This window comes from Bubalus bubalis, chromosome 15 (genome assembly GCF_019923935.1).
Source record: "Bubalus bubalis isolate 160015118507 breed Murrah chromosome 15, NDDB_SH_1, whole genome shotgun sequence".
Classification (NCBI taxonomy): domain Eukaryota; kingdom Metazoa; phylum Chordata; class Mammalia; order Artiodactyla; family Bovidae; genus Bubalus; species Bubalus bubalis.
In genome coordinates, this window is record NC_059171.1 from 20,415,166 (window position 1) to 20,487,022 (window position 71,857).

General features: G+C 45.6%; 1 protein-coding gene and 2 long non-coding RNA genes across 3 annotated transcripts; 1 reads left to right on the forward strand and 2 right to left on the reverse strand.

The window, feature by feature from the left end:
- Window positions 1-4,760: 4,760 nt before the first annotated feature.
- On the reverse strand, window positions 4,761-40,037 carry LOC112579135. Its single transcript, XR_003103562.3, has 7 exons — window positions 39,856-40,037; window positions 36,096-36,334; window positions 21,238-21,404; window positions 16,694-16,810; window positions 15,880-16,101; window positions 14,141-14,230; window positions 4,761-6,343 (listed from the first exon to the last, which is right to left on the reverse strand). It is a non-coding gene; the product is annotated as an uncharacterized LOC112579135 (long non-coding RNA).
- On the forward strand, window positions 31,161-40,650 carry ODF1 (outer dense fiber of sperm tails 1). Its single transcript, XM_006046437.3, has 2 exons — window positions 31,161-31,633; window positions 40,063-40,650. The coding sequence occupies exons 1-2, from the start codon at window positions 31,314-31,316 to the stop codon at window positions 40,520-40,522; spliced, it is 780 nt and encodes a 259-aa protein (XP_006046499.1). The 5' UTR covers window positions 31,161-31,313; the 3' UTR covers window positions 40,523-40,650.
- Window positions 40,651-42,957: 2,307 nt separating this feature from the next.
- On the reverse strand, window positions 42,958-52,917 carry LOC123329438. The gene is made up of 3 exons (XR_006544855.1): window positions 52,775-52,917; window positions 46,515-46,602; window positions 42,958-43,165 (listed from the first exon to the last, which is right to left on the reverse strand). It is a non-coding gene; the product is annotated as an uncharacterized LOC123329438 (long non-coding RNA).
- Window positions 52,918-71,857: the final 18,940 nt, after the last annotated feature.

The following is a 71,857-nucleotide window of genomic DNA, read 5'->3' on the forward strand; positions in this document are numbered from 1 at the left end:
TTTTTGGGGGCTCCAAAATCACTGCAGATGGTGACTGCAGCCACGAAATTAAAAGATGCTTACTGCTTGGAAGGAAAGTTATGACCAACCTAGATAGCATATTCAAAAGCAGAGACATTACTTTGCCAACAAAGGTTTGTCTAGTCAAGGCTATGGTTTTTCCTGTGGTCATGTATGGATGTGAGAGTTGGACTGTGAAGAAGGCTGAGCACCAAAGAATTAATGCTTTTGAACTGTGGTGTTGGAGAAGACTCTTGAGAGTCCCTTGGACTGCAAGGAGATCCACCCAGTCCATTCTGAAGGAGATCAGCCCTGGGATTTCTTTGGAAGGAATGATGCTAAAGCTGAAACTCCAGTGGTTTGGTCACCTCATGTGAAGAGTTGACTCATTGGAAAAGACTCTGATGCTGGGAGGGATTGGGGGCAAGAGGAGAAGGGGACGACAGAGGATGAGATGGCTGGATGGCATCACTGACTCGATGGACGTGAGTCTGAGTGAACTCCGGGAGTTGGTGATGGACAGGGAGGACTGGCGTGCTGCGATTCAAGGGATCGCAGAGTCGGACATGACTGAGTGACCTGATCTGATGTGATAGGGGGTACGGCCTTGGTGCAGAGATGCAGCAAGCCCAGGCAGCTGCAGAAGCCAAAGAAACAGTACCCTCACTTTCTTCCCATCCTCCCAACTCCTTCCCATGACTCTAACTAACACCACCTAGCCAGAGGCCAGTCCACACAAGTCAGCCCCCAGGGACACAGAAGGATGGAGAAGAGTCGACAGTGGATCTGGAGAAACAAACCAAGGTTAATATGCCATAAAGAAATATGTTAACAATTTCGTACCCAATAGCAGTGAGCACCTATTTCTCCATAATACCCTTGTAGCTACTGGGCATTACCACTTGTAGGGGGCTGTAAACAATAATTACCATTTATAAGGGGAAGTCCAAGGACTTCCCTGGTGGATAGGAATCCACCTGCCAATGCAGGGGACACAGGTTCAGTCCCTGGTCTGGGAAGATTCTACATGCTGCAAAGCAACTAAACACATGCGCCTCAACTACTGGGCTAGAGCCCTGGAACTACTGGAGACATCTAGACCCACGTGTCTAGAGCCCCGTACTTGGTAACAGGAGAAGCCACTGTAGTGAAAAGCCGGTGCACTGTGGCGTAGCCTCGCTTGAAAGCCCTCATGCAGCAAAAAAGACCCAGTGCAACTAAAATAAATGAATAAACAACTAAATAATTTTAAAACAAACAACAAAACAATATCAGGTCCAAATCCCTGAAACTTCTTAGTGTTACCTTATATCTGTGAGCTCAGTAGCTCAGTTGTGTCCAACTCTTTGCAATCCCATGGACTGTATGTAGCGCACCAGGCTCCTCTGTCCATGGAATTCTCCAGGCAAGAATACTGGAGTGGGTTACCATTTCCTCCTCCAGGGGATCTTCTTAACCCAGGGATCAAACCTGAATTTTTTACATCTCCTGCATTGGCAGGCAGATTCTTTACCATTCAGTTCAGTTCAGTTCAGTCGCTCAGTTGTGTCCAACTCTTTGTGACCCCATGAACTACAGCACGCCATGCCTCCCTGTCCATCACCAACTCCCAGAGTTTACCCAAACTCATGTCCATCAAGTTGATGACACCATCCAACCTCCTCATCCTCCATCGTCCCCTTCTCCTCCTGCCATCAATCTTTCCCAACATCAGGGTCTTTTCAAATGAGGCAGCTCTTCACATCAGGTGGCCAAAGTATTGGAGTTTCAGTTTCAACATCAGTCCTTCCAATGAACACCCAGGACTAATCTCCTTTAGGATGGACTGGTTGGATCTCCTTGCAGTCCAAGGGACTCTCAAGAGTCTTCTCCAACACCACAGTTCAAAAGCATCAATTCTTTGCCACTCAGCTTTCTTTATAGTCCAACTCTCCCATCCATACATGCCTACTGGAAAAATCTTAGCCTTGACTAGATGGACCTTTGTTGACAAAGTAATGTCTCTGCTTTTGAATATGCTATCTAGGTTGGTCATAACTTTCCTTCCAAGGAATAAGTGCCTTTTAATTTCATGGCTGCAATCACCATCTGCAGTGATTTTGGAGTCCAGAGTCTGCCACTGTTTCCCCATCTATTTGCCATGAAGTGATGGGACCAGATGCCATGATCTTAGTTTTCTGAATGTTGAGCTTCAAGCCAATTTATTCACTCTCTTCTTTCACTTTCATTAAGAGTCTCTTTAGTTCTTCTTCACTTTCTGCCATAAGGATGGTGTCATCTGCATAAATGAGGTTATTGATATTTTTCCTGGCAATCTTGATTCCAGCTTGTGCTTCATCCAGCCCAGCGTTTCTCACGATGTACTCCGCATATAAGTTAAATAAGCAGGGTGACAACATACAGTCTTGACGTACTCCTTTTCCTATTTGGAACCAGTCTGTTGTTCCATGTCCAGTTCTAACTGTTGCTTCCTGACCTGCATACAGGTTTCTAAAGAGGCAGGTCAGGTGGTCTGGTATTCCCATCTCTTTCAGAATTTTCCACAGTTCATTGTGATCCACACAGTCAAAGGCTTTGGCATAGTCAATAAAGCAGAAATAGATGTTTTTCTGGAACTCTCTTGCTTTTTTGATGATCCAGCAGATGTTGGCAATTTGATCTCTGGTTCCTCTGCCTTTTCTAAAACCAGCTTGAACATCAGGAAGTTCACGGTTCACATGTTGCTGAAGCCTGGCTTGGAGAATTTTGAGCATTACTTTACTAGCATGTGAGATGAGTGCAATTGTGCGGTAGTTTGAGCATTCTTTGGCATTGCCTTTCTTTGGGATTGGAATGAAAACTGACCTTTTCCAGTCCTGTGGCCACTGCTGAGTTTTCCAAATTTGCTGGCATATTGAGTGCAGCACCTTCACAGCATCATCTTTTAGGATTTGAAATAGCTCAACTGGAATTCCATCACCTCCACTAGCTTTGTTCGTAGTGATGCTTTCTAAGGCCCACTTGACTTCACATTCCAGGATGTCTGGCTCTAGGTGAGTGATCACACCATCATGATTATCTGGGTCATGAAGATCTTTTTTGTAAAGTTCTTCCATGTATTCTTGCCACCTCTTCTTAATATCTTCTGCTTATGTTAGGTCCATACCATTTCTGTCCTCTATTGAGCCCATCTTTGCATGAAATATTCCCTTGGAATCTCTAATTTTCTTGAAGAGATCTCTAGTCTTTCCCATTCTATTGTTTTCCTCTACTTCTTTGCATTGATCACTGAGGAAGGCTTTCTTATCTCTTCTTGCTATTCTTTGGAACTCTGGATTCAAATGGGTATATCTTTCCTTTTCTCCTTTGATTTTTGCTTCTCTTCTTTTCATATCTATTTGTAAGGCCTCCTCAGCCGTTTTGCTTTTTTGCATTTCTTTTTCTTGGGGATGGTTTTGATCCCTGTCTCCTGTTTAATGTCACGAACCTCTGTCCATAGTTCATCAGGCACTCTATCAGATCTAGTCCCTTAAATCTATTTCTCACTTCCACTGTATAATCATAAGGGATTTGACTTAGGTCATACCTGAATGGCCTAGTGGTTTTCCCCACTTTCTTCAATTTCAGTCTGAATTTGGCAATAAGGAGTTCATGATCTGAGCCACAGTCAGCTCCCTGTGTTGTTTTTGCTGACTATATAGAGCTTCTCCATCTTTGGCTGCAAAGAATATAATCAATCTGATTTCGGTGTTGGCCATCTGGTGATGTACATGTGTAGAGTCTTCTCTTGTGTTGTTGGAAGAGGGTGTTTGCTATGACCAGTGTGTTCTCTTGGCAAAACTCTATTAGCCTTTGCCCTGCTTCATTTGTACTCCAAGGCCAAACTTGCCTATTACTCCAGGTGTTTCTTGACTTCCTACTTTTGCATTCCAGTCCCCTATAATGAAAAGGACATCTTTTTTGGATGTTAGTTCTAAAAGTTCTTGTAGGTCTTCACAGAACCATTCAACTTCAGCCTCTTCAGTGTTACTGGGTGGGGCATAGACTTGGATTACCATGATATTGAATGGTTTGCCTTGGAAACCAACAGAGATCATTCTGTTGCTTTTGAGACTGCATCCAAGTAGTGCATTTCGGACTCTTTTGTGGACTATGATGGCTACTCCATTTCTGCTAAGGGATTCTTGCCCACAGTAGTAGATACAATGGTCATCTGAGTTAGATTCACCCATTCCAGTCCATTTTAGTTCGCTGATTCCTAGAATGTTGACATTCACTCTTGCCATCTCTTGTTTGACCACTTCCAGTTTGCTTGATTCATGGACCTGACATTCCAGGTTCCTATGCAATATTGCTCTTTAAAGCATCAGACCTTGCTTCTATCACCAGTCATATCCACAACTGGGTGTTGTTTTTGCTTTGGCTCCATCCCTTCATTCTTTCTGGAGTTATTTCTCCACTGATCTCCAGTAGCATATTGGGTACCTAGTGACCTAGGGAGTTCATCTTTCAGTGTCCTGTCTTTTTGCCTTTTCATACTGTTCATGGGGATCTCAAGGCAAGAATACCGAAGTGGTTTGCCATTCCCTTCTCCAGTGGACCACATTCTGTCAGAATTCTCCACCATGACCCGCCTGTCTTGGGTGGCCCCACATGGCATGGCTTAGTTTCATTGAGTTAGACAAGGCCGTGGTCCATAAAAGCCCATAAACAAATAAATTTGTAAATAAATAAATAGAAAAAACAAATATTCTAAAAACAAACAAAACAATATCAGGTCTGAATCCCTGAAACATCTTAGCCTTTACCTTATATAGAAGAAAGGTATGTGCAGATATGATTACCTTAAGGATTTGCAGATGGAGAGATTATTCTGAATTATCCAAGTGGGCACCATGAGTGTTTGTATAAGACAAAAACAGAGGGATATTTGACAGAGAGCAGAGATGGGAGTCATGTGGCCACAGGAATGCCAATGGCCATCAGAAGCTCAAAGAGGCAAGGAGTGGATTGTCCCTTGAGTCTCCAGAGTGAGTATGGCCCTGCCAGCACTTTGATTTCAGTCCACTGAATAACTGAGTTTGTGACAACTTTTTATAGCAGTCATAGGAAAATAATACACTGCTTTTTTCCATCTGTGTTAGTCATGGGGTTAGGGAGTAGGAGAATATTTTATTGTTGCTTCACTTCCTATATTTCTCCTGTTGCTGGTGAGGTCAAATACCTTTTACATGTTTAGTTTTCTTTTGTAGAATTGCCTTTGCCAAAGGGGAGATTCATCTTTTTCTCTTTGGTTTGTGGAGTGCTTTGCATCATAAGCATACCAACTGTTGGTTTGTTTCCCAAACATTTTAGTAGGTGTGTTACTTTTTATAGGTGACTTTGGTCTTTTGATATAATGGAACTTAAATTTTTTATGTAGTCAGATATTTTCATCTTTGCCTGTATGTTTCAGAATGATGCCAATTTCAATAAGACTACATGAATAGACCTTAAAGTGTATTTTACAGTTTCTTTTTAGCCTCTAATTCTTAACTTCTAACTAACTAGTACTGACTACCAAACAACTGATGGTGGTAAAAAAAAAATATGTGTGGAGCAGAAAAAGAAAGTATCAGTCAGAAAACTACCAAGCTTGTGAAAATGGAGGGTATTAAAAACCTATGGTTCTTTACCACATTATGTATCAAGAGTACTTGGCAGAAAATACTTGAATCTATCGTGTATTATTGAATCTATACTGCTATTTATTGCTGTGGACTTAACCATTGTCGGTTATGTGAATTTTTGTCATGAACTGAAGTTAAATATCCTGTATCTCACAGCCGTTACCACAGTTCTGTGGCTTAGCAGTTGTAAAGTTTTATTGCAACTTTTGAACTTGAACCTAAGATTGAAATGTTTCTGAGTGAGAACTACTTCCCTTGATTATTTTCATTTGTTTGTTTATTTATTTATTAAGCAGTCATGATTATTGAACACTGAATGGCTTTGAAAATTAACTTCTATTGCAGACTTGATAATGCTTAATGAATTCAATCTAAAATTAAGACAAAATAGTGTTTATATACAAAACTTATGTACTGTAATGAGATAATCTTGATGGTAACTAACTAACATTTGGATCACAAGTAATGTCATACTGCTTTACACAGTTTCTGTGCTTTTAAAAATTAAAGTGATAATTGAGATCTCCATTCCCACACAAATTTTCAGTGGATATATTTATATACTCAGCTCATACTGTAGTTTCAGCAGCATTTTTTGAAGTTCCATGCAAGTATAAAGGGAATTTCCATATTTCAGAATCCACTTTTCTGTAGTTGAGGAGCTTCCACCTTATCTTCAATTGGAAGTGATTAATCTGCATTATAAAGACATGAGTGTGCGTGTGTTAGTTGCTCAGTTGTGTGCAACTCTTTGCGACCCCATAGATTGGGGCCCACCAGGCTCCTCTGTCCTTGGGATTTTCCAGGCAAGAATACTGGAGTGGGTTGCCATTCCTTTCTCCAGGGGATCTCCCCAACCCAGGGATCGAAACTGGGTCTCCCGTATTGCAGGCAGATTCTTTACTATCTGAGCCACCAGGGAAGAAAGACAATGACGTGCTCAAAGGCAAATATTGGGTTGACCAAAAAACTCTTTCAGGTTTTTCTATACCATTTCATGGAAAACCTGAAAGAAATTTTTAGCCATCCAAATACAAACAGAAGGAATAGAATTCTAAAAATGCCTTCCAAACAATGAATATGCACAATTAAAATTGCATGGTTGAAAACTGGTATCGGTATTTGGTAGTACTTTGCTGTGTAAAAAGACATTTTCCAAGATAAAATACATGAAATTCCATTACATATCAGTAATAACAATAAATGTTTCAAGAGATTTCAGTGTCCACTAGTGGGAACAATAACTTTGAACCCCAATTCAGCAAAATGTGATCCTCACCCCAAAAAATTCCATTCTTACTGTAAGTAGACCTTTATTACAAAAAATTGAACTCATTTATCATTAGTGTTTGTATTATTATATTTTGAATTTTATCAGTAAGAATTCTATGGCAGTTGGTATTCTCTGTTGTACTAATGTAAGTGCCTACATAATATTCTCAGTTTTACCTCTTGGCCTGTGCTGTGCTCAGTTGTGTCTGACTCTTGGAGATCCTTTGGATTGTAGCCTTACCAGGCTCCTCCGTCCACAGGATTTCTCTATCAAGAATACCAGAGTGATTTACCACTTCCTCCTCCAGGGAATCTTCCCGACCCAGGGATTGAACCCGCGTCTCCTGAGTCCCCTGGATGGCAGGCGAATTCTTTACTGCTGAGCCATCTGGGAAGCCCACTTCTTGGCCCGCAAAGCCTATAATATTTACTGTCTCATCCCTAACAGAGAAAGTTTGCTGACCTTGGATTTAGAGTATGTATACCAAAATGTCAACTGTGGTTTCCCCCAAGTATTTAGATTATGAATATTTTCATTTACTTCTTATTCTTGCTACTTGAATTTTCTCATTTATCAGCAATGAACATGTATTAATCATGTAATAAAGAAAATCAGCTTTTTTTAAACCCAGTTCTATAAAGAAAAATTAATCCTCCAATCAAGTTGATACATGCATCACTAATAAAAGTTCTCTATTCCATAAAGCAGACTCACTTCTATGCAATTCATTGTCTTTCTCACCAGGAGAAGAAAGTTGCAATCAAACTGAAGATTTCTATAAGAAAAGTCCTTGTGTTTTCCTCAGAACCACATCAGAGCAGAGAATTTTCAGGAGGACGCTTTCATCTGCCACAGGCTGAATTAGACTTTTCAGAAGCCCTGCGCAGGTTTACGGGGAGCAGGCAGAATGGGTGGCCGGTGGAGTCTCCTTCCAACACAGCATCTGACGTCCCACCTCTTGAGATGCTCTGTAGCAGGTTGCACATTTGATTGGAAGTAACCATCCCAAAATTGATCCATGCTCACAGGTTAGAGAGGATCAGGGCAGCTCAAGGGGTGGGAAATGAGCTCTGTCCAACTCATCCAGCAACAATCTGTGCTGGTGGTACTAGTCGGGTATGGTGGTGTCCAGATCTTTTATCTGTTTTCAGAAGCAACTTTACACTGAATTCCAATAGGTATAAATCCATTTTTATCCATATAAATTTATTTCATAATTTCAAGTGGCAATATTTACCACTTATGGTAATCACACAAGGGAAATGAGGCTGTTCAGATACAAATTAAAGTTAGATTTAGGGAACTTCCCTGGTGGTCCAGTGGTTAAAAATCCACCCGCCAATGCAGGGGATACACAGGGTCCATCCCTAGTCTGGGCAGATTCTTCATGTCTCAGGGAAACTAAGCCTGTGTGCCACAACTCCTGAGCCCCTGTGCCCTGGAACCCATCCCCTGCAACAGGAGAAGCCACCACAGTGAGAAGACCGCACATCACAACTAAAGAACAGCTCATGGTCGCTGCAACTGGAGAAAGCCCAGGCACAGCAATGAACACCTCAGTTCAGTTCAGTCGCTCAGTCTTGTCCGACTCTTTGTGACCCCATGAATCGAAGCACGCCTGGCCTCCCTGTCCATCACTAACTCCCGGAGTTCACTCAGACTCACGTCCATCGAGTCAGTGATGCCATCCAGCCATCTCATCCTCTGTCGTCCCCTTCTCCTCTTGCCCCCAGTCCCTCCCAGCATCAGTGTCTTTTCCAATGAGTCAACTCTTCACATGAGGTGTCCAAAGTACTCGAGTTTCAGCTTTAGCATCATTCCTTCCAAAGAAATCCCAGGGCTGATCTCCTTCAGAATGGACTGGGTGGATCTCCTTGCAGTCCAAGGGACTCTCAAGAGTCTTCTCCAACACCACAGTTCAAAAACATCAATTCTTCGGTGCTCAGCCTTCTTTACAGTCCAACTCTCACATCCATACATGACCACAGGAAAAACCATAGCCTTGACTAGACGGACCTTTGTTGGCAAAGTAATGTCTCTGCTTTTGAATATGTTATCTAGGTTGGTCATAACTTTCCTTCCAAGGAGTAAGCGCCTTTTAATTTCATGGCTGCAGTCACCATCTGCAGTGATTTTGGAGCCCCCAAAAATAAAGTCTGACACTGTTTCCACTGTTTCCCCACCTATTTCCCATGAAGTGATGGGACCGGATGCCATGATCTTCGTTTTCTGAATGTTGCGCTTTAAGCCAACTTTTTCACTCTCAACTTTCACTTTCATCAAGACGGTAGGTGTTGCAAGAGGGCATCAGAGCACAGACACACTGAAACCATACTCACAGAAAACTAGTCAATCTAATCACACTAGGACCACAACCTTGTCTAACTCAATGAACACCTAGGACAGCCAAAAATAAAAATAAATTAAAAAACCCATTTTTTAAAATTAGCTTTAGACTGGCCTCAGCATCAAGTTTATCCTGAGTTATATTTCTGTTACATGAACTCAATAAAATCCTGAATCCCATATACGTGTGATGGCAAGCATTAACAGCTTTTAGCCGCTTGCTTTGCAACCCCAGGATAACCTTCAAGTAAACTGATCTAAAAGCTTGAAAGAAAAGTAATAGAAAATGTTTGTCTTAAAAATGGAATCACTAACATTTTCTTCCAACTGCCAGTATTTCTTATCGTCAGTATAAAAGCCAATCCAGTAGCATCCAAAACTATAATGAATGTTAAAATGAATAGATTTTAATGTATTTAATATTAATATTAAATAAATATTAAAATGAATATAAATACAATATGTCTTGGGCTTCCCCTGTGGCTCAGTGGTAAGAATCTGCCTGTAATGCAGGAGCCACAAGAGCTGCAGGTTCAATATCCTGGAAGAAGGCATAGCTACCCACTCCAGTATTCTTGCCCAAAGAATCCCATGGACAGAGGATCCTGGCGGGCTACAGTCCATAGGGTCCCAAAGAGTCGGACACAACTGAGCACAACACGGTATATTTACCATCTGAAAGTGCCAATTATCATGCAACTCACTACGGTGTTGAGTGAGTGAGTGAAAGTCGCTCAGTCATTCCAACTCTTTGCGACCCCACGGACTGTAGCCCACCAGGCTTCTCTGTCCACTGGATTCTCCAGGCAAGAGTACTAGAGTGGGTTGCCATTTCCTCCTCCAGAGGATCTTCCCAACACAGGGATCGAACCTGGGTCTCCTGCATTGTAGGCAGACGCTTTACCGTCTGAGCCACCAGGGAAGTCCCGCCAGATGGCTTAAAACAACTGAAATTTATTCTGTCACAGTTCTAGAAGCCAGAAGTCTGAAATCAAGATTTGCCCGGGCTACACTCCCTCTGAAACCTGTGGGGAATCCTTCCTCCTCTCACCCTAGCTTCTGATGGTTTGCCAGCACTCTCTGTCATCCTTGGTTTATAGATGCATCGCTCCGGTCCTCCATCTTCACATGTGTTTTCATATCCTCCCTGCGTCCAAATTTCCATGTGCATAATGACACCACTCCGACTGGATTAGGCCCCACCCTAATGAGCTCATTTTAACTTGATTATCTCTGTAAAGACCCTGTCACCAGTTAAGAATACATTCTGAAATACTGGGGGTAGAACTTCAATCTGTTTTGGGGGAAGATATAACGCATAACTGATGGCAACTAAGAGTGTCCACGGTGCTAGGGTTTGGATGAGTGCTGAACCTAGGTGTCCCCAAGGGACTGGACAGGCCTAAGGGCTATGGAAGGGTCTGAGTCCCTGCGCCTAGCTGGAGAAGGAGTGAGCGTGTGGTGCATGCTGTTTGCTCATGGTGCTGTCTCAAGCACATGGCAAACACCACCTGTTTGCAGACACCACCTGTTAAATTTACATTATCCTTTTGTGAGCCGGATGATATTGTGACCATGTCACAGATGAGGAAACGGAGGCCTGATGAAGGCAGTAGACTACTACTCGATTCCTTTCGGTTTCTGGCTGTGATCTACTGGAGAAAATGGGGTTTGCTGTTCGTGCTGGTGACTACGTCTCTTCCATTCCCATTTTATTCCCAGTGGGCTTAGACTCTAGTCAGCAATCATGGTGACAGTCCCCTCTCCTGGTTTTAGAAATGACTCACTGGGTCGCATCTTTTATCTTGATTTAACCATGAGCATTGTGTGAAAGCAGAAGTGAAATATTTTGCCCTTTTTCCCGAAGGTGTCACAGCTGTCTGAGATTTTTGACTAGGCATTGAGTTGAAACACTGATTTCAAAGTGCCTGGCAATGGCAACCCACTCCCGTACTCTTGCCTGGAAAATCCCATGGGCAAAGGAGCCTGGTAGGCTGCAGTCCATGGGGTCGCTAGAGTCGGACATGACTGAGCGACTTCCCTTTCACTTTTCACTTTCATGCATTGGAGAAGGAAATGGCAACCCCCTCCAGTGTTCTTGCCTAGAGAATCCCAGGGACGGAGGAGCCTGGAGGGCTGCCGTCTATGGGGTCGCACAGAGTCGGACACGACTGAAGCGACTTAGCAGCAGCAGCAGCAGCAGCAGCAACATGTGGTGGCTCAGATGGTACAGCATCTGCCTACCACGTGGGAGACCCGGGTTCAATCCCTGGGTCAGGAAGATCTCCTGGAGAAGGAAATGGCAACCCACTCCAGTATTCTTACCTGGAAAATCCCATGGATGGTGGAACCTGGTAGGTTACAGTCCATGGGGTCTCAAAGAGTCGGACACAACTGAGCAACTTCACTTTAACATGTGTTGAAAGATGTGTGTGTGGGGGGGGTGTTGTTGCTTTTTTAAAAAATCCTCATAATCACCATATACAGTAGCTTATTATTATTTTTTAACCGTGTTCCATAGCATATGAGATCTTTGTTTCCTGACCAAGGATTGAACCCAGGCCCCTGCATTGGAAGCTTGAATCTTAATCACTGGCCTGCCAGGGGATTTCCCTGAAAGATTTAAAAAAATATATATTTATTTGGTTGCGCTGGGTCTCAGTTGCCACATGCAGAATCTTTAATTGTGGCATATGAACTAAATTTTAGTTATAGCATGTGAGATCTAGTTCCTGGACCAGGGATAGAACCCAGGCCCCCCCTGCATTGTGAACGTGGAGTGGAGTCTTAGCCACTGTTAGGGAAATTAAATGAATAGTCTGGTTTAGGCTTCAGATACAATGCACAGCAGGCCCCTGACCTTGCTTCTAACCTGGCTGGACACTGTCCTGACTGGGAGTGACTGCCTGCTGTGAGTGCAAGGCTTGCAGCGCCATAGATAGGATGGGGGGAAATCTTGAGGTTGTTGAGCCCCTGGAGGGGGCCTGGCCAACCAAGCCCCAGGCTTCACTACATTCCAAGTTTTATACAAGACAGACAGCATTAACAGGAAAACAGGCTTGCAATTTGGTCACAGATTGATGATGATATCAGTTTGTGTCCATCCTGGGATTACAAGTGGGAACCCCTGAACTGCAATCTGTGAAGTCTCACCAGCAGAGCGGATGTGCTGCCTGGGACCCTTTCCCAACTGGGACTCCAGATGAGCTGTGACACGGGATTCCCAGCGCTGATTAAGTCTGGATGTTGGTCATAAACCCAATTTGGTGATGTATCCTCTGCTCTTTCTACTTTTCATTTAATCCTAGCATATTGAAAGTAAACTAGGTAATTCTCTAATAAATATCTGTGTTATTTATTTGTATATAACGAGTAGCTTATTTTGTTAACAAATCCTTTGAACCTGAGACGAAAGTGAAAACAGCCACCGCATCACCAGGGGAGTAACTGAGAGCTGTTTTTAAATGAAGAATAACCTGGAAACTCCATGCCACTGAGATGTGTGTCAGAGATGGTGGCAAGAATCATCCAGGGCTTACCCTCTGCCAAATCGAGTCTAAGCGTGTATTTTCTCATTTAATTATCCGAAAACGCCCGATGGGATTGGTATTAATATTTTAGTCCCATTTCCAGATTTTAAAAAAATGAAGACTGATGGTCCAGTTGAATCTTTTGTAAGTGAGAGAGGCAGGATTTGTCTGATTCGAAAGGCTATGCTTTGAATCTTGACTGTTCCCCTGTCATGCACACACACAACCACCACCATCAAAAACTCAGCAGAGTTCAAGTTCAAGGGAATGCAAAGACCTACCCAGGAGAGTGCTCACACCCTCTCTCCAGACCTGAAAAAGGGGCTTTCCCCCTCCCATGTGGTACTACAGGAATGGTTCAGCAGCCCAGGGGCCCTCTTCTCACGGAACCAGGTAGCTATTTTGCAGTTGAACTTCAAAATCCACCAACCGAGGTTTCTCTGGTGCATTTCCTTTGCCCTCCCCCACCTACACCCTCCCTCTCCCCTTGTGCTTATTAACTCGGCAGGCTTACCCAGCACCTTTTATTTTTAGGATCTCGAAATGTTCGAGCAAGACATTTGTATTATGTTGCTGTGCTCTTGACTGGGAGACCAGGATCACAAAGACTCTGTGATCCTGATGACTTAGATGGTTATGCAACAAACAATTCAAGATAAAAAGCCTCGGGTGAGGGTTGGGAGGGGGCTGCCGTAGACCCTGTCCCCAGGCCCCAGGGTTTGCTGATCTGGGCTGAAAACAACTCCTTCCTTCCAAGAGCCACGTCTGCCTCTGCAGCAAGGGCGTTATTGACAGGCACGGTGGGGCAGCCAGCTGGGCTGCCTCAGAGTCAGGCTCACCCGCGTTAGCCATTTTAACCGTCATTTAAAATTCATTTCCAATACTAGGAATAGCAGTTTGTCACTTTCTCTGTTGTTGTTTTTTTCCACAGACATATTAATATGGATGTGGCTAGCAGCTTCCAAGCTCTGAATTGAGCTCATTAAGTCACAGCTGGCTGGGAATACATGTCAATCTATGCCTTTATTTCTCAAGCCGGTTCTATAATGAAATTAAAATGGACTCCTTCACACACTCCCCTCCCCTCTAAGCAAAGCCCCTTGACCCTCTGGGAAGTGGATGTCGTGTCCAGAGGATGCTCTTTTCTCAGAAGAAATGCATATATAATTCCGGTAATTAAAACATTTAATTTGGTGATTATCTTCACAAAAAGAAACCACTCGGATTAACCCTGGTGGGGGGACATTCCATCCAGCTGTTAGAACCAGGGCGGCCTGTCCCCTCCGCCCTCCTCCCTTCGAAGGAGGAGCCCACCCGCTTGGGGGTGCTCCCTTCTCACTCACCAGAGACCAGTTCTCCGAGTGGAAGTGTGGCTGGCCAGATGGCCCCCAGCAGTACTCAACTCGCCTCGGCTGAAATGCATGGTTGGATTTCTGAAACACAGTATTTATTTTTAAAAAGGGCTTTAAAAAAAATAATAAATAAATAAATAAATAAATAAAAAGGGCTTTAAAGAAAAAGCTGATTCATTGTTACTCCAGAGGAATTCCTTAAGGGAAGATAATACCCTTGCTGCTAAGTCATTCAGTTGTATCCGACTCTTAGCAACCCCATGGACAGCAGCCCACCAGGTTCCTCCGTCCATGGGATTTTCCAGGCAAGAGTACCGGAGTGGCGTGCCATTGCCTTCTCCCATAATACTCTTAAGAGCCAACATTTCCTGAAAACCTTTATGGTTTAAATAAAACAAGCTGCATGTCAAATAAATTCACCTGGGGAGCTTGTTAAACAAGGGGATTCCCAGGTCCACTCTGGCTGTCCTAAAACAGGAACCTGGGCAGGGGCCCATGATCCGGCTTTTAACAAGCTCCCGGGTGATTCATTTGCATCCTGAAGTTTGGGAGTCCCTAGGGGTGCGGGGGGTGGGGTGGGGGGTGGAGGAGGAACATGGGGAGGGAGGGGACACCCACTTATCATCAGTGCTGGGTTGGGGTGTAACAGTGAGTCACTTGGAGAGCAATGTGCTCACCTGACACCCTCTGTGCTTCATTTGGATGACAAATTAGAAAATGATGTGCAATTAAGCTTTTCACGAGGCACAGTTCATTGGTTCACCCCCTCTGTACCTCAGAGCCAGCCTTTGTGTCCCTGGGTAATCAGGAAAGTCACTAAGACTCCCTCTGTTGTGTGGATGGGAGGATAGCAGGCCAGACTTGCCTGTCGACCGGGGAAACAGAACAGGCTGAGTGAGTCCTGCTCTGCTCTCAGGAGCTGCTGAGGAGCCCAGCGTACCCGCAGACGTTATTGTGTGTGCTGTGCTCAGTTGCTAAGTCGTGCTGGACTCTGCAATCTCATGGACTGGAGCCCGCCAGGCTCCTCTGTCCATGGGATTCTCCAGGCAAGAATACTGGGGTGGGTTGCCATTTCCTCCTCCAGGGGATCTTCCCAACCCATGGATTTGAACTCGTGTCTCCTGCATTGGCAGGTGGATTCTTTACCACTGAGCCTCCAGGGAAGCCCAGTAGGGGTTCCCAAATGTCAACTCAACCCAGGGTCATCCAGAGAACTTCTTAAAAATACAGATTTCTGGAGCCCGGCCCTGAGCCATTGAGGGAGAGTGTCTTGGAGGCTGGGCCCTGAAATCTCTATTAGTGGCAATCCTTCCTGGGGAATCAGGAACCACTGAGAACAGAGAGCACTGCTTGTTGGATCATGAAATTATTAGAAATAAACCTACAGAGAAGTCAATGCAAAGAAAAGAAGCTGGACATCAGATGGCAGGGGAACCAGGATCTTGCACCCCTAGATTCTACCAGATTCTCCTGACAAGGGGAAGGTGAGTGATGGGGACTGTAAAGAAAGACAACCCATTAAAAGAGGTTGCTTAATTTGAATTTGTTTTGCTCCCTTTTAGTAGCGGGAGCTTGCAAAATGATAGGGAGGGTGGGATGAAGATTTTAATTGCACGGGCTGCTGGCTCCTGTGAGGGGATTTCTTTCTTTCTTTTAAAGGAGTATTTCCAGTGGTGTGTTGTAAGTGGGTGCTTACAGGGAAAAAAGAAAGAAAAAGCCATGATACGTACCGTTGACTGATTTCCCTGGAGTAAATCCTCCTTCCGTGGCCTTTTGCAAGCTACTAACATGATGTCACCGAGCATGAAACTGAGAGGAGATACATGCAGTCGGCTCTTCTCTGCTGGAAGGAACCCATTCCAGCACACCTCGGGATGGTCCCCAAATTCAAAGGAGACCTTCCTGAAACAAATTCAGCAGTATCTGCCGCAAATGTCACCGCGCTGGAATCCCTGTGGGACGGAGACAGGCAGAATAACACTGACTGTGTGTTTGAGGGTGAGCTTCTCCCCACCAGGCATGCGGACATCACGGGGTACCATGCTGGGAGCCGCAAGCAATGCTCAAGCAAGTGCAAGGTCCCTTGTCAAGGAGCCGGCAGCCTGCCTAAGGCAGAGCCCCATTCCCTAAGAAAGTGGGGACAGGCAGTGGAAACAGGAACGAAGAACTTCAGGTGGGGGAAGGGGTTCTTTCTCTTCAAATTCTGTTCATAATCACCCACTACAGACAGAGTTCATGAAAAAGGAAATGGAACTGTAGTTGGGAGCCCTACTGGATAAGCAGATTCTGCAATATTAGGGGGAAGAGCTTAGGATGACAGAGCCTGCACAACACGAACTGGAGTGGAAACGATCCAATTAATCATTCAAATTTGTGTCTAAGGAACCATGATACTCAGTTATGCATTTCAAGTACCTCTTAAAACCTGCTCTGGAGAGAGGTGTGAAACCCATGATGGATGTAAAATTAGCACATATTTTCCCAGGTAGGTGAAAATGTGCTAGGTAAATAATAGGAAAGAAAGCAGAGATTTCTGGGAATTACCTCGTTTGCATGCGTGAAGAAAGAATGAGGTGGGGTGGGAGGAGAGAACAAGGCAGATCCCAGATCCGATGGGAAATATCTTTTGTGTTTGTGGTCCTCAGGGAGAGTTGGTTGGTCCTGAAACAAAAGCAGCCAACAGTGTACAGCTCTGCTCTGTTCCCACGTTCCTCTAATGTGTTGGGCAGATCCAGCATGAAAGACAAGGGGTCAAGGACAGCTGAATGCAGTTCATTCCAGTCACTCAGTCGTATCCGACTCTTTGCAACCCCATGGACTGCAGCGCACCAGGCTTCCCTGTCCATCACCAACTCCCAGAGTCCACCCAAACCCATGTCCATTGAGTCAGTGATGCCATCCAACATCTCATCCTCTGTCGTCCCCTTCTCCTCCTGCCCTCAATCTTTCCCAGTATCAGGGTCTTTTCAAATGAGTGAGCTCTTTGCATCAGGTGACCAAAGTATTGGAGTTTTAGCTTCAGCATCAGTCCTTCCAATGAATATTCAGGACTGATTTCCTTTAGGATGGACTAATTGGATCTCCTTGCAGTCCAAGGGACTCTCAAGAGTCTTCTCCAACACCACAGTTCAAAAGCATCAAATCTTCGGCATTCAGCTTTCTTTATAGTCCAACTCTCACATCCATACATGACTACTGGAAAAACCAAAGCTTTGACTAGATGGACTTTTGTTGGCTGAATGCAAGGATTGCTTTATTTTCAAGCCACTCCTGTTGTAAGAAGGCAAGCATAGAGCATGTCAGTGCCCTTGTGTGTTATGTTTGGGATGAGAGTAAAGGAAAGCTAGTAATATCCTAGTTTACTAAAGAAAAAAAAAAAAAGCAAGATCCTGCCGTACAGTGAGCTGCTATAAATATTTGCTGGAGGGACTGGCTGACAAACAGCGATGCGCTGGAGCCAGCCCCAGGGCGCTGATGGGCTCGAGCCATGCATGCACATCTCTTCCCAACTTGACATCAGTGACGTGACACCGACAGCTTGAAATCGGCAGGGGCAGTATTGACACTGCAGTAATTGGCAGATTCTACAAATCAGGTCATTTGTCCCTGGAGGGCCAGTTGTTAAGACCTACCACCATATCACTGCAGGCAAGTTACTCTAATGGAAGGTTGGATCATAACTGTGTCACTAAGTCTGCCCAGGCCACCATCACAAAATACCACAGGCTGGGTGGCTGAAACAACAGACATTTCTTTTCTTAGAGTCCTGGAGACTAGAAGTCCAAAGGCAAGGTGTCAGCAGGGTTGGTTTCTGCCGAAGCTCCTGTCCCTGGCTTGCAGGTGGCTGCCTTATCACTGTGTCCTCACGTGGCCTTTCCTCTGTGCCTGCCTATCCCTGGCATCCCTTCCTCTTCTTATAAGGACACCAGTCAGGCTGAATTAGAGCTTACTCGTATGACCTCATTTGACCTTAATGACTTCCTTAAAGGTCCTATGTCCAAGTACAATCACATTGGGTGCTCTGGCTTGAGGAGCCTCTGGTCAGCGCTCCCCGAGCATGAGTCACACCACCTTTGGTGTCTGCACCGTTGGCTGCCTCCTGCCTGTTCTCCCATCAGCCCGCTCATCCATCAATGCTACAGGCACTGTGCTAGTGCCATGAGTGTGGCAGTGCACGTGGCAGCCTGGTCCCTGCACACATACGCAAGCCACGACAACTGGCATGCCTCCTTGAGACAAGAGCCGGCCATGAGAGGACAGAGTGGGCTGACCCTAGGGAAGAGCTATTTGAACTGAGATCTGAACCACTGAGTAGGGTTAGCTGAGTGGAGAGGAGTTAAGTGTGGGCAACACAGAGCAAACAGCCGTGCAAAGGCACTGAGGTAGAAAGGGCGGGGCGTGTTCTGCTGTCTTCAGGCAGTGCTCCCTTCTTGGAAACTTCTCCTGCCACCACTCCCCACCCCCCACTCTGATGAGTCCTGCTTGGTGGAGAGGCAGCAAGAGGCAAGAGAAAACTCATAGACCGGGAGAAGGTGGTGTGAGGGCTGGGGAGCTTGTTAAGAGGCTAGAGTCCTTGGTTAGTTTTTTTAACTCTTCAGTGATTATTAAGAGAATGAGAACCTTGCAGGGTGAGAGACCATGACCAGAGAGAGTAGAACTTCCAGCATCAAGAGTCGAGAGTGAAGCACTTCTGGGAGATGATGGAGGCTGAAGGGGCCTATGGCCTACAGGGAGGGTGCTGAGGTGAAGGTTGCTGAAGGCGAGCAATTCAAGAAAGGAAGAGCCTGGAGAGAGGCCAGCCTGGGAGTCAGTCAGAATATACGAGGAGAGGGCAGAAGAGCTGCAGGAAAGACCCCAGTGGAGACCACAGGCCCCCCTGCGGGTACCAGCTGAGCATGTAGGAAAGTTCAAGGGGGGCTTTGCAGCCTCTGACCCCGCCCCTTCCTGTTTTGCTGCTTCCTGTTTCCTTCCTGTTTCCTTCCTGTTTTGCTGCCTCCAGTGGGTAGCTGTGCTGCTGTTGGCAGGGGAACATAGCTAGGACCGCAGTAAAGGCCAGGGTTTGGGGACTGAACTTTGACAAACATCGGGAAAACAACACTCCAGATTGATTTATGTAAGAGATAAATATTTGTTTGCAAAACTAGGAGTACATGGGATTAAAAAAAGAGAAACATAAACTCAGGCATTGCTAGTATTGACTGTACCCTGGTTTCCCGGCCACCCAGAGGCAGAACTTAAACAGTAACAAACCACATGTTCTTGGCTGGTGCCCACCATGGCTGAGCACCCAGCCTTCTGCCTGGTGTTTCTCAACTTTTTTTCTGGGAGCTTTGCACAAGTGTCTCTAGAAGCTCACAACAGCCCTCTCTGGCCCTGCTGGGAGTCCCACCACTCTGCCCACATCCTGCTCCAGCTCATCCTATGGAGGGTCCTGGTCGTGTGGCCCAGAAGTCACTTTCCCCAGGGCTGTTCTATCTTGAGGACTCTGGCATCATTGCCAAGGGTGCCGTGTCCTGGGGCTTCCGCACTGGTGCCGCCTCTTGCAGTTTCCTGGAAGGACACTGCTCCTGGGTCCCTCTGCTTAGTCCTGCGGGGACCTCATCCTGATTGGCTCTGGGCACCTGTGTTAATGTACTGAAACCTGGAAAGGGACAGAGCTTTGCTCTGTGTTCTGGAAACTTTACACACACAAGTCATCCCCTACTTCAGGTCACAGAGGGGAGACTGTGTGATCTTGTCTTCTTCATGATCTGAAAGTCAGGTAGGGTCCCTCTGGCCCTGGCGACTCACAGCCTGGACCCCTCTGTGCAAGCCTGAGGCACTCTCCAAGGTCCCCAGAGGAAGCTGGCCCTCACACTGTCACATCGGGGCCAAAGCTCCTGGCATCACAGTCAGCTCAGCGTGCGGGTCCCTCACCATCTCACACGTGCCATTTTCTGTTTCACACCATCTTGGCCCTGCCATGAACCTCAACTCATTCTTTGATTTTTATTAAAAACAAAAACACCTGTCATTCATATTAGTGATCAGTGAGATGTGCTAGGCATTACTAAACACTTAGGGGGCAGATAGAGGTTTATATCATGGCAGCATGTGTGTGTGCTAAGTCGCTTCAGTCGTGTCTGACTCTTTGTGACCCCATGGACTGTAGCCCACCAGGCTCCACTGTCCATGGGATTCTCAAGGCAAGAATACTGGAGTGGGTTGCCACGCCCTCCTCCAGGGGATCTTCCCAACCCAGGGTTTGAACTCGCATCCCTTATGTCTCCTGCATTTGCAGGTGGATTCTTCACCACTGGCACCGCCTGGGAAGCCCTTATCACAGCAGCATAAACTCATAAAGAGATTGGACTTCCCTGCATCTTAAAAATAACCCACTAGTGACTGTACCCGGGTACACAGGCTTTGCAAAACGGTTCAGCAATGTCTAGCCCAGCTGAAACTTGCATATATACCCTGACCCAGCAATTCCATCCCACAGGCATGCTATGAATATTCACCAAGACGTGTAGGAGAATAACCCTATGGCCATAGTGCCAACAACAGCCTCAAATGAAAAAATGCCCAGATGTCTGTCTACAAATGTCCAAGCACATAGAAAGCATATGTAGGTTGTGGTGTATTTATACAAGAGAACGCCCTACAGCAGAAAGGAGTGAAATACAAATATCAGGCAACAATGAAACTCACAACTCTTATGTTGACTGGGAGAAGTGAGACACCAAAGAGTAGATGGATTTTTGTATATTTCCATTTATACAAAACCAGGCAAAATGAGTTCTGGCTGCTTGAGAGCAAGAAGGGTTGCTAAAGCCAGAAGGAGGCATGAACAGGGGGTACTCAGAAGGTTCTGTTTCTCGATGGAGGTGCTGGTGACACGTGGAGTCACCCAATGACAATTCACCAGTCCTGTTCATCGGTCTCCAAGGCACAGGACATGAGCGGTCTTGCCGCCCTGGCTCCTGCCCCCTTAGGGTTCACTCTTCTGGGTTTCTCCCTCTCCCCTTCACCTACTCTTTTGGCACAAAGAGATATTTGTCTCTAAGGCAAGTTCCTGCACCAGCCTTTAAGAATATAATTTCCCCTACCTGGAAGGGTTAGGCGGGCTTGGGGAGGGGCCCACAGCCTGGCAGTGCTGCATGGTGGCTATGCCTGGAGCTCCGGATCATCACCAGTACACCTTTGGCCTCCAGGGCTTGCCAACTGGGCAGCCATCAATAAGTGACTTGGCTGCTCTTTGCCATAGTCTCCTCTCCTGTGAAAAAGTGACAATGTGTTAGCACCGACGTTAAAGGACTGAGCGACAGGATCTAGTGGACAAACACGTGACCAGCACCCAGACAACCACCTGGATGTGTAGCCGTTGCTGCTGTTCTGAACCCCTCGTTTTATCGAGTAGCCAATGAAAAGAGCTCCATTTTGGGTTCTTCTCTTGATGTCATACATCCTGACCAACTTCAGACTCCAGTACGGGTCCATGCAGCGGAGGGGCTGGATGTAATAGAGGCTGAGAACACAATCAGGCCACAGGCACCAGGCTGCACTTGAAGTCTAGGCCTGCCTCCAATCTGAGCTTTATACCCCCTCCTCCTCTAGTTCTTTCTCCAGAAGCAAATGGAGCCCAGCTGGACTCACCATTCCAGTCCACAAGCTCATCCAGACCCAACTAAATTCCTTGAAGGGGTTCCAAATTAGCTGAAGCCAGGACATTGCTACATAGGTTTTTAAAAAATATCACTTACAACCAATCAATTTCTCTCTTCTTTCTTTATTTTACACACCCACAAGCATGCACACGTACTTTATTCACAACTGGGTTTTTAACTTTTGGCTGTCCTGGGTCTTTGTTGCTGTTTGTACGGACTTTTCTCCAGTTGCAGCAAGCGGGGACTATACTTCCATTTGGTGCCTGGGCTTCTCATTACCATAACTTCTCTTGTTGCGGAGTGCAGGTTCTAGAGCACATGGGCTCAGTAGCTGTGGTGCATGGGCTCGGCTGCCCCGAAGCAGGTGAGATATTCCTTGACCAGGGATTGAATCCCTGTCCCCTGCATTGACAGGCAGATTTGTAAACACTGGACCACCAGGGAAGTCCTACTATTGTTATTTTTAAATGCTTACATATTCTGTAAATGTCTGTTTTAATTTCTAATAAGGCTCAGTCTTCATAGATAAAACCCACATGACCAAAAGCTCTTTGGAATCCCCACTTTCAGAGTGTAAAGTGGTCCTGAGGCCAAGAAGTTTGAGAGCCACTGAACGAAAGCAGGAAGATGGTACTACATTCCCTCTCTCCCTCCCCTCTTCCGTCCCCTCCTCCTGGGCCTCCTGTCCCACAGCTTGAAGGGAGCCTGGGTGTGGCCTGTCTCTAGCTTTTGCTTCGAGAGCCCTGCACTGATCTCTTTCTGCTGGGCTTCTGCAGGGAATTGAGAAAGACTTGGGGAATCTGAATGTATCTCAGTTCCCTGGAAAGCTGAGTCAGACAGAACATGAAGTAAGAAGAGGGCTTCACACTTCACGTTCTGGGGTTAAGAGCAACACCTGCTGGAGGCTTCCCTCGTGGCTCAGCAGTAAAGAATCCACCTGCTGTGCAGGAGACACAGGAGATGCCGGTTCGATCCCTGAGTTGGGAAGATCCCTTGGAGGAGGAAATAGCAACCCACTCCAATATTCTTGCCTGGAGAATCCCATAGACAGAGGGGCCTGGCAGGCTGCAGTCCACAGAGTTGCAAAGAATTGGACACAACTGAAGCGACTTAGCACGCACGCACTGCTGGAGGCAGAGAGTCTACCCCCTGGACCAAGAATCCAGGCAGGAAGACTTGGGAGTCTTCAGTGGGAATGTTTTGTTCTGATTACATCTTCTTTGGTAATAATTGAAAACGAAAGTTCTTACTTCACAAAACAAGCCAACCATGCTATGGGAAGGAAAGAATTCTCTGTAAGAAACATTACTTTAGGAGACAAGAGAACCCCTGTGGTTGAGGGGAGAGTCAGAATATGGTCACTCCGGAGGCCGGTGTGAAGCAGCCCCAGCTCTGCAGGGGGACACGGGGTGGGGTGGGGCCCAGAGCAGAAAAGCATGTTACTCCATTTGAACAGCAACATGTGCAGCGAATCAAGCTGTAGGCATGTGGATAATGACAGAAGCAGGCAACCCAGAAGGCCCAGTGTTCAAATCTAATTCCTCCTTCATCTTTCAGGTGAGCATAAAGAGAAATTTTCTTCTCAAGAGTTGTTATACTTGAAGACAGAGAGAGGAGGCTGGCCACCTGGTTGGAACCCTAGTTCTGTCACTTGCTGTGTGAACTCCCCATTCCTCAGTCTCCCTATCTGTAAAATGGGGATAAACAGCCCCACAACTTGAGCACTCTTTACATGTGAAATATTATTCAAGTAAGTCTCTATTAAGAGGTAGGCTGGTTCTCTATTAAGTTCTCTATTAAGAGGTGGTGGTTCAGTTCAGTCCAGTCGCTCAGTCGTGTCCGACTCTTTGCGACCCCATGAATCGCAGCACACCAGGCCTCCCTGTCCATCACCACCTCCTGGAGTTCACCCAGACTCACGTCCATCGAGTCAGTGATGCCATCCAGCCATCTCATCCTCTGTCGTCCCCTTCTCCTCCTGCTCCCAATCCCTCCCAGCATCAGTCTTTCCCAATGAGTCAACTCTTCGCATTAGGTGGCCAAAGTACTGGAGTTTCAGCTTTAGCATCATTCCTTCCAAGAAATCCCAGGCTGATCTCCTTCAGAATGGACTGGTTGGATCTCTTTGCAGTCCAAGGGACTCTCAAGAGTCTTCTCCAACACCACAGTTCAAAAGCATCAATTCTTTGGCGCTCAGCCTTCTTCACAGTCCAACTCTCACATCCATACATGACCACTGGAAAAACCATAGCCTTGACTAGACGAACCTTTGTTGGCAAAGTAATGTCTCTGCTTTTGAATATGCTATCTAGGTTGGTCATAACTTTTCTTCCAAGGAGTAAGCGTCTTTTAATTTCATGGCTGCAGTCACCATCTGCAGTGATTTTGGAGCCCCCCAAAATAAAGTCTGACACTGTTTCCACTGTTTCCCCATCCATTTCCCATGAAATGATGGGACTGGATAGGGACATGAAAATTCTTACCCCTCACCCCTGAAGTAATCAGGCCACCATCTGTAGCAGAAGCAAGTCCTTCTGTTTCTAGGAGGACATAGACGTACCCTTTCTTGTTTGAATGATTCCCATGTGGAGTTCAAGGAAGCTTTTTGGTCTCTGTCTTCAAGAACAAGCCAAATTGCAGTTAACAATTTTTGTTTGGTGAATCCATGAGGCTCGAGGCGAGCAGGGGGAGAAGGAGCAATTGGAGATCTGAGAGGCTGGGAGAAAGGAGTTATAAAGTATAGTTGTCATGGAGATCCAGAGCTCATAATATGACTCTACCTTCAAAGCTGGGCTTCCCTGGTGGTTCAGTGGTAAAGAATCTGCCTGGCAATGCAGGAGACCCAGGTTCGATCCCTAGGTCATGAAGATCCCCTGGAGAAGGAAATGGCAACCCACTCCAGTATTTTTGCCTGGAAAATCCCATGGACAGAGGAGCCTGGTGGGCTGCAGTCCATGGGGTGGCAAGAGTCAGACATGACTTAGCGACTAAACAATACCACCTTCAAGACCAGGGGTTGACATACAGGTTTGCCCCCCACTGAGTTTAGCTGCATCACTTAAACTAGACAAATTGGATGGACTACCATGGCCACTTGGTACTTCCACCTCATTTTCAACCTGCATCTCCTGCCCCAGTTTTGGCACCACCGAAGTCCCACATCCCAGAGAAACCAGGATGATGATCACAAAGATCTCTATCCGCTCCTTAGATATTAATGAGGAACTTCATTCATGTATGTGCGTGCTAAAGCACTTCAGTCGTGTCTGACTCTTTGCAACCCCATAGATTGTACCCCGCCAGGCTCCTCTGTCCATGGAGTTCTTCAGATAAGAATACTGGAGTAGGTTGCCACGCCCTCCTCCAGGGGATCTTCCCAACCCAGGGATCAAACCCACATCTCTTATGTCTCCTGCATGGCAGGCAGGTTCTTTACCACTAGCATCACCTAGGAAGCCCCCAAATTCTCATGACTCCTTCTCAGTAATGCCTGAATGATGATATTTGCTGGAAAAAAAAAAAAAAGGAAAACACCTCATAAGATGCTCTTTCAAGATCCTGGTAACCAAGAACATCCAGTGTGCTGCAACCGCTTGGACCTGAGTTCACCCTTGTTGGGTGCAGTTTTAAGAGTAACTTACCAACATCCTCCTCCTCTGTATCCCTTCCCTGCTTTAGCAGGAAGATATTTGTCAAAGCTCCTTGTGGAGGTGGGGAGGAAGAAAGAGGGAGATAAATGATGTGGACCAATATGGTTGGCCATAGGAGCCCTGATGAGGGAGCACTAGCCCAGTGAGGGAGCACTCCATCACTTATACAAGCCCCTCAGCTCTTCCATCCTTATCTGCCTGGGGTGCTTCAGCAGAGATTCCCTGCTGGGTAGGAAGTGGTCTAGATGACTTATGTTTTCTAAAGCTAAAGTTCTGAGGCTCCAAATGCCAGGAAAGTCTCTCTTGCTCCAGGGATAGTGTCCACGGATGAGCCTTTGTGGGTGTTTCCAGACACTTCCCCTAGTTTGAGTCATCCCCATTGCCTGGTACCTTCAGGGCCTTCAGGATTGGTGGCTGCCCTGATGCAGCTAGCTCTGAATATGGAGGGAGGAGCTAGACTAGCGCCAGACAGCACGCACTGGAGCAAAGGCAGACCTACACGCCTGGCCTGGAGTGGTCCTCTCAGACAAGTCCAGGGAACAGCCTTGTCATGTCAGTTGTGTTCTTCAGTTACAGGTAACTGAATCTGACTGGATAACTGAAGAGAAGCAGGAATGTGTTGGAAGGACATGGAAGAGTTCAGAGACTCAAAGGAAAGCCAGAGAACCAACTTGAAAACAACAGAACAAGGCCGTAACGAAGCTGTCACGCTATCCGCGTGATTCAGCTCCAAACATCCGCAGTCTCTCTGTGAAAGATCAAACCCCCAGAGGAAAGTCGGATAGGCCAGCTTTTGTTACATGTCTGCCCCTTTACTGGGCAACATTATTGATGGTACCTAATGGCAGACTTATATGCAGAGTACATCATGAGAAACGCTGGGCTGGAAGAAGCACAAGCTGGTATCAAGATTGCTGGGAGAAATATCAATAACCTCAGATATGCAGATGACACCACCCTTATGGCAGAAAGTGAAGAGGAACTAAAGAGCCTCTTTATGAAAGTGACAGAGGAGAGTGAAAAGTTGGCTTAAGGCTCAACATTCAGAAAATGAGGATCATGGCATCTGGTCCCATCACTTCACGGGAAATAGATGGGGAAACAGTGTCAGACTTTATTTTTTGGGGCTCCAAAATCACTGCAGATGGTGACTGCAGCCACGAAATTAAAAGGCGCGTACTCCTTGGAAGGAAAGTTATGACCAACCTAGATAGCATATTCAAAAGCAGAGACATTACTTTGCCAACAAAGGTCCATCTAGTCAAGGCTATGGTTTTTCCAGCGGTCATGTATGGATGTGAGAGGTGGACTGTGAAGAAAGCTGAGCACCAAAGAACTGATGCTTTTGAACTGTGGTGCTGGAGAAGACTCTTGAGAGTCCCTTGGACTGCAAGGAGATCCAACCAGTCCATCCTAAAGGAGATCAGTCCTTGGGTGTTCTTTGGAAGGACTGATGCTGAAGCTGAAACTCCAATACTTTGGCCACCTCATGTGAAGAGTTGACTCATTGGAAAAGACTCTGATGCTGGGAGGGATTGGGGGCAGGAGGAGAAGGGGACGACAGAGGATGAGATGGCTGGATGGCATTACCGACTCAATGGAGATGAGTTTGGGTGAACTCCGAGAGTTGGTGATGGACAGGGAGGCCTGGCGTGCTGCAATTCATAGGGTCGCAAAGAGTCAGACATGACTGAGCAACTGAACTGAACTGAACTGAACTGAACTTAAATGAATGGCAGAGGGCAGGGGAAGAGAAGAGAGTTATTTTATCAGGAGAAGGATGCCATGGATGATGGCTAGGAAAAGTATTCGATGTCCCTTACAGGAAGTTCAGTTCAGTTCAGTCACTCAGTCGTGTCCGACTCTTTGCGACCCCATGAATTGCAGCACGCCAGGCCTCCCTGTCCATCACCAACTCCCGGAGTTCACTCAAACTCATGTCCATCGAGTCGGTGATGCCATCCAGCCAACTCATCCTCTATCGTCCCCTTTTCCTCCTGCCCCTAATCCCTCCCAGCATCAGAGTCTTTTCCAATGAGTCAACTCAGGAAGACCCAGTGGCAAATCTGCTCAGAGAGATGGCCCTGGAGCCCACCTGGATTATAAAAGAAGAGGCTGGAAGTGGGCTTAGCAATTCAGGTCAAAACTGATAGTGTGGCAGACAGCATACTATCAGAAATTGTTTCATTAAAAAATTGGTGATATTCTTATCGAAGAAACTAAGAAATGACAAAAGTCTAGGAACAGAATTTTTAAAACCATCTTTAATTCCACTACTGAGATATGACCACACTTAATCCTTGAGGGTGACTTTGAACTTGATGTTTGAGCACTAGTAACTGCTGCTGCTGCTGCTGCTAAGTCCCTTCAGTCGTGTCCGACTCTGTGCAACCCCACAGACAGCCTCCTACCAGGCTCCCCCGTCCCTGGGATTCTCCAGGCAAGAACACTGGAGTGGGTTGCCATTTCCTTCTCCAATGCATGAAAGTGAAAAGTGAAAGTGAAGTCACTCAGCCATGTCCGACTCCTAGCAACCCCATGGACTGCAGCCTAGCAGGCTCCTCCGTCCATGGGATTTCCCAGGCAAGAGTACTGGAGTGGGGTGCCATTGCCTTCTCCGAGTAACTGCTAGAGGAATAGTTTTGTGCCATTGGCCTAATAAATGACTTAGCTGTAGCACCTAGTGAAAGAGACAGAGGAGACCTCTTTGGACACATAGTTCTACCAATACTAGGGACCAAGCATCCACTTGCCCTCCATCCCATAGAAGGTTCAATCTGGACACCAGCCAAAGTGGCGGAAGCTTCCCCAGACATAGTCCTATATAAGGAAAGCCTCTCATTTCCATTGTACAAACGTCCAAGTCATCTTCTTGTGTTTATGCTGCAGGGAACTGTGACTCTAGATTGTTCCTGTGGGTTTCTGCAGGTTCTAATGAATTCTACATTGTCCTTCTGACATGAATAGATCACATTTCCCTCTGATCTTTAAAGGGGTCACTACCTTTGTTAAGTCACTTGAAATGATGTGAAGAATATGCATCACGATAAAGAGTGCAGTTACTAGGAGGATGGACTCATGGGGGAATCCTAGTTAAAATAAAGCTATAACTATCTTCATAATGTGTCATGTATAATACAGATGTGTGCATGCTTAAATTCCTGAACCTATATATTTATGAATTTAAAACTGAGAGCTTGCTTGTTTTGACCTTTGCTGACATTTGCTAAGGGATGGAATTTGTGGTGATATAAAAGTTCAAAGTCCATCCCTTGGAACTAGAGAAATCTGAACAGCTCCACAATGAACCCTCAGGAAGAGAACAGGCCACATTCCTATTAACAGAGTCTACCTTCAGAATTGGATGGAATCACTCTTGAAAGACTTCACCATTTGTCCACAGAGGAGTACTACCCCTCTCTGTTTTTCTAACTCATCCTGTGTGTCTCAGACTCCAGCCTCCCTCATTCTAATATCGTCAGGGAAATTTGCTTTCTTTGCTAAAATGCTTCATCTCTACAGAAAGGGAGTTCCTAGGTCAAGACTGGGGTCTACTGAACGTGGTCTAGTGATACACAAGGGACTTCGGCAGTGGGAATTCTTTCTTCTTGTATTTCTTCTATGAGACTTTCATGAGCTCCTTTAATTCTCTCATTTCTTATCATTGTTCTTCAGGAGTCTGCTTTAGTCTTCTTCATTTTTTCAATCTATTTCTCCTCTTGAGTGATCTAGCCCAGTCAAGATCCTGAATTTTATATCTCTGACCCAGCTTTCTCTCACGTTCCAGACCCACTTACCCACATGGTATTCCACATTTCTACCTTCAAGTTGTCACCAGCACCTCAAATTTAGCATGTCCTCCAAGCTTACTCTTTTTCCCGTGTTTCATATCTCAGTCAATGGCACCACGACTCAATCAAGCTAGAAACTTACGAGTCATTACACCTCCCTCACTCTATCCTCATTCTGTTCACTAAATGCTATTTAATTTTACTCATTTGGTGAATCCATTTTAACTTCCTATTCTGTGCCAGACATCATGCTGAGGATCTAATGGTGAGCAAAAATAATTGGTCCCTGCCCTCATAGAGCTTACAGTCCAGTTGGAGAAACAGACAAACAATGTTACAAAAGACATATGTGGACTGTTCAGCATGTACTCTGGGGAACAGGGAAGCCCTTGAAGGAAGGACATTTAAGAGAAGAACTAAAGAATGCCTTAGGAGTTAACTAGATCAAGGGCTGGAGTGGGGTGTTGAACTTCTAAGCAGACAGAACACAGTCCAGAAGGAGGTGGAATGAGAGAGACTTCAAGGAAGCCTTTGTGGCTCATGCAGAACAAGTTGCAGGAGTAATGATAACAGAAGAGACTGGAGAGGTGGGCAGAGGCCCTACTGTTCACCACCTCGTGAGGATGCTGAGCCTTCTCCTACGAGGACAGAGAAGAATCTGAAGACTTTGAGGGGAGGGTAGAGTTGAAGGGTAATAGATTTATTTATGAACATCACTCTGGCTACAACGTGGAGAGTGGATTAGGTAGGGCCTGAGCGGATGTGGGAGGGTAGAGGAAGACGGCCCATTGGCTTCCTTCCTGCCACTCCTATGGCCATGGTCCCCAGCTCTGAATCTGTCTGTCTCCTGCCTTCCAGCAGAAGACATTGCTACTGTTCTCCCCTCATGCTACACCTTCAGTGTGGCTTACCTTCCAACTTCTCTCAACAGAAAGGAAACCCAGTGAGTCTACACTGCACTCAAAATAAAGTTCAAATGCCTAACTGGCCAGAAGTCCCTTTAAACCCAGCCCTTGGTCTCCCTCTCCAATGCCACCTCCAACCACCTGTCCTCAAGTACCCTATGCCTTGGTCCGCTAAAAGGGAATTTGAGAGGCAGAGAGCAGTTTGAAGGGAATGGCCCAGAGGAGCAGAAGTAGCCAAGCTGAGGCTGAGGGCTGAGCCCCAGGTCCAGCATGTTGACCCAGCTGAGAACACAGGAAACTGGCCCAAGTCAGGGTCTCAGGCAACTTCAGGCAGTTGGCTCTGAGTATCAAGGACCAACACTTGGGAAGCACTTGGGAATAGGGCATCTGGCAGCTTGGATGTAAGACCAGAGGCATAGTTGCTGGGAAGTGGTGACGGGGACAAGACTCTGAGCTTTGAGAGATGAGAGCTTAAGAGCAAGACCGCAGTCACAGGAGAACTGAGGTCCTAGGATAGCCAGGATGCCAGCTGACAAAGAACAGGCAGGACCCAGAGATGGGAGGCTCAGAAGGTCAAGGACAAAGGCTGACTCAAGGTTAGCTTGGTAAGGAGAACCCCTGGGGAGCTCTTAATATTCTACCTATAAAGGAATAGAAGCCAGAATGAATCCTAGAGTATAAGGGGCAAGGCTAGATGTCGAGGCTGGAGCGAGAAGGACCTGAAGGAAGGAGCCAGGCAGCTCCTTCTACCCTGCACACTAAGATCTTCATTGCTGTGGCTAATCCACAGGCCACACACAAGTCAAGAGCAGGACGACTTAGCCCAATAAACCCCAAGGAACTGTGACGACTTGGAGGGCCCATCCCACTTCAAGGTGAATGAGATCAAGGTGAGTGAAACCCTTATGTTAATTAGGGTGGTTCTGAGAGTAGCTCTGTAACGCTAAGGAGGGCCTCTGGAGACCTTGACTGTGTACAGTTCTCATGGTAACCGAAAGACTATGACATACTTAAGAGGGTGGTGAGGTCATAGAACCCAAGCTTTAAAGTAAGTGAACCATGTGTGTGTCATGTATTTTTAAAAGAAACCTCTGAGAAGAGCTTAGAGCAATTTTTTCCCCCCTGAGTGCCATTTCCCGAAGGTACTCACAGAACAATAAGGTGTAACTGTAATGGCTGCACTGAGTTGTCTTTTGGACAGTGTTAGAAGGGACATCAAGAAGGTGGACAGAGAACTAAGGCAGTTGAGATGCATCGACGAGCTCAGCGCACGATGCCTGTGCGACTTATACATGCACCCATATTGCTGCTGCGACCTGCACCCCTACCCCTACTGCCTGTGCTACTCAAAGCGATCACGGTCCTGCGGCCTGTGCGATCTCTACCCATGTTGCCTGTGTGATGTTAAGCTTTACTGTCTTCGCCCGTCTCTCAGAAGTTTGGAGAGGAAAGCCATTAGAGCCATAGAGGATGAGAAGAGAGAGCTTGCCAAGTAAGACAACATCTTCAGGTTTTTATAGTTGGTGCATTAGCCTCCTAGGTTGGAATAAGGGAGGAGAGGGTGACAATCGATACTTGAACAACGATGAACCGGGTTCAAGATAATGACTCTGGTGACAGAGAAAAGATTTAAGAAGAGACGAGTAAAAGGGTCCATAATGGGAACTGTAAGATTCTCAAAAGACAGTGTAATGATGTCGATTGGCAAGGTTGTTTTCAGCTTATGGCAGGAGCACCAACGTGATAAATAATGTGGCTTCAATGAGGGAAAGAAACAGGGGGTGTCATTAAAAAGCTATTGGGAGCAGCAAACTAAACATTTTTTCTGGTTATGAGTAAAGTAATTTGAGTGTATTTTGGCTTACAGAAATGACTATGGGAGAAGTAATAATAATTGATCAAGTCAAACATTTGCCAGAGGCTTTAAGAGCAGGGGAGCAAATTGAACAATAGAGGCATTTATTTGGTTTTGTAGGAAATCCTTTCTCCTATTCTCCAACTCTTGATGACTTCAAATTCATCTGGTATTGGGTTTATTGTTTGCCTCCCCCTTCAACTATAGTAAAGATTGTGTAAAGAAATTATAGAACTGAAGCCACAGTGTTCAGAATACAGTTGAAAAGGTTTTAATTGAACTGGATAATTTTAAATTCACTTTATAAGTTTTTTTGGTTTTCATCACATTTTACTTTTTGCCTGAGAACACTTTCTTTTTCTGTCTACTTATGCCGTTTAGTCTGTAACTATGATAGAAAAAAATAGTTGAAAGCACTGTCACCTGGTTAAACAAATTATGGTACATTCATACATTGGGATAATATGTAGCTGTAAAAAGAACTGATGAAGCATTTTAAGTATTGTCATACTAAGTGAAAAAAGGTGCAGAAAAACTACTTAATATGCTACTATTTTTTAAAAGATGGCACAAATGATCTTTTTATTTAATTATATTTGACATAACATTGTATAAATTTAAGGTGTACAATGTTGCAAATTTCATACATTTATATATTATAATATGATTGCCATTGTACCAATAATTAGCTATCTCTATTGTGCTACACAGGGGCTTCCCAAGTGGCTCAGTGGTAAAGAATCCTTCTGCCAATGTAGGAAATGAGGATTCGATCCCTGGGTTGGGAAGATTCCCTGGAGAAGGCAATGGCACCCCACTCCAGTACTCTTGCCTGGAAAATCCCATGGGCAGAGGAGCCTGGAAAGCTGCGGTCCATGGGGTCGCTGAGGGTCGGACATGACTGAGTGACTTCACTTTCACTTTTCACTTTCACGCATTGGAGAAGGAAATGGCAACCCACTCCAGTGTTCTTGCCTGGAGAATCCCAGGGACGGGGGAGCCTGGTGGGCTGCCGTCTCTGGGGTCACACAGAGTCAGACACAACTGAAGTCTAAACAATAACAACAACAAACTGTGTTACATAATTATTTCTTTTTAGTGATTGGATTAAGTCCTAGCCTCTTATCCAGTTTGATGATTATAATACAACGTTTCTTTTGTCTACATTTACTGTACTGTGCATTAGATCTCTAGGACTTACTACTCATTGCCAGTTTGTATCCTTAAACAATGTCCTTCTTATCCCAGTGATAAGATTAATAGATTAGATGATAGATTAGACAGAGAGACAGATATATTAATAGATGAATAGATAGGAAGAAAGAAAAAGAAGGGAAGGAAAGAAGGAAGGAAGGGGAGAGAGGAGAGGGAGAGAGAGGAAGAAAGAGAAAAGAAAAAGAAAGATGATGATGGATGGATGGGTGAAGACAGAAAGAGAGAGAATGAAGCGCTTAACAACAGGGACAGTGATGATTCCCTGGAAAGGGCAATAGAACAATTATTGTCTAGGTCATCGGTCACCAAAGGTCAGTAACGAACTTCCTTCAATAGTCTGAGATGGGACCATTGCCAAATAAACTCATCTACACTCAGTCTGAACCAATTTTAATTTTTACCCCATCGAGGATCAAGTTACATAAATTTCATGCAAGTGTTCTTTTTTAAAAATATTTGGTCTAAATGAAGGGCTACTTGTGAGTAGCCTGTGTCTACTTCCTGTGCCTCTGACTATTCAAATACCCTTGCTCCAAGTCTGCTCAGTCTCTGTCTCCAGGCTGTCTTACTCTCCAGGTGAGTTCTTCACCAGCTGGGCACTCTCCACCTACTCTGGGAGTCTCTACTTAATGATCTGCAGGAGACACGATTTCAAGCTTAAATCTCAGCAGTGTGGTTTATTTATACAAGAGGTAACGCTTGCTATGGTTTGTGATACTTTCCCTGACAATGTCTGGATTTTTCGCTAATTTTTTTCCCTGTTGCCTGCAGCAGTACATGAACCTGCTGATGTCTTCTGGGATCTCTGAACTGATAATCCTGCGTTCATTTCAGAAATGACCTCAGGTCTGCCCTCTTCCCAGCTACTTTTCTTCCTATTCAGACCACCTTGGGAAACTCCTATGCTCTAACAGCTTGACATTTCACTGTCCTGAAAAGCTTAGAGTTACCTGCAAGCCTAAATATTCAAATTTCTGAATATGAATGAAAATGTTAAGGCCTAGTCCAGCTCTAGTCCCAGAGGATTCCCATTATCATTTTTTTCAGTGAAATGCCTCTCTTCTTATCTCTCAGCTCCCAACCCATGACTGAATGCATTCAGAAATACCATGTTGATTCGATTTAAAACAATCTTTGGTGTGAAACCTTCCCAAGGCTTTTAGAATTTAGAAAGCATATGCACGTGACCTTTTACCCCTTAAAGCAAAAGCCAGCAGTTTGGTTAGGTATGACATGTCCTCTTAGATGCCAGGACATGTTATCCAGAAGCTTCTTTGCCCAATGGAGAAGATTCCTTGGTCTATAGTTGCCATGGCCCCACTGGAATTGTTTTTCTGTGTGAGAGTCTATGTGCTCTGTCTCTGGGTGTTCCGTTAATAATGGGCAAGAAGTTTTGGCAGACCATGTGATTTCCCCTAAAAGTCATTTGAGCCTTCCTGAGTGTGTATTTGATTGGTGTGTATTTGATTGTGTGTGTGTATTTTTAGTCTGGGTACAGAAGGTCCAAATTCTTTCCATTGTTTACTGAGCAGCTACTTCTAAAGACACCTTGACAGTATCTTCAATAGTGGAGACCCAAGTAAGTACTTCCATTTCATTAGCTTCTTTGAAATTCTTTTCTTCTCCCCAGATTACTTTTGTACTCTAAGCACTAGCCTTTTCCCTGACTCTTCCTTCCTTCCTCTCTTGAATTGAGAGAGACTGAAGTTACTGACTTTGATTTCTCTTGTAGGAAACCCTGCGACCAGCCTGATGTAAGTTTGCACTCGATTCACCCCCGCATTTCGTGGGCTTCCTGTCCTCTGTACGCAAATGGTAGAAACAAAGCCAGCCCCTCCTCAATCCTACCCTTAGAAGTGAAGTTGCTCAGTCGTGTGCAACTCTTTGCAATCCCATGGACTGTAGTTTACCAGGCTCCTCCTTCCATGGAATTTTCCAGGCAAGAGTACTGAAATGGAGTGCCATTTCCTTCTCCAGGGGGGTCTTCCCAACCTGGGAATCGAACCCAGGTCTCCCACATTCCAGGCAGACGCTTTAGCCTCTGGGTAAGAGCCATCCTGCCCTTAGGGTTCATTATCTAACTATAGCTCATATTGGAGTAGCTCCAACACGTGGGTCTAGTGTTCGTGGGCAAATGAACCTTGATTTGCAGCTGCGCTTTAGGAATGCCCTAGGCTCAATGCTGGGCCCTTTGCAGGTACCTGGAAATTCATCCTGAGACTGCTTCCGTCCACTCATCCAAGTATCCTTGGTTGACCTGCAGCTCAAGAAGTTCCCTTTAAAAAACCCCCACCTCAGAGACATCATCTTCTGAGAACTTTGAAACCAGCCTTCTCATTTCCTTTTACCCCTCACACTCTGAGTATGAAGTTCTCCCTGCATCACCCTCATTGGGGGAAGCTGATGACTGTCAGCCCCCAGAGTGCATTCTTTGTGGTTTAGCAGTGCCTCCCTGGGTTTTAAGCCCTCAGGCAAATCATTCCACTCCCCTCAACCCACCTCATTCTTTGACCCAAAGATCAGGGCATAGTCACACTGTGGGAAGCCAACAGAGAGGAACCCAGGAACTCTGCGGCTTTACCTTACGGCTGGTAGCAGATTGACTCTCCCACAGAGAGGAGAGCTCGCTGTTTCCCTCTGTGACCTTGCAGAGCTGGAAGCAAGATGGGCCCCTCGTCCCCTCTCACCGCAATCTCTTTGTACCCATAGGTCTCAGGGCCCAGGCACCCAGCGTAGCAGGAGTAGGAGTTGCTGCCCCTGCAGGCCAAGTGCATGTCCATTATTTAGCCTTAATGTTTAATGACACAGGACTTGGCACTTGGCCACTTAAAGCCTCATATTTCGGGGAAGTCTGTGTAAGGCGGAGCCTGATAAAGAGACTTACCTTTATGGAGTGAAAACCAAGTGCCTAGCACATCATCTTCATTTAATCCTTGCAACATCTTGGCCAATTTAGAGATTATGAAACAGAGTCAGGGCAACGTCCTTGATCCTCAGGATACGGGAGAGCCGGGACTTGAGGCCAGGTTTGCCTGAGTTCTGGAGTCGATGTGCTTAAATTGCCTGGTCAGCAGTGGTCAGAGTGATCTGCTGTCTGAACCCAGCAGCCAGCATCACCTGGAACTTGTTAGAAATGCAAATTATTGGTTCCCTCCTCAGACCAGCTGAATCAGAAACTCCGGGGTTGGGGCCCAGGCACCTGTGTTTGAACAAGTGCCACAGGTGTTCGGATGCACCTGTGTGGTGCCACCCTGCTCCCGCTGAGAGTCATACTTCTCCAGTATCATCCAAAATCAGGAGAGAGACAAGGCAAGGAGACAGGAAGAGGGAAAAGAAGAAAGAGGGAAAGATGTGTTGGAAAGGAACAAGCAAGCTTAACGGGTTACTCGCAGGGGTCTAAGGAGAAAAAGTAACTAGAGGAAGGGCAGCCATCCTCTGGTTCGGTGTAGAGACTGGCGTTCTCGTCATCCTCTTCACCTTATTCATCATTCGGCAGAAAACTGATTCATCTCTTTGTGCAGATGGCTGGCAGTATCACTCCCCTTTGCTCTGGGCAGAATCACATTCAGGAGCGTGGTCATACCTTCAGGTGAAATCCAGTTTCAGTCGGGAGGGGAGGTGACACCCCAGAGTGGCAGGCAAACAGCGCTGCCCACTCGCTCTTCCCCAATTTTCCTAAGAGGCTTCTGCCATCCACCAAAGAAGCTGACTTGCCTCTGTTGACCATGACTAACCTCTGCCCTCATGATCACAGTAAAGCAGGCCATCTCTCAGAACCTCACAGAGCCAGGGAAAATCTTATGTAGGGTGATGGTACATTGTCAGGCAGGAGTCAGGTTGCAAGTTCGGAGCTCAATCTAATGAGTAAAATGAGGCTTCTGCAATTTCTCCTAAACCCACACATCCCCATAGGTCACACCTGACCTAGGAGCAAAAGGAAGAAGAAACCTGATCCAGCCAAGATTTCTGGGGCAATTTCCTGAAGACCCATATTTGTGAGACCCCCGTGCATCTGCTGCAGTGGAGAGGGGGCCAGAGTGACCCCCTCTGGAATAAGAAGCAATAGTGGAAGAGGGGGAAATCTAAGGAAAACCAAAAACAAACATGAATTCATACCCCAAGATTCAGATTGTTGAGAGGAGGAGATGGATCTGGAAGCTGGCCTTGGCTTGTAGATCAGGCTCCCAGATCCATCTCCTGCAGAAGACAAAGAGGGCTTTTGTGGTCTGTTAAAAAAGAAAATCAGCCCTGGGATTTCTTTGGAAGGAATGATGCTAAAGCTAAAACTCCAGTACTTTGGCCACCTCATGCAAAGAGTTGACTCATTAGAAAAGACTCTGATGCTGGGAGGGATAGGGGGCAGGAGGAGAAGGGGACGACAGAGGATGAGATGGCTGGATGGCATCACTGACTCGATGGATGTGAGTCTGAGTGAACTCCGGGAGTTGGTGATGGATAGGGAGGCCTGGCGTGCTGCGATTCATGGGGTCGCAAAGCGTCTGATATGACTGAGCGACTGAACTGAACTGAAAAAAGAAAAAATAGTCCATCTCTTTGTTCATCTGTACTTTGAGTTTTCTGGGCTTACCAGGTGGCACTAGTGATAAAGAACCCGTCTGCCAATTTAGGAGACATGAGATTCAGGTTTGATCCCTGGGTTAGGAAGATCCCCTGGAGAAGGGAACGGCTACCCACTCCAGTGTTATTGCCTGGAGAATCCCATGGACAGAGGAGCCAGGCCGGCTACAGTCCACGGGGTCACAGAGTTGGCCATGACTAAAGCGACTGAGCACAGCACATTTTGAGTTTTCTACAGTGAACTTGTAATAACTTATGTAACAAAAAGCAGTAAGTGTATAAACTATTCAGTGTAAAAAGTCAGAATAAAAAATATATCTGAGATTAATCACCCAATCAGAGTCCAGACTCCTCAAACCAGAAGAGGTTCTAGAAAGCACACATGCCAAGACCTCCCTTTGGAGGCCAAAGATGCAAGATTTGCCAGGAGTGGCTCTTAGAATACAGATTTTTTTTTTAATGGTAAAGGAGTAAAAAGAAGAGCATTTCAGAGCATTAGGCTGTCTTTGGAAGGCTCAGGCAATTAGAAAGAAATTGGTCCCTGAGGAGGCCCAGAGCAGGCAGGGCTGATGCCAGGCCTCCAAGACTGAGTGTCTGGGTCCTCATGCTGAGAGCTCAGTCTAAGTGATGGTTAAAATCATGACCTTGGCATTAAACAGGTCTGGATTTGAATCTAGGCTCTGCACTCACCACCTTCAGCATCTCCCCATCTACAAAACAGTGACAATTTCACCTGCGTGACAGGGTTCTCATGCAGGTCAAATGAAACAATGCCTCCAATGGCTTAGAACTTTCCATGGCACATTGTGGGACACACACACAACAGACAAAAGCCTAACATGCTAACCATGCTCGGAGCGCTAGTATAGATCCTTTGCATTCATTAACTAATTTGTCTCATGAAATCCCTAGAAATGGGTTACTGGTATTGTCCCAGTTTTACGGATGAGGAAACTGAGGCAGAGAGGTTAAGCCTGCCCAGGGTTCCATAACTAATAAGACAAGGAGTTGAGATTTAAATGCAAAAGAAAGTGCTGATCATTTTGTAATGGGAAAAAGTATCAAATCACTATGTTGTGCACCAGGAATGTTGTGGGTCAGTTATACTTTAGAAAAACCCAACCAACAAACCAACCACACAGATAGAAAAAGAGATCAGATTTGTGGTTACTAGAGGAGTGAGGAAGCGGGAGGATTGGATAAAGGTGGTTGAAAGGTACAAACTTCCAGTTATAAGGTAAATAAGTACTGCTGCTGCTGCCGCTAAGTCGCTTCAGTCGTGTCCGACTCTGCGCGACCCCAGAGACGGCAGCCCACCAGGCTCCCCTGTCCCTGGGATTCTCCAAGCAAGAACACTGGAGAATTGCCATTTCCTTCTCCAATGCATGAAAGTGAAACGTGAAAGTGAAGTCGCTCAGTCACGTCCAACTCTTAGCGGCCCCATGGACTGCAGCCTACCAGGCTCCTCCGTCCATGGGATTTTCCAGGCAAGAGTACTGGAGTGGGGTGCCGTTGCCTTCTCCAAAATAAGTGCTGCTGCTGCTGCTGCTGCTGCTGCTAAGTCGCTTCAGTCATGTCCGACTCTGTGCGACCCCATAGATGGCAGCCCACCAGGCTCCCCCGTCCCTGGGATTCTCCAGGCAAGAACACTGGAGTGGGTTGCCGTTTCCTTCTCCAATGTATGAAAGTGAAGTCGCTCAGTCGTGTCTGACTCTTACTAGGTATGTAATATACAATATGATTAACAGTGCTGTAGGTTGTATATGAAAGTTAAGAGACTAAATCCTAGGTGTTCTCATCACAAGGAAAAAGATCTTTCTGTTTAATTTGGTATCCATATGAAGTGATAGATAATCACTAAACTTACTGAGATAATAATTTCATGATGTATGTTAAGTCAAATCATTATGCTGTACACCTTAGATTTACAATGCTGTATGTCAATCATCTCTCAATAAAACTGGAAAGAAAAAGAAAAAAATTTTTTAAATAAACAGTAAAAATAAAAAACTTCCAGAGAGAGATCTGGAAGACCAAACACTCATCAATAGTTAACAGGGGTTTACCTGGGAGTGGGAGGGTGTGGTTCCCATGGGCCGACTCTCAGTTTTCACTTCACATCCTTCTGTAAAGTTTGACTCCCCACAGTGACTAGTGTTTACTTCTGCTGGTTTGGTTTTTTTTTTCAATAGAGGTTAAAATGTTGCTTGTCAAGTTGTGTCTGAGTCCGTCTGAGCTTGTCCCTCCCACCCTTTCCTTTTCCTAAACTCCAGACTGAGAAGAACAACAAATAGAATTCTGGCCTCCTCTTGCTGTAGCAGTAACATTTTAGGATCGGTGAACGTGTGCGGCTTTGAACCGGATCAAGTCAAGGTTAGAGTGAAGGACGGAAAGGTGTGTGTGTCGGCTGAGCGCGAGAACAGATATGACTGCCTGGGGTCGAAAAAATACAGCTACATGAACATCTGCAAAGAGTTCAGCTTGCCCCCGTGCGTGGACGAGAAGGACGTGACGTACTCCTACGGGCTCGGCAGTTGCGTCAAGATCGAGTCTCCCTGCTACCCTTGCACGTCTCCCTGTAACCCCTGTAACCCCTGCAGCCCCTGTAGCCCCTGTAACCCCTGTAACCCCTGCAGCCCCTGTAGCCCCTGCAGCCCCTGTAACCCCTGTGACCCCTGTAACCCCTGCTATCCTTGTGGGAGCCGGTTTTCCTGTAGGAAGATGATCTTGTAAAGTGTAGGAACCTAGGACTTAGTAGAAGTCATGTATCCAGCCAGGCAGCTCTTCCAGTGTTTCTCTCCCCCTTCCCATGGCCCGTGTTATTCAAGGACATAGGAAACTGAATACATAACTGCAACCCACTGGCATGTGCAAGTCTTTTGGTTCAACCCCCACTCCTGAGCCCCACCTGGTTAGTGGGCACTGGAAGGATGAAGGGATGGGCAGGGAAGGTGAATGGTGAAGGCTGCCCTCCCGTGTGCTACTTCACACCCCACTAATGCCAAAGCCCGGGAAAAGATATTTTGTGGGTGGGCATCCTCACATGTTGCTTTTCCAAATGAGTCAGTGACATGATCTAGTCCAGAAATTAAACAGTCAAAGCAGAAAACGAGACTAGTTAGGGTTGAAGACAAGCACTTTTTCAAAGCTGCTACGGTAGGGAGCATTGGAGAGAAAGTGACTCTCCAAGGGACATGTGGTTGGGTTTTGACTGGGGGTAATGAACAGAGTACAAATGTATGGGGGAGTAAGCCCACTGACAGAGGGGAGGGTGACCATACAGCTGCTGTTTCTCAACACTCCTGTGATTTGGGGGACGGGCCAGCTGTGGCTCAGGGTGGTTTGCAAACTTCTCAGGATTTATTTCAACTCTGCTTTCCTCAGTCCCTAAAACTACTTCAAGGCACAAAAGTTCAGTCCAGCATTCATGAGTGGAAAGTACAGCTTTCACAAAATGATAGCATAGTTCACCTGAACTTGGATCCTCACAGACACGGCCCATGAGTCACTAGAGCACCAAGACAGAAATAAGTGTAAAGAAGACGGAGATGATGGGGCGGGATCAGAATGAGGACGTGGGCTGATTTCACGTCTGACTTTTACAAGGAACATAAAGCCTACACGTCTGCCGAGTAAGTCTCTTTACTAGTCTCAGCTGCACGTGGGTTAAAGCCTTGGCTGCACATGGGAATCACTTGGGAAACTTTAAAAACATGGATGCCAAACCATAAAGAGAAAAAAGACAAACCACACACACACAATGCACACAAGAAAAAAAAATTTTAATGTTTTTAAAAAGGAAAAAAAAATACATTGAGATTTTTAAAAGTCTTCCCAGGTAAGAATTTGAATCACACAGGTAACGCTGAGAAACCCTGGATGGGATCTTAAAGCTCTCCCATCCCTGTTTCTTTAAAAGTTTCCTTTAAGTTTAAAGAATATTGATGGTGATAGAAAACATAATTTGCTTTTAGTTGAGGGAAATAATGGCCCACTAATACAGGTGGTAGATATAAAATATTGAACATTTCAAAAATTTATTACCTAGCAACTAGGTATAAATGAATGTTTGTATGTACCAAATGGTAGAGTTACCTTTATAAGTGTCTTGCCACACTTTGATTACATGTTCATAAATATTCTAGTTTCTAAGTAACTCATTTTTAAAATAGATTTTGAAAAAATTTCATGCTGTTGGGTCAATGGAATCCAGCTGGGGTCTTGAATAAGTGGGAATCCCTGTCCTCTGGAAGGTGCCATTCCAGGGCATGCCTGGTGACAGTTCATGCTTTTATTCACCTACCCACCTGCTCACACTCTTGTTAGTCCAGATTCATTCATTTACTAATGTGCCAACCCAAACTTATCCGTTTAAATACCAGATGCTGTGTTCTATACCCTCTTCACCAATGCCTCAAATTCAAGAAGGTGCTTGGAGAGATTGGGAGAGGAGGGAGTTCTGAAGAAACTGAATTTACAAGGACTAGGAGAGGCCGGAGGGGCATTCTGGATGCACCTTGGGCATTTCTGAAAAATGCATTGATGAAAGCATTGCCTCGCAGGATCCCTCAGGGAAGCCAGAGGCCACCCCTCAGCTGGAAGCCTGGCCTGTGGTGGTGGGTTAGTTGCCTGAATCTGCTCATCATCCTCACAGGGAAAACTGATATAAAGGCAAGGGTTTCTCTATTGAGTACCTGTAATGATACTGCCAGGAGCGGTTGTCAATGAGAAGTACCTTTCTAGGAGCTTTGTTCAGTGAAGGCAAGACTAACACCATGATATAATTGTCAAGGGCTTTAGGTGTGCTTCAGACAAGTCAGTAACAGCAAGGGTCCTGGAGCCAGGATGCCAGACAGGGCATTTGAAATCCAGCATTCACTGTTCTATAGACAACTGGTCCCACCACTTAGAATTCCTTCCAGCAGGTCATCTTTCTCTCTGCAGTATAGAGAGTGCCCCAGGGATGTGGGCATAACCCTGTGTGGCTGGAATAACTTCTACTCTTGGTGGAATAGGGACCACCAAGCATCAGAATATCTGAAAGTTCAATCTGGAAGGCTCAGGGTGGGGGTGGGTGCAGAAATACTCTTTTTCTTCTTCTAAAACTTCAGTTTTCACTGAATTTTCATATACTAAGAAAAAAGTTCAAAAACAAACAAACAAACAACCAGAGAAGAGTTTTACTTTACTTTGTGATTTTTTAAAAATAAAACAATCATTTTTCTAACATTCATGAATTTGTAGGTCAGAAATTTAGGAAGGGCGTGGTGGGATGCCTTGTCTTTGCTCCATTTGGGAAAACTCAGGTGACTGAAGTCTTCTAGAGGCTTCTTCATTCACCATCTGGCACCAGGCTGGGATGATTCCAGGGCTGGGCTGGGATTTCAGATGAAAAATCTTACAATGGTATACAAAGTGTCACAATTTATTATACACATAAATAACAGCTTTTATTGAAAACAATACAATAACATGAATGATGATATTCGGCATCAAAAATGTTTCTACTAATGGAAAGGTAAATTGATACAGCCACTATGGAAGATGGTATGGAGATTCCTTAAAAAACTAGGAATAAAACCACCATATGACCCAGCAATCCCACTCCTAGATATACCCTGAGGAAACCAAAATCTAAAAAGACACATGTATCCCATTGTTCACTGTAGCACTATTTACAACAGCTGGAACATGGAAGCAACCTAGATGTCCATTGACAGATGAATGGATAAAGTTGTGGTACATATATGCAATGGAACATTACTCAGCCATAAAAAGGAACACCTTTGAGTCAGTTCTAATGAGGTGGATGAACCTAGAACCTATTATACAGAGTGAAATAAGTCAGAAAGAGAAAGATAAATACTGTATTCTAACACATATATTGGAGAAGGCAATGGCACCCCACTCCAGTACTCTTGCCTGGAAAGTCCCACGGACGGAGGAGCCTGGTAGGCTGCAGTCCATGGGGTCGCTAAGAGTTGGACACGACTGAGCGACTTCACTTTCACTTTTCACTTTCCTGCATTGGAGAAGGAAATGGCAACCCACTCCAGTGTACTTGCCTGGAGAATCCCAGGGACGGGGGAGCCTGGTGGGCTGCCATCTATGGGGTCGCACAGAGTTGGACACGACTGAAGCGACTTAGCAGCAGCAGCAACGCATATATACAAAATCTAGAAAAATGGTACTTAAGTCTTTATTTACAGGGCAGCAATGGAGAAACAGACATAGAGAACAGACTTATGGACATGGGGAGAGGGGAGGAGAGGGTGAGATGTATGGAAAGAGTAACACGGAAACATATTACCATACATAAAGTAGATAGCCAATGGGAATTTGCTGTATGGCTCAGGAAACTCAAACAGGGGCTCTGTGTCAACCTAGAGGGGTGAGATGTGGTGGGAGATGGGAAGGAGGTTCAAAAGGGAGGGGATATATGTATACCTATGGCTGATTCATGTTGAGGTTTGACAGAAAACAACAAAATTCTGTAAAGCAATTATCCTTCAATAAAATAAAATAAAAATGTTTCCACTAACGGAACGTTTGAAATTAACACTGCATTAGAGGGGATGAAAAAGGAAATGGCAACCCACTCCAGTATTCTTGCCTGGGAAATCCCACAGAGGAACCTAGTGGGCTGCAGTCCATGGAGTCACAAAAGTGTTGGACACAGTTTAGTGACTAAACAAAGAGGGTAGGGATAAATCAGAAGCTTGGGATGAACATACACTATTATACATAAAATAGACAACCAACAAGAATCTACTGTGTAGCATTGGGAACTCTACTCCATATTCTGTGATAGCCTATAATAGAAAAGAATCTAAAGAAGAATGATTATACGTATAACCAAATCACTTTGCTGTATACTTGAACCTAACACAGCATTGTAAATCAACTATATGCCAATACAATTAAAATTTTAGAAAGCCACTGCCTTAGAAAGTTACAAGCATTTGGACACCACTGCCTATGAAAACTACAGCCAGACACAATTAAGCTTTGTTCACTGTTTTTCCTCCTCATACATTTGTGGTTATCAAAATCATTTAAGTTAAAAATGAATCGAGGTTTAGTGTTGCTTCTATAAATCCAATGGATATCTCAGGTTTTCTGGGACAGCCCCGGTTTCAAATGACGGTATCCTGATTTGGGGATGGGAGAACGTGGTCCACACTGTGGACTTGGTGTGGTGAGGGTTTCCTGATCCAGGTGTGAAGGGGTTAGTACGGATCATTCGGACAACATCTGAGACAGCAACAGAACAGAAAGGTACAAGGAGAAAGCTGTTGGAGCCAAGCTGGCAGCCGATGAAGAAGGAGGCAAAGGTGGCAGGGAGGCACGAGGCCAGGATGTGTGTGGGCGAGACAGCATGATATTCGAACCGGCAGCCATCTTGGAAGAGGAAGTTGGTTTTCTTGCGTCAGCAGCTTAGTCAACTTCCGCTATCATCAGTGTCGAGCACTTTTTAGCTTTCAGGACCTGGCCACCGGCTTCTGAGGCGGTTTCACCACTGAGGAAGGGGGTGGGTTCTAGAAGGGTGGGCCTACAGGTTCATTTGTGGGAGAAACCCTCCTCCCTTCTAAACGCGAATCCACTCATGGACTTCCTCTGTGCCCAGCAGCCTGGAAGAAACTGGACAGGGAACTTCCCTTGGCGGGGGCGGGCGAGGGCGTGGTCCAGTGGCTAAGACTCTGCACTCCCAATGCGGGAGGCTGGGGTTCGATCCCTGGTCAGGGAACTAGATCCCACAGACCACAACGAAGATTTCATGCGCCACAACTGAGACCCCGCACGGCAAAATACATAATAAATAAAAATAAACATTAAAAAAAAAAAAGAAAACAAGAAAATGGGCAGGATCCAGAAATGGCCAAAACCCAAATCTTTGCCTCTGAGGAGTTCCAGTCTGGTGAGGGAGATAGGCCTATAAAAGGGTAAGTTATAATTTCACTTTATTAAGGTTTCTTGTCTAGATAGAACCAAGCACTGAGGGAACAGAGGACAGAGCCAGTAGCCCGGGGGAAGCTGGGCTGACTCAGGCCGGCCATCGCTTTGCCTCGCACGGTCCTAGGTCCTCTCTTCCCGCAGAGGGGTAAGCACAGGGAATGACAAGGACTGCTTCTCCCGGGCCTGTGTGAGTGCTTCTGAGGGAACCTCTTATCCTTCCAGGCTCCTCTTGCTTCTTTCCCTAATTTTCTCCCCCTTTAAGGCCCCATCAGAGTCCAGGCAGCAAAGAAAGCACACTCGGTTGGGGGTTATGAGAAGGTTTCTTAGTGAAGTGACTATTTACAGAGGTGTGGGAAGCTTCCTCTAAGTAGTAAGAGACGCTGATACCCACAGCCACTGCCCACCGAGGGAAGGGGCTCGCCCACCTGAGCCGCAGAGGCTGAGGAGGACGTGTGGTGTGGGTGCCCGGGTGAAAGCGGGCATCCTGGGAGGAGGGCCGCAGGACGGGAGCTGTGAGTACCTAAGAACGTGCTGCTGCCAGGCCTGCCCAGCCCGTGAGGCGTGACAGCGATCAGGACTCCCACCTCCCCTTCCTCCAAGCCTCCAAGCCCCTGAATGGGTATCCATTAACCACACCCAGTGGGGGAGCCGGAGGTGAGGGAGCCTGTGAGGTGGTCCGGTGAGGTTAGCCACCCGGGGCCTACAGCAGAACTTCACGTGGAACTTCAGAGTTAACGGAAATCACCCACGCTCTTTTCTTCCTTCTCACCTGCTTGCCCACAGGGCATCATGCCAGGCATTGAGGAATGACGGATCAGTAAGCCAGACCTGGCCCTCGACTTTATGGCACTTACAATCTAGGAAGGAAACAAAATAAGGAGACATAGGGGCGAATGAGCTCAGGAAACAAGCCTGGGGCCTGGTTTTGCTTTGCCAAAGTCAGACTACATGGGTCCCTGCTTCCAGAACTACATGTGTCTGAAGGGACCCCATGAAAACCTTTTCTCGGGGATCACCCTAGGAAGCCCAGGTGATGGACCACTCGGAACTCAGAGCCAGAACGCTTCTCAGCCCCAAGTAACTGTACCCCAGGCACTCTGTAATTCTTCAGCATTTCTATCTCCTGTTTAAACCTAGGCACTCTTCCTTAATACGTAATGGAAGACAGATTCAGAAAACATCTTTCAACCTTGGGATGGAGAGAAACAATCTGGGCAAGTCAGGGTACCCAGAAGCCATAACAAAAATTACAGATATATTCAATGACATTTTTTAATATTGTGAGGCAAAAATCATGAAGTCAGTGGAGACATAATAGACTAGGAAAAAAATAGTTGAAACCTGATGAAGTTCAAAGTCCTTAGCAAACAATTTGAAAAGCAAAGGACAATTTAAAAATAGGCAAGAATATTTATAGCAGCTTTATTCATAATCTCTAAAAACTGAAAGCAGCCAAGATGTCCTTCAATAGAACATGGAATGGATAAACTGTAGTACATCCACATAATGGGATATTATTCTGTGATTAAAAAAAATAATAAGCTATCAAGTCAGGAAAAGACACGTGTGAACCTCAAATACATATTGTTAAATGAAAGACACTAATCTGAAAAAGTTACCTACTGTAAAATTCCAACTATATGAGATTCTGGAGACGGTAAAACTATAGAGACAGTAAAAATGTCAGTGATTGGCAGGAATTTGATAGGAGTGGGGTAGAGGGTTGAATAGAAGTATGCAATTTTTGTTTTTGGATGGTGAAATTATTCTATATGATACACTACTTGTAAATATAGGACACTGTGTATTTGTCAAAATCCATAGAATTTCACAGCACAAATAGTGAACCAATGCATACACATTAAAGTAAATCATCTAGGAGATTAAGGGACTCCAGGATTGAATGCAGACTGGGATGAAATAATCTGTACTGGAAATGTAACAAAACGCCTCCCTTAAGGAGGTGAGGGGATAGGTGCTGACTGAGGGAACCTTGGAAATGAATGGAGCCATAAGACTAAAGGCAAAACGAACTACACGTAAAACTGTACTCTGATGAAGTTTTTCCCATCAGGGTAGGGTTAATAATTCTGATGCTGATATACATGTGTACTAGAAATCAACAATGAAGCGAATATTGTAGGGAGCCAGGATTCTCACTGTTGGAGTGGGCATTTACAAATAAGCATGGGAAGGAGGTGAGACTATTCCATGTAGTGATAGAGCTGTGGATATAGGAATGAATTCATATTCATATAGAAATATTTATAAATGTGTATAGATACACTGGTTAATAAGTTCACATACATTCCCTTGCTCTGTGTGCTGAAAGAAACTGGAAGCAATAACACCCCAATAGCAATGAGCAATCTTGTACCCAGACCTTGTTTTCCAATACCATTCTCTCATAAAAGAAACTAGAACTATTAGGAGAAAAGGCTGATTCTAGGGTAGAGCAAGCTGATTCTAGGACACAAGAAGAACCTGGAGCACCTTGAAATGCCAGAAGGCAAGGATGTGATCAAAAAAACAAAGCCCAGACTTCTGTGGCGGTCCAGTGGTTGAGACGCCGCCTTCCGAGCAGAGGGTGTGGATTCAGTTCCTGGTCGGGAAACTTAAGATCTCACATGCTACAGGGGGTGGCCAAAAATTCAATAAATAATAGATAAATTTTAAAAACACACACACACATTGATGGTAGTACGTCAAAGGGTCATGGGCATCATCTGAAATGGTCCAAGCTGGAACAATTTGAGCAAGAAAATAAGATAGTATTGGATTATAACCTAAAGTATAAGGTAAATATCCAGGCATCCAAATGGATATGTGTAAATGAATAATTAAGTAAACAAAGGGAAACAGCCAACTCTCTCATATAGAAGGGTTCAAAATCATTCATGTACTTTACCCTAAAGGAGATGAGGCATAACCCCTACTCCATAGGTGTGGGTTATACATAGGACCTGGGCTTCCCTGGTGGCTCAGCTGGTAAAGAATCCGCCTCCAATGTGGGAGACCTGGGTTCGATCCCTGGGTTGGGAAGATCCCCTGGAGAAGGGAACGGCTACCCACTCTAGTATTCTGGCCTGGAGAATCCCATGGACACAGTCCATGGGGTCGCAAAGAGTCTGACACGACTGAGCGACTTTCACTTTCATACATAGTAACTACCTTCCAAAGAGTAGAGGGTGGAAAAAGCAGGGAGAGAGTGACTTTGCAGGGGAGAATCTGACAAACACTGCCTTGCCAGGTGTGCAAGGCCGATGCCAAGGCCAGGCTGATAATTTGGGCTTTAATACCAGTTTAGTCAGGAGAAAAAGACAAGACCCAGATAGGGACATACTATACACAATGTCTGACCAGCACTATTCAAAACTGTCAAGGTCATGGAAAACAAGCAGTGTCTGACAAGTCATCAAAGCCAGAAGGAGCCCAAGGAGCTGAAATAACTAAGTGTAATGTAGCATATTCAAAAGCAGAGACATTACTTTGCCAACAAAGGTTCGTCTAGTCAAGGCTATGGTTTTTCCAGTGGTCATGTATGGATGTGAAAGTTGGACTGTGAAGAAGGCTGAGCACCGAAGAATTGATGCTTTTGAACTGTGGTGTTGGAGAAGACTCTTGAGAGTCCCTTGAACTGCAAGGAGATCCAACCAGTCCATTCTGAAGGAGATCAGCCCTGGGATTTCTTTGGAAGGAATGATGCTAAAGCTGAAGCTCCAGTACTTTGGCCACCTTATGCAAAGAGTTGACTCACTGGAAAAGACTGATGCTGGGAGGGATTGGGGCAGGAGGAGAAGGGGACGACAGAGGATGAGATGGCCGGATGGCATCACTGACTCGATGGACGTGAGTCTGGGTGAACTCTGGGAGTTGGTGATGGACAGGGAGGCCTGGCATGCTGCAATTCATGGGGTCGCAAAGCATCTGATACGACTGACCTACTGAACTGAATGTGGTGAAATAGAGTATGCCGTTCATGTTTTAGTTCACTTTCTGGCACAGAAAGGAGACAGTAGGCGAAAAACTAAGGACATTTGAAGGTCTTCAATTAATAATAATGTATCAGTAATGGTCCATGGACTATGACAAATGTAGCAAAGTAATGTAAGGTGTTACTAACAGGGGAAAGGGGGCGCAGCTCTGTGGGAACCTCTGCACGGTCTTCAGAATTCTTCTGTAAATCTAAAGCTGTTCTTTTAAATAAAGTTCATTTTGGGAATTCCCTGGTGGTCCAGAGGTTAGGACTCCACACTTTCACTGCCCAGCGCCTGGATTCAGTCCCTGGTCAGGGAACTAGGATCCCACAAGCCACATAGTGCAGTCAAAGAGAAAGTTTATTTTAAAATAATAAAGAAGGCAATTTGTAGAAGAGGAAATGTAAGTGGTCAGTGGACATGAAAAAAAACAAAAACACCCTGACCCCTGTGGTCATTGTAGAGAAGCAAACTAAAACATTAACGGCATACTCTTTTTCACACATCAAATTAGCTTAACCCATAAACAGCTACACTATTTTACTCTGTCTTGCGGTTAAGAGGGCACAGTCATTTCTTGCTGGTAAAAGTGTAAGTTGCTAAACTTTTGGACAACAATCTGACATTCTCTACAATAAAGGCATGTATTTTTGGAGGCCATGTTCTACTGCAGGTGACCCTTAGAAACGAGAGCTCTGGAGCACACAAACCAGAGGACACATTTTGAAGCTTGGCTTGAAGAGGTGAAAGTCGGAAAACCACCTGAGTATCTCTCAATGAGGGAAGAGCTGAATGGACTACAGTCTGCTCATCCTGTGGAACATTTAATAAGCATGATGGGTGAGATCCCCAGGGACTGGTCAGGAGGGGCTATGTCCTCTCCCCTCTCTATCAAGAAGGATCGAAGTTAATCACTGGACATAATCTAGACCCTTAGCAGTATGGCAGGAATCTCCATAACAAACTTTGCTAAAGCCAGACCTCATCTACCATTGATTCCTTCATGTATTTGCAGTCCCACAACTTGCCACCCCCAGAAGCCCGAAATGCTTTTCTTATGTCTTGACGCTTCTCTAAAAATGTATCGTTCTTTTGTTAAGATGCTGCATAATCTCAAAGTCTTACCACCCCTTTGAGTTACTTATAGCTGAGTGCTCCCATGCATATGCATGTCAATAAACTTGATTTCTCTTGTTAATTTGTAAGTTGAATTTCCAGAGCTGCAGCCAGAGAACCTACTATGGGGAGAGGAGAGACTCCCCTCATACTTGTACATGGGTGGAAGGGGGCTGGACTTGGAGGCTCTAAAAAGTACAGGGTGAAGCCTGTCTGGTGAACCCTTGAAGAGAGATGCTGCTGGGAGTCAGGGGCTGGGGGTGGCTGGAAGCCAGAGCTCCTCAAACCTGCCTGCACATCACATCACCTGGGCTCTCGTTAACATGTAGATCCTGACTCAACGTGGCCGTCCCAGGTGGCAGACTGGTAAAGCATCTGCTCGCCAGAGCAGGAGCTGCAAGAGATGTGGGTTCCATCCAGGGGTTGGGAAGATCCCCTGGAATAGGAAATGGCAACCCACTCCAGTGTTCTTGCCAGGGAAATCCCATGGACAGGGAAGCCTGGCGGCTACAGTCCATACGGTCACAAAGAGTTGGACACAACTGAGCACGCACACACACACACACTCACACATTCTGATTCAACAGGTATAGGTGAGCCAAAGCTCTCCATTTCTGACAGGTGAGACCTGCTGGACCATGGCCCACCTGGACTTGCAAGATGGTAAGCAGAAAGCTGGGGAGTCGCTATCAAGTGGGTAAAACGCCCCCAGAGATGGCAGTCCATTAAGTCCTCACCAAGCGCCTCTCTTGAGGAAAAATCAGTGGTGGAACACTCGCCCAGGTCATGGTCACAGTCATGGTCACCTGAGGCCTGCAGCACTCACGGACGACCTTTTCGGCTAATTACCTACTTCCCTCCACCCTCACGGCCCCCCAAAGCAGCAGCTGGGGGGTGACAAGACAGGCACGAAGGGACAGAGAAGAGTAACGAGCCCAGTTCTTTTTTCACCCAGTATGTGAAAAACAGGCCCAAGCTGAGTGGGGAACAGCTTTTCAACTGGACCCGAAGTCAGTTTCCACATCAGCCCAGCCTGGATTTTTTTTTTTCCCCACCCAAGATAAGCTGAAAAGCTGTGGGATCTGCCTGAGACCTCACTCAGGGCCTGGAAGGAACTGCCTACAGTGTGGGTGAAAAAGGCAACTGGGAGAAAAAAAAGCAAGTGGCTTCCTGCCTGCACCCTGTGGAGCCCAGCTGGTTCCCAGGCACCAGAGTCTGTCCCCTCTCCTGCTCGCAGGCCCACAACCCCCAGCCGGCCTCGGGCTGGTCCTTCCTCTCTTGCTGTAGGGGTTCACTAACCAGAGGCTCTGATTTAACAGAACCACAACAGCTCCTTCCTCCACCCTTTGCCTCTCAGCAACAGAACATCCACAGTTTCTCCACTTACTTCCCTCTCATTTGCTTTTTTTTTTTTTTAAGTAGCATATTTAAATAAAACATGTGTGTTAAAAAAGTTTCCCTACTTCTTGGACAAGCAACTAGCTTCTCTGAGGGTTCCTTTTCTTACTGTAACAAGGATACAACCTTGCTGGGTTTTGAAAGCACTAAACAAACTAACTCTGCTAAGCACCTTAGACACCAAGCTGGTCCTCAGTAAATGCTGGTTCTGGCTGAAGGTGAGAAAGCCCTGTACCTCCAGGTACAATGGGGCTAGCATCAGCTGGGATATGACCAGGCAAGTCCCTGGACTTCCTCTGCCTTCTTCCCTGCCCACACTGGGGCATCGTCTCATATCCTTCATTCTCTGAGGACTAGGCTGGAGCTGAGAATTGCAAAATGAAATCAGCATCAGAAAGGGCCCACAGACTGCAGACCACGCATTCCACCCCCCATCCCCCTTCCACCCCACCCCCACCCCTCCTTCCACCCCACCCCCACCCCCCCTTCCACCCCACCCCCTCCCCACCCCTCCCCCACCCTCCAGCAGTGCACTAACCAAAGCAGACCATCCTGCAGGGCCCTAGGGTTCTGGTGATTTCTGATCTCTCTCCATACTGGCCACGCCCTCCTCTTAATCCACGTGCTCCGAGGACCTAGGAGGCACCAGCTGGGCAGCCAGGTGCCATGGGTTTCAGAGATTCTGACCCAACACACTCTCTTCCTACAAAGAGTTCATCAGAGTGGAGAGCAAAGCAATCAGGTTTCAAACCTGGATGTCACCAGGGAATAGCTGGGTGGCCTTGGCCAACACACATCCAGGGCACCCATTTCTCCATCTACAAAAGAAGGAGAATAATATGTGCCTTCAGGGCCCTTTGGAAAATTACACAGTGCAATCCAGCTCTTAGGATTCTTAACAACAATTCAGCTAAGCAAATTCAAAGATCCGACCAGCTTTATGCAGTGATGGTGGTAAAGGGCACTCCAAGGGGCAGCACAAAATGGGAGGTTTTAATAGGAAGAAGGAGGGTGCAGCAAGGAAGGCACTGGCGAGAGAAAAGAAAGGACTGTTTCAGGTCTGGCACCTTGTTTTGGAAGAAGGACAGGGTCTACCATGCAGGTTACCTCTTCTTGCCTTGGAGTGGGGCTTGGTGCTGATGGTGGAGAAGTCCCGTGGGGCCCTCAGTGGTGAGGGCCAGAAGGTTCCAGACTGCCCAGTTTTAACTGATTCTCTTTGCTGTACACCTGAAACTAATACAACACTGTAAATTAACCATACTCCCCATAAAAATTATAAAAAAAAGACTACGTACCTGGGAAAGGTTGAAGCTGCAGCTGGGTCTAGGTTTGGTATCATGGGCACAAGCGATACAGTTTGGGGCCTGTGGTTTTTCTCTTTAACAGGATTTACACAATAAGATTTTTTTTATTTTGTTTTGATTGTCAAGAAGACATGGAACCACATCATAAAGGGTAGAATTTACTTCTCTCCCTGGAGGCTCAGTGGTAAAGAATCTGCCTGCAGTTCAGGAGATACAGGTTCAGTCCCTGGGTCGGAAGATCCCTTGAAGGAGGAAATGGCAAACCACTCCAGTATTCTTGCCTGGAGAATCCCATGGACAGAGGCGCCTGGCAGGCCACAGTCCATAGGGTGCAAGAGAGTCAGATGTGACTTAGTGGGTAAACAACAACAAAGATCTGCAAAGAAACAGGAGATGAAGAAGTAATAAATAGGGATACATGCTGCTGCTGCTGCTGCTGCTAAGTCACTTCAGTCGTGTCCGACTCTGTGCGACCCCATAGATGGCAGCCCACCAGACTCCCCCGTCCCTGGGATTCTCCAGGCAAGAACACTGGAGTGGGTTGCCATTTCCTTCTCCAATGTATGAAAGTGAAAAGCGAAAGTGAAGTTGCTCAGTCGTGTCCGATTCCTAGCGACCCCATGGACTGCAGCCCACCAGGCTCCTCCACTCATGGGATTTTCCAGGCAAAAGTACTGGAGTGGGGTGCCATTGCCTTCTCCAAAATAGGGATACACAGTATAGCCCAAAAGATAGACAGTAAAGTAGATGGATGAATTTTTCAATTCTATTGATTAAAAAAACAAAACCCAACTTTGCCAGGTGAAAGGTTAAAGGTCATGTCAACATCTGGGCTTTGGTGTTGCCACTGGGAGGCATCAGTTTGCAGAAATAAAACACAGGACTGCAAAGTGATTCTGCTCTCCCTGCAGAAGTTCCAAGAGACAGCACAGAGCTAATTGTCAAGAACTAGGCTGAGGCAGGTGTTGAATTTTCATTTCTAAATTTAGTTCTTAAACCAAGTGACAAATACAATAAAAGAGACTGCTGAACGCCAACGGAGAGAAAGAAACCTGCATGTTGGTCTTGTGTAAAATACCTTCTAAGAACACACGGTATTATATCGCAATGTTATTAAGTTTCCAGGGCTTTGGAGAACACTTTATTAGAGGAATTTATTACTGTAGATCCCACAATAATAATTGGACATGGAACATCTTGCTTTGGGAGATTTCTTATTTGGTTCCTGAGGGATTTCTTTTGATTCATGTCTACCTGGAAATTTCTGTAAAACATGAAAATAGGGTGTGCATTCTTTTTTTTTTTCCTTAAATGCTTGCTGTTTTATTTTCACTTCCGCAGGGCTGGGGAGCCATGAACTCCCTGGAGCTGACCTTCTCAACCACCGAGTTCAGAACTAAAAAGAGGGGTTTTGCTACCCTCTAGTGGCTGGCTCTGGTCCCGGTAGCTGGCAAAAGCCATGGAGTAGAGAGAGGGGAGGAGAAGGCAATGGCACCCCACTCCAGTACTCTTGCCTGGAAAATCCCATGGCTGGAGGAGCCTGGAAGGCTGCAGTCCATGGGGTCGCTGAGGGTCGGACACGACTGAGCGACTTCACTTTCACTTTTCACTTTCATACATTGGAGAAGGAAATGGCAACCCACTCCAGTGTTTTTGCCTGGAGAATCCCAGGGACGGGGGAGCCTGGTGGGGGGCCGTCTGTGGGGTCGCACAGAGTTGGACACGACTGAAGTGACGCAGCAGCAGCAGAGAGAGGAGAGAGGGAGAAATAAGATCCCCAGCGCTGAAGGAGAGGAAGAAAGGAAAATGCCTCCCACCGGACTGCCAGCCCCTCTGGTGCCCTCCCCATTCCCAGGCAGAAAAACCAGGGGGCCCTGAGCCCTGGGGAGTTTGGGAGGGAAGGCTGGCACACACCAGGGGAGGCAGTGTGGAAACTCCCTTGCCTCGAGGTCTGTGCTGCAGGTGGAACACGAACACAGGGGCCCTGAGACCTCAGGGCACCCCTCACCCATCTGCACCCCTCTGGGCATGCCATAAGAATGGAAAATCCTCTGTGGTCCCATGTCCCACATTCACGGGGTCACCCAGCTGGGCTGCTGGCAGGCCCTCCATTCATGAGTCTCTGTTTCCCTCCTCCTGGTGGGAGGAGGAAAGATTGGGGCGACCCCAAGCAGAGACAATGTTTTCCTGTTAGGTGAGCTTCCCCGGGGGACCCCAGAGCCTGCCGCCCTGCCCCCTTCTCTAGGCCGTGGCTACAGCTCTCTGTGATTGTGGGTGTGCTGGAAAACAGACAAGGGCAATGCTGCTGCCCAGCTCTAACTTCTCCAGCTCTTTGAAGTTGTCATTAAGTTTAAACAGCCCTATGTGGATACTGGCTATGGTATTGGACCATATAGTTCTAGAGAGACAATGTGAACACTTTGTAACCCCAGGGCTGTGCATGAAAAGGGTAGTTTCAGGACTGGATGCAAGATGAATTAGGCAAGTTTTGAAGTGAAAGGAGGGATAAGACGGGGCGCATTGAAAAGCACACATCCATTCATCCAACAAACCTCTTCCACCACCTTATTAACAGTAAATGTGATTTACTGGGTCATACATTTGGCTTCCCTCCTAGACAGACAGTTGAGACTCTGCTCTGTTCATCCTATTCATCTTTGTATTCCCAGCACTACACACAGTACCTGATACGCAGTAGCATTTCAAAAACTGTCTGCATGCTGTCTACAACAGCCAAGACATGGAAGCACCCTAAATGTCCATCAACAGAGGAATGGATAAAGAAGATGTGGTACATCTACACCATGGAATATCACTCAGCCATTAAAAAGAATATGAAATAATGCCATTTGCAGCAATTTGGATGAATCTAGAGATTGTCATACTGAGGGAAGTAAGTCAGACAGAAGGAGAAATATCATATGACATCCCTTGTATGTGAATCTAAAAAGAAATGATACAAATGAACTTACAAAACAGAAAGAAACTCGCAGACTTAGAGAACAAACTTATGGCTGCTGGAGGGAATGTTGTGGGGAAGTGACAGTTAGGGGGGTTGGTATGGACATGTACACACTGCTATATTTTAAATGGATAACCCACAAGGACCTACTGTATACCACAGGGAACTTGGCTTAATGTTGCATGGTAGCCTGGATGGGAGAGGACCCTGGAGAAGGGATATTTGTGTGTGTATGGCTGAGTCTCTTTGTTGTCCACCTGAAACTATCACCATGCTGTTAATCAGCTATACCCCCATACAAAATAAGAAGTTTTACCATCTGAGCCAACAGGGAAGTCCCCAAAGTAAAAAGTTAAAAAAAAATTGTTTGCATGAGGAATGGAACTGTGCTAGGTCTTCAGTGAGATATCCACGTCCATCAGACGTGGATCCTGCCACCAACAACACATGACCCAATGATAAATACTTAAACACCAGATGAGAAGACTCGTGTGAAAGCAGTGGCATTATGCTTAACACAAAGTAGGCCCACGATTGGGTTCCCTGGTGGTGCTAGCAGTAAACTGGCATCATCCTGCCAACGTAGGAGACGCAAGAGACACAGGTTCGATCCCTAGGTTGGGAAGGTCCCCTAGAGAAGGGCACAGCAACCCACTCCAGTATTCATGCCTGGGAAATCCTATGGACAGAGGGGCCTGGTGGGCTACAGTCCAAAGGGCACAGGCCCATGATAAATACTTAAATTTCTTTCCTCCTTTCCTTTCTTTTATTCTCTGTAGACTCTACCCTCCAAAGATTTCCTTGAAAGAGATGAAGTGCTCAAGCATTTGGAGGAGGCAAAATTAATTTGCCTGGGAGAACCAAAGGAAGGCTTCCTGAAAGAGGTAACATTTGATCTGGCTCAAGCAGCATGAACCAAGATGTAGAGGTTTGGGGAAAAGGGATGTGCGGAGGAATGTGGAAAAATTCAGTTTAGCTTATGGAAAGGTATGTGAAGGGGAGAAGCAGAAAATGGTGTAGGAGAGTTTCTTGTATACTACGATAGGGGAGGCCCTAGTGCTTGTGGTTAAAAACCTGGATTTCAGGACTTCCCTGGCAGTTCAGAGGTTAGGATTCCGCACTTCCACCGCAGAGGGCATGGGTTCCATCTCTAGTTGAGGAACTAAGATCCTGCAAGCCGAGCAGCACAGCCCAAAAAAAGCAAAGCAAAACAAAACAAAAACCCCAAAGACTTGGATTTTATTGCCAAAGAGACCAGACATTCTTGGCCTGGCCCAGACTCTGTCTATTATCTAACTACTAACTGTGTGATGACTGTGGGCAAGCTACCTAACTCTTCCAAACCTCACTTTCTTCAATTGTAGAATGGGGGTGATGCCGCTGCTGCTGCCGTTTAGTCACTAAGTTGTGTCTGACTCTTCGTGACCTCATGAACTGTGGCCCACCAGGCTCCTCTGTCCATGGGATTTCTCAGGCAAGAGCCCTGGAGTGGGTTGCCATTTCCTCCTCCAAGGAATCTTTCCAACCCAGGGATCGAACCCGAGTCTCCTGTTTGGCAGGCAGATTCTTTACCACTGAGCTACCTGGAAAGTCCATGGAAATGATACAACTTACTCTTTAAAAAACAAAGAGAAGAGCACACTGTAAATGCATACAGTTCTTTTTTTTTTTTTCCTACTTTGGGAAATGTTACATGTTAGCATATATAGGGTTGACCCTGTATTCACTTATATGCCATTATCATAATTTAACTAACCATCCTTTTATTTGTGCCTCTTAAATTCATAAAGGGGCACTACTATATCAAAGGATACATGAAATTTAAATTCTGACAGAATTACCAGATTACTCTCCATAAAGGGTAATTTGGTTTCACTCCCATCAGCAACATATATATATACAGGTCTGTTTCCCCACGCCCTCACTAATGCTGCCGTCACACTTTCTGGTCTTTGCCAATTTGAAAGCATTTAAATTGGTATCTAATTATAGTTTTAATTTATATTTAACTGAGTTGGGCATCTTTTCAATGTTTAAAGGAAACATTTGTATTTTCTTCTCTGGGAACTATTTGTAGCCTTTGGCCATTTCAGTTTGTTAGGGTTTTTTTCTTATTGATTTATAGGTGTTCTTTATTTATTAAGGAAATTAGTCCTTTGGGTATGGTTTCAGCTTGTCATTTCTCTTCCACTATGCTTATTTTTTTTTCCCATGCAGATGTATTTTACCTTTATGTCGTCAGACTGATTATTCTGGGTTTTGAATCATTTCTAGAAAGGTCCTCCCTACTCCAAGGCAATAAGAAAAATCTTTGACATATCTGAATTTATTTGGGGGTGAATAAACAGGCAGGCTTTCTAGGTGGCTCAGTGGTAAAGATTCTACTTGCCAATGCAGGAAATGCAGGAGACACAGGAGACTCAGGTTCAATCCCTGGGTTGGGAGGATCCCCTGGAGTAGGAAACGGCAACCCACGTCAGTATTCTTGCCTGGGAAATCCCATGGACAGAGGAGCCTGGTGGGCTACAGTCCATGGGGTCACAAAGAGTCAGACACGACTAAGTGACTGAGCATGAACCCTCACAGCTTATTTTATACCCAAAGTTTGTACCTCTTAATCCCCTCCCCATATATTGTCCCTCCCCCCACCTATAACCACTAGTTTGTTCTCTATGTCTTTGAATCTGTTCCCTTTTGGTTATATTCACTAGTTTATTTTTTAGATTCTCTAAATAAGTGATAACATACTGTATATGTCTTTGTTTTTCTGACTTTTTTCACTTAGCATAATGTCCTCCAAGCCTATCTATATTGTTGCAAATGGCAAAACATCATTTTTTATGGCTGAGTAGTATTCCATTTTATACATGTATCACATCTTCTTTGTCTATTCATTTGCTGATGGACACTTTGGTTACCTTGATATCTTGGCTATTGTAAATAATGCTGCTATGAGCATTGGGGTGCGTGTGTCTTTTCAAATTAGAGCTTTCATTTTTTTCTGAATGTTCTACTCTTGGGACTACTGGGTCATATGGTAATTCTATTCTTAGTCTTTTGAGGAGCCTCCACACTGTTTTCCAAAGTGGCTGTACCAATTTACATTCCCACCAACAGTGTATGAGGGTTCCTACTTTTCTACATAGCCTCACATTTGTTATTTGTGGTCACTGTGGCCTTCTTTTTGGGCAACCACTGGAAAGTCTTTTTGCCTCAAATTCCTTAACATTTTAAACTGATCACTCTCACTCTGTAAGCACTGCCAGTATGCTGCTGGGATGGAAAGCCATCTGTACCTTCCCGGTTCTGGCTACCTTGTTTTCCTTTAGAACCAACTTGGGTGTCCTCTCTTCCAGGAGAATGTCTCTGATTCCCCTGACTCTCCAAACCCAGGGCTGGTCAAGACTCACATCTCCGTGCTCTCAGCTCCCTGAGTATTTCTAACAGGTCCTGCCACCTATTCACAGCCAGCCCTCTTGTCAGATGGAAAAGTCTTTAAAGCAGAGATGTTCTTTCCCAGCTCATCCCAGCAAGTTTGTTTCACTGAATGCCACCCTCTTGGCCAAACAGAAATATTTTCAATAGATGGTGTTATAAAAATAAGTATTAAATTCTTTCAAATTGAATCTTAGGACTTTAACACTATATGGACCCTTCAGAAGAGGAAACTGAGGCCTTGAGGATGAAGTGGCTAGGTATGTCTGCATTCAGGCCAAGATGTGAGCAGGAGACACAGGAGACTTAGGTTCAATCCCTGGGTAGGGAAGATCGCCTGGAGTAGGAAATGGCAACCCACATCAGTATTCTTGCCTGGGAAATCCCATGGACAGAGGAGCCTGGTGGGCTACAGTCCATGGGGTCTCAAAGAGTCAGACACGACTAAGTGACTGAGCATGAACACACACAGCTTATTTTATACCCAAAGTTTGTACCTCTTAATCCCCTACCCCTATATTGTCCCCCCTACCCCTATATTGTCACTGGTGGAATGAAGCTTGTTAGTGACAGCAGAAACTATCCCTGGGCTAAGGTTTGTTCGTGTAGTCCAAAACATGTTCATCAACTGGTGTGGCCTGTGGCCCTAATGTCTAAACATTTCTTTGGCTTCTGTATTTTCTTTATCATTTTTATTATACATTTTTTCAAGTTTACCTTTTGATTATACAAGTATACATTGCTTATTTTAGACATTTGGGAATATCAGTTCAGTTCAGTCACTCGCTCATGTCTGACTCTTTGTGACCCCATGGACTGCAGCACGCCAGGCTTCCCTGTTTTTCACCAACTCCTGGAGCTTGCTCAAACTCATGTCCATCAAGTCAGTGATGCCATCCAACCATCTCATCATCTGTCCTCCTCTTCTCCTCCTGCCTTCAATCTTTCCCAGCATCAGGGTCTTTTCCACTCAGTCAGTTCTTTGCTCAGGTGGCCAAAGTACTGGAGCTTCAGCTTCAACATCAGTCCTTCCAATGAATATTCAGGAATGATTTCCTTTAGGATGGACTGGTTTGATCTCCTTTCTGTTCAAAGGACTCTCAAGAATCTTCTCCAGCACCACAGTTCAAACGCATCAATTCTTTGGTGTTCAGCTTTCTTTAGAGTCCAACTCTCACATCCATACATGACTACTGGAAAAACCTTAGCTTTGACTAGACGGACCCTTCGTTGGTAAAGTAATGTCTCTGCTTTTTAATATGCTGTCCAGGTTGGTCATAGCTTTTCTTCCAAGATGCAAACATCTTTTAATTCCATGGCTGCAGTCACCATCTGCAGTGACTTTGGAGCCCCCCCAAAAATAAAGTCTCTCACTGTTTCCATTGTTTTCCCATCTATTTGCCATGAAGTGATGGGACCAGATGCCACTTACTTTTTGAATGTTGAGTTTTGAGCCAACTTTTTCACTCTCATTTTTCACTTTCATCAACAGTCTCTTTAGTTCTTCTTTGCTTTCTACCATAAGAGTGGGAATACATGAAATAGTAAAATAAGGAAAGAAAATGACAAATTATCTGAATTCTACCAGCCAGAGAAAGCCTGTCTTATTTATGGTATATCACCACGAGGCCTGTAACTAAAATCAAGATGTGTGTTGAATTTTATGTTTTCATTTTTCCATTTGAATTGTGAGTATTTCTCTAAGTCCTTAAAAAATGTGTTTTTCTTTGCAGCCTTTGTATTATGAAGCTTTTTCATGCACTGTATGGAATTAATTTATAAATAAAAAGAAGCTTTAATGAAAAGGGAAAATGCTACACACTGTATTTTTTATATTGTTGTTCAATCACTAAGTCGTGTCCAACTCTTTGCAACCTCGTGGACTGCAGCATGCCAGGCTTCCCTGTCCCTCACTATCTCCAAGAGTTTGCTCAAACTCATGTCCACTGAGTTGGTGAGGCCATCCAATCTCATCCCTTGTCTCCCCCTTCTCCTCCTGTCCTCAATCTTTCCCAGCATGAGAATTCTTTCCAATGAGGTCAGCTCTTCACATCAAGTAACCAAAGTAATGGAGCTTCAAGAATTATTTATAGTAGGTACACTTTACATGGATTGACCATATTTTCCTAACATCTAGGTGGCTTGAAGTTTTTCATCATAATTAATGAAAAATGTGTTTATTACATCATCTTGCTGTAATTAAACAATATCTTTGGATTAAATCTCTACCTGTATTTCAAATCATTGCTTTAGGAGCCACATATTGTTTTTGTCCTCAACTTGGAGGAAAGATTTTTAAAAGACAAATTATTTCAAAATTATCAAGAGATAATGCTGTTTTTCAGACGTATAGATATAGAAAACAAAGTTACAGTTACAAAAGGGGAAACATGGTCGGGGGGATAAATCAGGAGCTTGAGATTAACATATTCACACTACTACATATAAGACAGAGAACCAACAAGGGCCTCCTGTATAGAACAGGGAAATCTACTCAATATTCTGTGATAACCTATATGAGAAAAGAATCTGGAGAATAATATATGTACATGTATAACTAAATCACTTTGCTGGACACCTGAAGCTAACACAACATTGTAAATCAACTATACTCCAATAAAAAATTTTCAATGAGAGAGATAATGCTGTTTTTCAAGTTGCCTTAAAAGCACTGATTACATTTCAATCAGAAAAAGGAAAGGTTATTTTTTAAATAAGCAGCCAAAAAACCAATCTAGTGAAATGGCGCTGAGTCTAGCTACAGACTAAGAGAGCGTGCATGCATGGTGTCACTTCACACATGTCCAACTCTGTTCAACCCTACGGACTATAGCCCACCAGGATTCTCCATCCATGGGATTCTCCAGGCAAGAATATTGGAGTGGGTTGCCATGCCCACCTCCAGGGGATCTTCCCGACTCAGGGATTGAACTTGTGTCTCCAGTGTCTCCTTCTTTGGCAGGTGGGTTCTTTACCACTAGACCACCTGGGAAGCCCCTGCAGCATAAGAGACCTGACTCTAATATTTGAGGGAGGGATTGATTTTTTTTTCCCACTTAGAGCTGTAAATTAGATGTTAATTGCTGATATAGAACACTGAAGAAGAGATGTTGCTTTTGAACTATTTTTTCCATTTGTATAAAAGTTAACTAGTTTGAGTTCAAAAATAAAGAAAGTAGAAAGAATATTCTGGTTTTTAGAACATGGATGCCAGCTACTAGATTTAAGTTCATAGCCACAGAAAATGCCAAAGTAAAATAAGCTGTTTCCCTAGTAATCTGCGCCCAGGAAAAACTTCCATCTTAAGCCTCAAAATAGGACTTTTTAAAATTTATAACATCATAAAATACATTTTAAACAAGGTAAAATCTAAAATAAATTCAGGTTTGACAGATTAAAAATGAAATCAAGTAATAAAATAGCCTTCTAAATGTTTCTATTTTTAGGTTCTAAGTGTATTTGTCATATGGACGTTATACTGGATTATGGTGACGACACTTTTATTTCACAGACATCAAAATGCATTTCTATTATTAAATTGTCCCAGCTATCAGATCTTAGCTTCTCATGAAATGAGAAACGAAAAAATAATTTTGAAGAAGAAATACTGTACCTCAAAACAGCTTTTGATGTAGCACGTATTTTCTAATTTGCTCTTGCAATATTTTTCTGTTTTAATCACTAGAGGCAACTGCTTAAAAACAGGATGAATGATGGGCAAGCAAGATTGCTATGGAAGTGGTTTGGAGGCTACACAACAATTGTGAGCTCACTTGGGGACTAAACCACTGGGACTCTCGGCAAAACAAAGATTCAAGTTTCAGGAGAGTACTCCCCAGTGAGGCCGAGGGCAGGACCAAAACAAAGAGGAATCCTCCATGTGAATCTCTTACAGATTTCCCAGGAAATAAAATGATCACTCACATTTATTGACTAATTACTGCATACTGGGGGCCATATGGGGGCACTTTGCAGATATTATTCCATCTAACCACCCCGCAATTCCTCCACCCCCTGCCTAGCCCCATGAAGTAACTGCTGCTAGGAACCCCATTTTACACATAGGGAAGTTGATGACCAGAGAATCTCTCCCCAGAAAAGTCTCTCCCAAGTCACAAGGCTCGGGAGCAGCTGGGGTTCAGTCCGGGTGTGCGATGACAAAGCCCCAGCTTCTAATTCCCCAGCCCTGCCCCTTTAGTCAAGTTTTGACACTGAGAGAAAGCAGAGCAGGAATACAAATGGGAAGGAGGATGAAATCTCCCAAATCAGATTTCTAAACTAAAATGCAATAAAGTTGCAATGCTTTAGCAAAAGAATAATCTGGGTTTTCCAAGGACTCTCCATAGATACATGGTTCAAGAGGATGAGAACCACAAATACAGCAGTGCTGGGATGCCTGAGTTGGCAAGCTCAACCTTGTCTTCCTTCCCTCCGGCTCCCCTTGGAGATGAGGGGCTGCTCTGCCTGCTCCCCAGTCCTTATAGTTGTTGTTCAGTCGCTCAGTCAAATCCGACTCTTTGTGACCCCATGGACTGCAGCGCACCAGGCTTCCCTGTCCTTCACCATCTCCCAGAGTGTGCTCCAACTCATGTCCATTGAGTCGGTGATGCCATCCAACCAACTCATCCTCTGTTGCCCCCTTCTCCTCCTGTCCTCAGTCTTTCCCAGCATCAGGATCTTGTCCAATGGGTCGGCACTTTGAATCAGGTGGCCAAAGGTGTGTATAGTCAAAGCTATGGTTTTTTCAAGTAGTCATGTACAGATGTGAGAGTTGGAATTCCAGCTTCAGCATCAGTCCTTCCAATGAATATTCAAGGTTGATTTCCTTTAGGATGGACTGGTTGGATCTCCTTGCTGTCCAAGGGACTCTGAAGAGTCTTCTCCAACACCACAGTTCGAAAGCATCCGTCCTTTGGTGCTCAGCCTTCTTTATGGTCCAACTCTCACATCTGTACATGACTACAGGAAAAATCATAGCTTTGACTATACAGACCTTTGTCATCAAAGTAATGTCTCTACTTTTTAACACACTGTCTAGGTTTGTCATTGCTTTTCTTCCAAGGAGGAAGCATCTTCTAATTTCATGGCTGCAGTCACCATCAACAGTGAGTTTAGAATCCAAGAAAATGAAGTCTGTTACTGTTTTTATACTTTCCCCATCTATTTGCCATGAAGTGATGGGACCAGGTGCCATGATTTTAGTTTTTTGAATGTTGAGTTTTAAGTCAGTTTTTTCACTCTCCTCTTTCACCTTCATCAAGAGACCCTTTAGTTCCTCTTTGCTCTCTGCCATAAGGCTGGTGTAATCCGCATATCTGAGGTTATTGATATTTCTCCTGGCAATCCCCAGTCCTGCAATCACTTTATTCCTGGTTCCAGCCTTGCCTCAGAATCCAGATAGGCCTGGGACTTCCCTGGTGGTCCAGGGGCTGAGACTCCACGCTCCCAATGCAGGGGGCCTGGGTTCGATCCCTGGTCAGGGAACTAGATCCTGTGTGCCACAGTGAAAGATCCCACAAGCAGCAATGAACACTGAAGCTCCTGTGTGCCTCAACTAAGACTCAGTGCAGCCAAATGAATACATATTAAAAACAAAACAGAATCCAGATAGACCCACCAGCACTGCCCTGGAGCCACGGACCCACCTGCAGCATCCGCTCTGGAGGGACACGTTCAAAGCCCACTTCCACTCCGAGTATCCTCTGAGTTCTTAGGTTTAATTTCACCTGTAATGAAACTGATGCTTTAATTTGCTGGTTGTGGTTCTTCCTGTCTATCTGCCAAAGCCCAGAAGTGGGAGAGGAAGGGGAGGGAGCAGCCAGGGATTGGGCCCAGCATCCCAGTAAATCCTCCCCCACCACCCAAAAACAGAGGAGCCTGGTGGGCTGGAGTCCAGGGCATTGCAAGAGTAAGACCCAACTTAGCGACTGACCACCACCACCACTATCCTATTAAAACCCTTGACTCTCAAGACCTAAAGGAGCTGGATGTGGGCTCTTAGACATCTTTGAGCTCTAAAGTTCTGTGAAATTGATTTAGAGGAAAAAAACTATAGAAAGACAGGTCACTTACAAAAGAAAAAAACAAAAAAGAAACTTTGAGCTATTTAAATCCTAACCCCAAATATTTATATTTAGAACCTAGAGTATTAAAAAAAAACTTTGAAAATATCATTTTTAGAACAAAATTCAGCCTGAGTTGATAAAGGTCTCCAGGGATTGTCACAGATTAAATCTTCAATAACCTGGCTTTAAGGCTGTCTTTACCTCCCAACTCTGCTTTGTAACCCAAAACATCTCCACTCTTGCATCCTCTTCATCATGGAATTGCAACATCATTAATGTTAAGCAGATAAGTTAGGTGGAAAAGAACCAGGAATGGCTTTCTTGACAAAAGAGAATCCCTTTTGGCCTAAGCCATTCTGTGACCTAGGGCTTCCCAGGTGGCGCTACTGGTAAAGAAGCCGCCTGCCAATGCAGGAGACATAACAGACGCTGGTTCAATCCCTGGGTCAGAAAGATCCCCTGGAGGAGGGCACCACAACCCACTCCAGTACTCTTGCCTGGAAAATCCCAAGGACAGAGGAGCCTGGCGGGCTACAGCTCATAGGGTCGCAGAGTCGGACAGGACTGAAGTGACTTGGCACACACACACCATTCTGTGATCTAAGCCTTGCCGAAATGCTTGCCTCTGAACAAGTCTCAGAACAAAGGAATAATCTCAAAGGAACAAAGGAATGCAGGAAAAGACAAAAAAGCAGTCAAACCTTGGTGCAGAGCCCTAGTTCCTCTTCCTCAAGGGATATATTTACATAACAATAAGTCTGTGACTTCAATCCGCTAAAGCTTGGACTCTGGACCTTTGCCCCATTTCTATGTTGAACTCTCTTCTGCTCAAGCCCCTTCGTGAATGGATACCCTTAGCTTAAAATTTCTCCAAGTTTGCTGTTTGGGGAGACGTTGCTTTGGGCAAGATCCCCAGTGTTCTTCTTACTTGCTGAAAGTAATAATAAATCCTTCCTTCTCCTGAGCTTTGGCTTGGTTGTGCCTACTGGCTCGACACCAACCGAAAGGTGAGCCCAGTTTCAGGGAACATTAAGGCCTCCAACCCCCTTTCTGATGACAGTCACCACCCTTCCTCCTTAATCTGTCCTTCCACGATATCCAACCGTGAGTCCTTCCATTCCCCTTTCTCCAGCCCTTTAGAGAACAGTCTCTTGCCTGCCTTGGGTCTGTTTCCCCTTTGTCCCACACCTGCTATTCCTCCCCACACAGTCACCGTGGTCTAAGGGAGTGGCCACAGGAGACTTTCGACTCAGGCCCAGTCTACATATCTGTTCAATAAATATTTATATGGTGCATACCCTGAGCTCGGCCCTGTTCTAAGCACTTCATAAATGTTGATTTATGTAAGCCTCCTAAGGATTTTTACATAAATTGAGCCCTGGTGGCTCAGACAGTAAAGAATCTGCCTGCAATGGAGGAGGCCTGGGTTCGATCCCTGGGTTGGAAAGATCCCCTGGAGAAGGAACTGGCAACCCACTCCAGTATTCTTGCCTGGAGAATCCTATGGACAGAGGGGCCTGGTGAGCTACAGTCCACAGGGTCGCAAAGAGTTGGACACACTGAAGCGACTTAGCATGCAAGCTTGAACCGACAAAATGGGAGCCCCTGATCAAACAGTGCCTGAAGCCAGAACTCCTGGCCTTTACAGTTTGGTGAGCTAGTGAATTACATTTCTGCTTATAAAACTTTGGGTTGGGCTGTTCTTCGGTTGCTAGCTTCCTGCTTGGTCTCCCTGCATCCAGTTCTCCCCTTCCAGCCCAGCCTGACCCACAGCCATCCAAAAAACATTTTAAAAGAATAACTCAGATCACATTGCTCCCTGTTCAGAACCCTTTGATTCCATTTGCCTTTGGCTTAAATTCCTTGATAATTTACCCTTCCAGCATTTTCTTCAGGACTACTCCCTTAAACACAGCATACGGGAACCTCTGACCGTCCCCCAGCGGTCCTGATCCCTCCTATTTCTGGTTCGGGCTGTTTCTTCCTCAGTTCTTGCTCACTCCCAACTGCCTGGCAGATTCTACCCACCCTCCAAGGTCCAGCCTTCAAGCCCCCTTCTGTCTCCCAGCCACAAGTCCCTCCCCCGCCCCCATCCCACACACCACACTTCTGCTTCCGCAGCCCTTTGCTTATTTGCTTATAAACTCTTTCGGCCCCTGACCGGGTCTGCTGAGAGGTGCCAGAGACCGCCCCCAGGGAGCACCTGAGATCTGGCCCTAGTGCGCCCCTGCCCTGCACTGCAGGTGTGATGACGCCTGCTCCTTCCAGTTTCAGCAACTGAACCCTCTGATGCCTTTCTTATTAAAAGTGTGAAGTTCCCGAGGGGAAAGGGGACCCCGCGGAGGGGCTGGCCGTTTTTGAAGTTCGTGCCGGCGGTAATCGCACTTCAGCCAGAGGCGCTGGCGGCTCCCCGCTTGTCAGCCTGGCCCGGCTGCAGCTGGCCCGCCCTCTCCTGCCAGCTCCACCCGCCAGGCCGTCTGCCCGCCGGGCTTGTTCCGACCGTGGGATAAAGGCCGTCTGAAACCCAAGCCACGGTTAAAAATAACCCACAGCGCTGACCCACTAAGGGCCCGCGGGGGGACCTTCTAAGTGGGGTAAGGCGTCTCTGGGGCTCGCCCCACTTCCACGCAAGCTGGTGGGGCCTTCGGTCTTTCAGGAGAAGCTTCTCCTGACCCAGGCGAGGGGCGGGCAAGTGCACCGGCTCCCACCCGTCCTGGGGGCTTCCAGCCTCGGTGGAGCCGCTGAGGTCACAGCCAGACGCACTTCTGCTAACAGACGACAGACGCCGGGCGCACAGCGGTCCCTGCGCGCCCCGGGGCACCCACCCCGAGCCCGTCATCCAGGAGGGACACCATCAGCTGTAACCCCCCAGCCTTCTCTCCTGCCCAGGTCAGGGCAAGGTGGAAAGTTTCCACTGAAGTTTTTCTTTGGGAGGCTGCCTTGGCGGGACAGAGCAGGATGAGAGAGCAATCCTTTAAGACTCTCCTCAGCGTGCTGTCTCGTTCAACGAGAGAATGGCCTAGAGCAATACATCCTAATTTGGAAAGGTCTCCCAAGACATACCCTTATATGAAAAAAAAAAGTCATAGAATAGCATTATAGTGTGATTCAACTTATCAATTATACAATGATATGTCTATGTGAATTAGTTTATAAATACACTAAAAGCAATCAAAAGTTGCCTGGAAACCCAACTAACTGTTGAGAAGCATTATTTCAGGGGAGACCTGAGAGGCGAAAAGAGCTTTGTACTTGTTACTTTGTGCTGCTGCTGCTGCCAAGTTGCTTCAGTCGTGTCCGACTCTGTGCAACCCCATAGACGGCAGCCCACCACGCTCCCCAGTCCCTGGGATTCTCCGGGCAAGAGCACTGGAGTGGGTTGCCATTTCTTTCTCCAATGCATGAAAGTGAAAAGTGAAAGTGAAGTCGCTCAGTGTGTCCGACTCCTAGTGACCCCATGGACTGCAGCCTACCAGGCTCCTCCGTCCATGGGATTTTCCAGGCAAGAATACTGGAGTGGGGTGCCATTGCCTTCTCTGGTTACTTTGTGCACTGAAGTGTTATTTGAACTTTTATAATGAGAATCTACCCAGGAGATACAAATTAAAGTAAACATGAGATATCACTTTCTAAATCAAGATCGGTGAAATTGGAAAAATGTGTAAAACATTTTGCTGGCAGCAATAGAGGGGAGGGGGTATCAGGGCTTTCTGTGTAGCTCACTTGTTAAAACATCTGCCCGCAATGCGGGAGACCTGGGTTCAATTCCTGGGTCAGGAAGTTCCCCTGGAGAAGGAAATGGCTACCCACTCCAGTATTCTTGCCTGGAGAATCCCATGGACAGAGGAGCCTGGCAGGCTACTGTTTGTACGATTGCAAGAGTCACTTAGCACTATCTTTACTTATTCTCATTCAGTAGAAATGGGAAAAGCTATATAGCCTTTTTGGAAAGTAGTCTGATGGCATCTTCTACAATAAAGACACATCATTGGAACTTCCCTGGTGAGCCAATGGTTAACCCTCCACGCTTCCACTGCAGGGGCATGGGTTTGATCCTTGGTCAGGGAACTAAGATTCTGCATGCTGCACAGTTCAACTGAAAAACCCCAACAAAACAAAACAGAAAAAACACACATATAATTCACGTGTCCCTTTAAGGTATACAATCTGATGGTTTTAGTATATTCAGTTTGTAACCATCACCACAACCAATTTTAGAAGTTTCATCACTCCAAAAGAACCCGCACCCCGAATCTATGAGCAATGAGTCCAGTTCTCTACCACCACTCTCCCCACCCACCCCTAGACAACCACCAACAATCTATTTTCTGTGTCCTTGGATTTGCCTATTTTTGGACATTTCATGTAAATGGAATTGTTCGACATGTGGTCCTTCATGACTGGCTTCTTTCAGTCTTTTAGAATTGTGTTTTTCAAGGTTCATCAATGGTGCAGTAATTTTATTCTTGGGAATTCATTACATGGCAATAAAAGCATTTGTGCCTCAGGACAGATGTACAAGAACGTTTATTGTAGAAATTTTCATAACCGTTAAAAAAGACAAATTGGAAATGCTGCTGACACTCATGAACAGGAATAGAATACACACGCCGTGGAATGTTATGCGACAGCCACAGAAGGATGCATGGGCGCCAGGCCAGTTGCATCGGAGGGAATTGCTTAAGTGAGAAAAAGGAAGATACAAAAGAATACATATTATATTCTAACCCACTTTTTGATATGCAAATTAATTCTAAAAATACTCTCAATTTATGCTTTATGACTGAATCTGAGAATACCTAAACTGAGTTCAAAGATGGCAGAAGAATTCATGTTGATGTGTGGCAGAAACCAACACATCATAAAGCAATTAACCTCCAACTGGGGCTTCCCTAGTGGCTCAGACTGTAAACAAGTGAAGTGAAGTGAAGTGAAAGTCGTTCAGTTGTGTCTGACTCTGTGATCCCACGGACTATAGAGTCCATGGAATTCTCCAGGCCACAATACTGGAGTGGGTAGCCTTTCCGTTCTCCAGGGGATTTTCTCAACCCAGGGATCGAACGCAGGTCTCCTGCATTGCAGGCAGATTCTTTACCAGCTGAGCCACAAGAGAAGTCCAGACAGTAAAGAATCTGCCCACAGTGCCGGAGCCCAGGGCTCAATCCCTGGGTTGGGAAGATCCCCTGGAGAAGGGCATGGCAACCCACTCCAGTATTCTTGCCTGGAGAATCCCATGGACAGAGGAGCCTGGCAGGCTACAGTCCATGGGGTCTCAAAGAGTTGGAAATGATTGAGCGACTAAGACTTTCACTTTCAAAAATAAATAAATAAATAATAATAATAATAAAGATGGCAGAATGAAACCCTTGAATACTCTTAGTCCTATTCACAAGCTCCACTGAGCCTACAAAGTATATGAGAACAGCCCAGACAGAGGGGACATCTGAAAGAGGGTGATTTCTGGAGTCACCTTCTTTTCTTTCTGCAGAGGGCTCCAGCCAGGTGAAGAGATTGCTCTCCTGGGCTTTTGCTTTCTACCCCCATAAAAGCCCTCCAGCCTCTGCTTATGTCATACACACATCAGTCAGCAATTCTGCTCCTCCGCAAGCCCTGTCTGCCTGGCCCACCGCCCAGGGCCTGGGAGCTGACCCTCGCTGGTCCGCCCTGAAGGGGCTCCCCTTCCTGGTGCCTGAGTCTCAGGTTTTGTGATGTCTTGCATTTGCAGGATCCAGGCCTTTACCATTTAGATCCCCTTAGGAGCTTTCCATCGGAGAAGGCAATGGCACCCCACTCCAGTACTCTTGCCTGGAAAATCCCATGGACAGAGGAGCCTGGTAGGCTGCAGTCCATGGGGT

What these genes read in the sequence shown, in the direction of transcription:
- ODF1 (XM_006046437.3), top strand. Translation starts at nt 31,314, where the DNA reads ATGGCTGCACTGAGTTGTCTTTTGGACAGTGTTAGAAGGGACATCAAG. An exon ending in GAGAAGAGAGAGCTTGCCAA is followed by an intron (nt 31,634 to 40,062) that starts GTAAGACAACAT and finishes CCTAAACTCCAG; the next exon opens with ACTGAGAAGAACAACAAATA.